This window comes from Mytilus californianus, unplaced genomic scaffold (genome assembly GCF_021869535.1).
Source record: "Mytilus californianus isolate M0D057914Y unplaced genomic scaffold, xbMytCali1.0.p SCAF_17, whole genome shotgun sequence".
NCBI classification, from domain to species: domain Eukaryota; kingdom Metazoa; phylum Mollusca; class Bivalvia; order Mytilida; family Mytilidae; genus Mytilus; species Mytilus californianus.
The window spans coordinates 6832967-6905055 of NW_026262659.1; the positions used below are offsets into that span (position 1 = coordinate 6832967).

Sequence of the window (72089 nt, forward strand, 5' to 3'; positions counted from 1 at the left end):
ACGTAGATGAAAAAACTGTCAAAATAGGTGCAATTTGGGTACCCTCACGTTATGTATTAGATACTTACACGAAGGCGTTAACCAGATAGGGTTTATCTTATTTACACCAAGATATCATGGTTAATGCAAAATGATAGACTTGATAAGGAAAACATGATAAAAACAAGATATCCAATTGCATTTAATGACCTCTTGGTGATATAGATTTTTTGGTTGTAAGTTCCGGTACTATACAAATAAGCTTTATTAAGATTCGACACATATACAATAATATACAACATTGTAAGCTCTTTAGACCTTTGAAAAATGATAATATATTTTGTGTATTTTGTTTTCACTAAAATGTTATGTTTTGTTATGTAAACTTGATGAAATACCAAATACCGAAATGTGTAAATATTAATTGTGTTGTTAAATTATGCAAAATAATGAAAAGATAATCCCCACTTATATTACAATTTTCTCATGATATTTTAATTTCATATCAGCACACATGTTGTTTCATGACACTTGAATGGTATATTCTGTATCATATCATGAGGATGAGCTTTATCTTCACAGCTTATGTTAGAATAACAAGTTTACAAACAACAATATAATGTTTAATAGAATTAATGTGGGGTATTGTCGACGAGACAGACACCCAAGGACAGCAATATTTGCAGTCTTTCTAGAATTGTAAAAAACAACACAGTAGCCAACTGTTTATAAGTAAATTTTGCGTAGAAATTCCTTTTGATACATTGTTGGTATACAGATACATGTATCACTTAAGATTAACATAATCAATGATCCATGAAAATTAGGTCAAAGTCAGATGATCGCAATGTCAAATGAACCCTACCGAACGGACATGTACACCTTATTATTATTCCATACACCCATTATAGTTTACAGGAGCAGGACCTCCTTACACGTCCACAGAGAGATCACCCCCGGTTTTTTGTGGGGTTCGTGTTACTCAGTCTTTAGTTTTCTATATTGTGTTTTTGAACTTTTGTTTGTCTTTTTGTTGTTTTTTTTTTTGTTTTGAACAGTACGATCGCTAGCTTTAACTAATAGATAAAACGACACATACATTGAAATTTGAAAAGCTAAAGTAGCTACAGCTGTTCGCTGCTCAAAAAAAAAAAGAAACAAAATTAGAAACAACACACCAAACAGTTTCACGAGATGTTATAAATTTAGCGTAACATTTTAACTGAAATCGGCAGAATTTGTGAGAGGCCAGTAAGAATTCAAAAAAATAGTCAGATCATCGGAATACAATTCATTTGGAGTAATTTTTAAGTTTTATATTCAGCGCAATTTGACGCTTCTAAAGAAATGTGTCACTAAAAAAATATCTTTCAAATTTTATTTCTCAAACATAGATACTTATTTTGTTATCAATGTTATGTTGTAACGCGCATGTACTTAGTCATATACAGAATACAAAATAGATCCAAAGATAGCAAAATACACATCTTTTTCTACCAATTAGAAAATTTGAAGTTGTCTAATCTTCACTTTGTTTAAATATTTTCGTCCGAGGTATTATAAATATATATAATAAAAAATCATTGCACCACTGGATTTTGTCAAAAGGTTCCGCATCGCCCCTTGCCTTCCATTGTCTACATCAACTTTCTTGGGGTTTTGTTGTTGTCTGAAAGTATTCAGAGAAAAGTAATAAGGATCTTCCAATCTACCAGGATGGATATTAATTTTGTCCCATTTAGAGTGAATCATGTCAATTCTTTCTTGATACATATTGACAAGTTCAATTACACATAAGTGAAAGTAGACCACAAAGCATTTGTGGTTATGTTTATTGAGATACAGTTATTGACTTACGATAAAACACGGATTAATAACAGTTTTCGTGACTTGATCGACTAATCTCACACAGGTACATGTATCATTACAGTTCAAGGTTTTTACAGATGAATGTTCGTTTACCTAATACGGTGACTGTTATGTATCGTACTGTGTGACATTATATCATTAAAGTCATGGATATAAACAACATCATTAAATCATGCGTCTATTTATCTCAGATTTGTTTTTTTAGGTAATGAAAATTTTCGTGAGAAAATAGTGATAGTTCAAAGAAATCACATTTATTTATCAATGTGTTTTTTTGTAAATGATAAGTCTTTTTTAATTGTTCAAAAAACAGATTTAAGTAAATGTTATGTTCACATAAATGTTAAGTATTTTGTAAATACGTGTCTCATAAGCCAACTCAATGGCTGGGTATTGATTGTTTAATGTATATTTTTATTATGTTATAATTGTGTAATGTACAACCAATATGTGACACAATTATAAAATGATGTTCATTTTATTCGTCTGTAAATTATATATTTAGTCAGATAATTACCGTTTAATTATTTATTTTCAAGAAAATACGAATGTTTGAAACATTCAATTTTGTTGTTTTTATCTTGAAAATGAAATATTAAATGTCTTTCATATAAAGTATTTGCTAGTGTGATGCATTTAAGAAAACCATTAACATATTTTAGAACAAAACTAAAACAAACATTATATATACTAGAATACAAATTTCAATGTTACTTTTAAACATATAACACATATGAAAGTCGTGAAGTGGTTCACAGAATAGAGAACAATTTTAAAGGGGCAAAAATATTTAGATAGAAATAATAATAAAGAAATAACAATAAAAAAAATGATGTGCTTAAATATATCGAATAGAGAATAATGGGCAAAAAAAAATCGAGTAGGGGAAAATGACTTTAAGAATAAGAAAAAAAATACAGAACTTATTACAACCAGTCTGAGGCCGTCATAGATGTCACTTTTCATTTTGAACTTGAGCGTTTCCTTGTGGTCTAAATGTCCGTTCATTGAAGTTGCTTAGTTTTTCTCGTTTGAATTGTTTTACATTTGTCATTTCGGGGCCTTTTATAGCTGACTATGCCGTATGGGGTTTTTCTCATTGTTGAAGGCCGTACTGTGACCTATAGTTGTTAATTTCTGTGTCATTTGGTCTCTTGTGGAGATTTGTTTCATTGGCAATCATACCACATCTTCTTATTTTTATATTAAAGTAATGTTTTCCAAGACAGTTAAGTGTTTTCTTTTCATGTAAGAATGCATGTATTAAGAGTTATTACGGAGCGTCATTGGGGACATAAACTAAGAAAAAAGAAGTACAAAGTATCGCATTTTGTCAACAAATTGTACACACAGTATCACACTGTATATGTACATTTCAGTATAGGTCCCCCACCGGGCTCCTTTATATCTTAGTTCATTTATTTATAATTAATTTTTCAATATCATATTTGATTATTCTATAATAGTAAATGCTTTAAAGAAGAAAACATCAAGAAATTGAGAGCACGCAATTTTTTATTATATATACCACATCTCCTTATTTCTATATTGTACAAAGGATCTCATTAATGACAACTTTTACTTTAAATTTCAATGAGCAAAGCGCGAGGGAATTTAAAAAAAAATTCTCTCGACCAACAATCAAAATCAGTTGATTGCATACGCTATTTCTTCTAACCACGGACCGTTATGTAAAAACACAACCTTAGAACAATTCGTAAATATCAGTTGGAACAGTTTTTTTTTTTTTTCACGTCTAACATCCTTCCGTACTGTAAACATGTATGTTTGATTGGTGACTTATTTACATCTTTTGATGTAGTTATGAGTAATAAACATAATCACCTATCCAGTAACTATGTATGTTCTAATTAAAGTGTAAAAATCTAATATTCTCAACGACGTTGTATATAAAAATATATGGAAAAACAAGTTGGCATGAACATGAATTAAACAGACAAATAACGAGTTATAGGGCATTATTACCTGATCCCTTTCTTAAAAGCTGTTTATAATAAATAAAAGCAGTTTATCTGCTCTCTTTTTTTTAACTTTTCCTTAATAAGAAAATAGCAATTATTAACATTTTTAACGAATGTCCTTCTATCAATCTGATTTAGTCCCCGGCTACAACATGATGAACATTATTTATTTTTTTTTCTTTTGGATACATTGGATTGGCAGAAGTATTAAAGAGTATTAGAAATACCTATCACCTCGACGATGATATATATGTTAATACACTATAGTTTGTGATAAACGATACATAGTACTGACAATTATTATATTAAGATTTTGTACAAGTGTTTTCCTTTTACATTTATTCTAATCTAGTTGACCTATATATATTGTTGTGAAGTTTATTGTTTATCGTACCATGTAGATTCAGTCACACTTATGATGTTATCCGTAAACAACAAAAATGTGACAAACCTTAATAAGAGATCAATACATTCTTATGATTTTACTTTTATACTTTTTTTCTGAAGTGTTCGTAAACTCCCATGTGCTTTCATTATAAGTCGTCCTAAATTTCCTTTTGAAAGCAAGTTATTTTTTGTAAAACCTTCCAAATTTCTTCCGGATCTGTGTTTAGTTTGAAAAAGTCTCTTTGAATTCCTTTTTGCATGTGGATTTACTTTTTAAAACCTTCCGAAATTCCTATTGAATGTGTGTTTACTTTCAAACGTCTTCCGAAACTTCCCTTCGGGTGTGTGTCTTATTTTTTAAAGACTTCCGAAACTTACTTTTAGCAGTGTGTTTATTTTCTAAAATGTTCATAAACTCCCCTTTTGATGTATATTTACCTTCCGAGGCTTTCCTAAACTCCCTTTTGGATGTGTGTTTACTTTGTAAAACTTCCCTCTGTAGGAGTAATTACTTTCAGAACTCTGCCGAACCCCCCCTCCTTGGAATTTGTCTGCACCTTCTGGAGATTTTTTAAGCTCCCTGTGCAATGTAACTTAACTTCCTGGGGCTTTCCCGAACGGGGCGTTCCGAATAATGTTTTAAAAATAAGCTTATCGCTGAAGCAGTATGTTGCGTCGACTAATTTATCTCATTTTTTTTTCTATTGCACAGAATCCTTCTTGTTCTTGTTTAAGTTTTGCTGTTTCCTTTACTTTGAAGTATGATAATCCTGATGATTATTTACGGGGAAAAAATAATAGATTAACTTTGATACGTAGTATTGCATATTAATTGATAATAAACCTCATATATCTAATTAGTATTCTTGTAAACATGGTTTATGTGACATTTGAGATCAGTAGTGTAAACAGTTTGTTGTTTGTGAAGACTATATCGTATTTGTAGTATCAAGTACTTGTGAACTGACAAATTCTATAACAGTACAGAAATAATTATCATGCTAATCCATACACTTTCTCCAGTTATTCCGAAACTAAGGTTTCAGTTCCCTAAGCTTAAGTCTAAGTTAACTTTAAACACTGGACACTTTTAATTTGCAAAACACTCATTTGCAAATCCGCCGCCGCCTCTCCTTAGAGCTACAGTGTCGTGTATATAACCAAAATGTGCGGAATTACATGGGATTCAATAAATTCATTGCTTTTCTGCTGTTATTAATATATCTATTTTGTAATTTGATTTAGAAAAACATGGGATTTTCAATATCCCATGGGATAGGGCAAATCCCATGGGATTGACCATTATCCCATGGGATTTTGGTTAAATCCCATAGGATTTTTTTGGGTCCCATGGGATAATTGTAGTCCCATGGGATATTTGTTGTCCCATGGGACAAAAAAAAATCCCATGGGACTATAATTATCCCATGGGATTTTTAATATCCCATGGGACAAAATAAAATCCTATGATTCAAATTATAAATATACAGTAAATAAATGTGTATGTTACAATGAATTCTGTTTGGTAGTAAATTGTTTTAAGATGAATCTTTTTAGTTGAATATCTTTTTTTTCCTTGGAAATGTTAATGCAATTATATTGTTCTATAACTGTTTAATACTAAACTTTTAAACAACAAAGCAGATAATGTAAGTATCAATATATGTTTATTTATGAATTCTAGAATACTTTTTTGAAACACAATTTTTTCCCATTTGAAATCAATGAAAACTCTATTAATAGGCTTAACATACTAGTAGCTTTTTACATAAATCTATTTTTTTCAGGATATCCCTCCACCCAAAAAATTAATAGTTTCTTATCATCCAGCATTGTGTGATCGTAATGTATAGTCCACTTTTTTGCCATTCAGCACAGAACATTGTCATTATTGTGGTTTTAATATCTTTAGATATTTAATAGAACTTCAATTCATTGGCTGAGTGATGAAAATAATAACTGATCTGACTTTTGTCTTTGAATTTATTTTGGTCTTGTTTCTGTGTTTTCTCCTTTTATTCTCAGTGATGAATTTCAATCCTTCTGAAAAAGAACCAATAAAATCCGAAGTTATGGATAATAAAAAATTGTTTGCATACATGTAGCAAGAACATATAATTTTCAATAAAAATAGCTATGCGGTATGGATTTTACTGATTGTTGAAGGTTGTCCAGTGTCATCAGTTGCTAACCTCCTACATCCTTTGGTCTCTGATGGAGAGTTGTCAAATAAGCAATATACCACATTTTCCTATTCTAATTAAGGAATGACTGTAATATTTTTTTTTCTATGAAGAAATAACATCAAAAATGTGGTGCACACTGAATAACCAGCGTAGCGGGTAATTTTAAAGTGTGCATCACATTTTTTATGTTTTTTCGAATAGACAGAAAAAATATTACAGTAATTTCTTATAATTTAATTCTAAATTTCATTTTAAACCGCCCGAGTAAACCGCGAAAAAAAGTTGATGATGTCACGGTCACATGACAAAATTATGTCTATGAGCTGATAAACAAAACAACGTCAGCCAATCAGAAGACGCGTTACATCCAAAATTAAATTATCATTATATAACAATCAATTTATGTATTCTTCTTTATAACATTTGGGTATTTTCCCCAGTTATATATATATATAGATCAATGTTAAAACTTTAGGCAATTACAATAAAATTCCATTTTTCACAAGAATTTGCAATATATTATACAGAAAGCCAACAATAGACGTATTTACACTTGTATGCAAATTTGTCCGCCATTACGTAAAATCACACAGGTTCCCGTAAACTTTGACATCATAATTCAAAACATTTGACGTCACAATTAAAAAGTGATTGTTGCCTGACGTCAAAAGGTGATTCGGGTAAGATCTAAGGTCTTTCGGAGGCAAAATTTAGCTAATTACCAAAAGTGTAAATACGTTTATAGAAACAGCACTTCTTTAAGCTTCTGAAGTTCTGTGTTTTATTTCAAATAGAAAATACATTGAACTCTTTGGACATGTTGGAAATTATAACATTGATACAAAAAATTATATTGTTTTTTTTTTCTTATTTTTGTGTTGTTTGGTTGCTGTCTCATTTTTATATATGGTTATACATATATCCTAAATCTTCTTTTTTATATACTTAATCATTAATACACAATGTAGTAAAAATGGAATATATTTTATTTTGATAATCTCAAAACATTATTATTCTATCAAATAACTTATTTCCAAATTCACAAAACACCAATGTGTCAGATGTTAATTTTAAGACAAGCAGTTGTCAATGACAGGATGTCATGCAAAAATCGCACTAATATTAAACTTTCACAAAAACTCCATACTCAGCGAGTACTATTAAAGTTCTTAGTACAGGACAAATTCCTAGTACAGGACACAATGCCTGGCAAACACTAGCATGTGTCAATGTCTAGTCAATCATGTAATCAGGCTCAAAATCTTAGTTTGGCACTGAATTTAAAAATTCACCACATAATGAACATGTGTATGAAATTCAACTTCATGGTAAGCTATGTACCTTAACCTAAAACTTTAACCTAAGAATGTACTATAATTTCACATTATGACATTTCTATGTTCAGTGATCCATAAAATCAGGGTAAAAACAGTAAATGTGGTGTTTAATGTATACACAAGAGTGCACATGCTGAAATATTGCGCCTTCTTTACTAATCATTGATATCATGTTGATAGTCCTAAATATAAAGCTTTACTACAACTATCACATAAACTCAACATGATCCAAGAAAATGAATTCAAGGTCATATAAACCTGACAAGAAATATATGTACACCTTACAATCATTCAAATTACTAAATACAGTTGACCTACCGGTATTGCTTATTGTTTCTAAGAAGCAGACTTAACCAAGAAAACTAAACATTGACCAATGAACCATGGAAATGAGGTGAAGATCAGATGAACCATGCCAGGCAGACATGTACAGCTTACAATCCTTCCATACAACACATATAGTTGACCTATTGCTTATAGATTAAGAAAAACAGACCAAAACACAAAAACTTAACACTGAGCAATGAACCGTGAAAATAAGGTCAAGGTCAAATTAAACCTGCAGGACTGACATGTACATCATAAAATGTTTCCATACACCAAATATAGTTGACCTATAGCATTTAGTATTAGAAAAAAAGACCAAAACTCAAAAATTTAACTTTGACTACTGAACCATGAAAATGAGGTCATGGTCAGATGACACCTGCCAGCTAGACATGTACACCTTACAATCACTCCATACACCAAATATAGTAGACCTATTGCATACAGTATAAGAAAAAACAGACCAAAACACAAAAACTTAACTATAACCACTGAACCATGAAAATGAGGTCAAGGTCAGATGACACCTGCCAGTTGGTCATGTACACCTTACAGTCCTTCCATACACCGAATATACTAGACCTATTACTTATAGTATCTGAGATATGGACTTGACCACCAAAAATTAACCTTAAATATAAAAAAGAAGATGTGGTATGATTGCCAATGAGACAACAACTCTCCACAAGAGACCAAATGACACAGAAATTAACAACTATAGGTCACCGTACGGCCTTCAACAATGAGCAAAGCACATACCGCACAGTCAGCTATAAAAGGCCCCGAAATGACAATGTAAAACAATTCAAACGAAAAACTAACGGCCTAATTTATGTACAAAAATTGAACGAAAAACAAATATGTAACACATAAACAAACGACAACCACTGAATTACAGGCTCCTGACTTGGGACAGGCACATACATACAGAATGTGGGGGGGTTAAACATGTTAGCGGGATCCAAACCCTCCCCCTAACCTGGGACAGTGGTGTAACAGTACAACATAAGAACGAACAATAATAAAATGCTCCGCTGGGGCGCAGCTTGATACCACCGCAGAGGTCGAACCCTGAACAGTTGGGGCAAGTATGGACACAACATTCAAGCTTGATACAGCTCTGAATTTGGATTGTAATTAAATATTTAACATAGCATAGGTTTCTGACACAGAATGAATGTGGTCAAAGAACTTAAAAAATTTTAATTTACCTATTCAAACCATATCATTATTATTTGCTTTTATATATAAATCAGAAATAACCAATTTAAAATGGAAATTTTAAAGAAAAGAAAAGGAAAAAAAAATCCCCCCCCCAAAATTTTTTGAACCCCCTTATGATTCATCACCCCAAAACTCAATAACAGCCTTCCCTTTGTGGTATGGTACCTTGCAGTACAATTTAATAGAGATTCATACACTTGAACACAAGTTATTGTCTGGAAACTAGAAAAATGCTTGTTTTTTGCCCCTAACTTGTAAAATTTTGAGGCAATTACCCCCAAACTCAAACCCAGCTTTCCCTTTGTGATATGGAACCTTGTAGTACAATTTCATAAAAATCCATACACTTAAACACAAGTTATTGTCCTGAAACTAGAAAAATGCTTGTTTTTTGCCCCTAATTTGTAAAATTTTGAGGCAATTACCCCCAAAATCAATTCCAGCCTTCCCTTAGTGGTATGGTACCTTGTAGTACAATTTCAGAGAGATCCATACACTTGAACACAAAGTTATTGTCTGGAAACTAGAAAAATGCTTATTTTTGGCCCCTTTTTCCTAAACGTTTTGGGCAATTACCCCCAAACTCAATTCCAGCTTTCTCTTTGTGATATGGAACCATGTAGTACAATTTCAGAAAGATCCATACACTTACACACAAGTTATTCGTTGTCATGAAACTAGAAAAATGCTTGTTTTTTGCCCCTTTTTTGGCCCCTAATTCCTAAAATTTTGAGGCAATTACCCCCCAAAATCAATCCCAGCATTCCCTTTGTGATATGGAACCTTGTGGTACAATGTCAGAGAGATCCATACACTTACACACAAGTTATGTCTGGAAGTTACAAAAATGCTTATTTTTGGCCCCTAATTCCTTAACTGTTGGTACCATAACCCCCAAAATCGATCCCAACCTTTTTTTTGTGGTATTGAACCTTATGGTAAAATTTCATAGTGATCCATTCACTTAAACTAAAGTTAGAGTGCGAAAACCAATGTGTCTTCGGACGACGACAACGCCAACGTCATACCAATATACAACCGCAAAATTTTTTTGCGGTTGTATAAAAATCAGTTGAAAGAGGCTTAACTCATCAGATGGATAAAAATACAAATACAAGTGGACATGGCCGGGTACTTGTACATCCGAACAACAAAAAGACACTAAGTACAGATCTGAGAGTACTCGCAGTTACTGACAGCTAGTACAAAGCCACTAACAACTAATAAAAAAAATCATGCATCTAAGACTAAGTTCTTGTTCACTGATCTATGAAATGAGGTCTAGGTCAAATGAACACTCTCTGACGAGCATGAGGACCTTGCAAGGTGCGCACATACCAAATATAGTTATCCTTTTACTCATAATATGAGAGAAATTAACATTACAAAAAATCTGAACTTTTTTTTCAAGTAGTCACTGAACCATGAAAATGAGGTCAAGGACAATGGACATGTTTAAAACAGAATTAGTACCATGAGGCATCTATATACAAAGTATGAAGCATCCAGGTCTTCCACCTTCTAAAATATAAAGCTTTTAGGAAGTTAGCTAACGCCCACGGGGGGGGGTCTCAATATGGGATTTTGGGTACAGTTGTGCAGCTGAAATTTAAAAAACACCCCCCATTCATATATTGAATAATTGTGAAATCCCTACCTATACATATATTTCACAGCGAAATCATAACCCATTAAGTGAAGATCATTGCACAACAAACTGAAAAATAATGACCCATTGATATATTTCATCGGTAAAATTGCACCCCATTGATATATTTGATGCATCAAAAAAGGGACCCTTCCAGCGGCACATATGTATATACCTTAATATAGGAAGATACCCCCCCCCCCGTGCTAACGTCAACGCCGTAGCCGCCACCGGATCACTATCCGTATGTCGAGCTTTCTGCGACAAAAGTTGCAGGCTCGACAAAAATACATGAACATTTTAAAGTACTAAATTTTGAGTATATACATGTAAAACCACAAGTTACTAACTGAAGTTCATGGTGAACTGTAACCAACTAAGGCTCTAAAGAGCCTGTGTCGCTCACCTTGGTCTATGTGCATATTACACAAAGAACACAGATGGATTCATGACAAAATTGTGTTTTGGTGATGATGTGTTTGTAGATCTTACTTTACTGAACATTCTTGCTCCTTACTATTATCTCTATCTTTAATGAACTTGGCCCGGTAGTTACAGTGGAAAATATTTTGTAAAAATTTACAAAAATTTACAAAATTTATGAAAATTGTAAAAAATTGACTATAAAGGGCAATAACTCCTTAAGGGGTCAATTGACAATTTTGGTCATGTTGACTTATTTGTAGATCTAACTTTGCTGTACATTATTGCTGTTTACAGTTTATCTCTATCTATAATAATATTCAAGATAATAACCAAAAGCTGCAAAATTTTCTTAAAATTACCAATTCAGGGGCAGCAACCCAACAACGTGTTGCCTGATTGGTCTGAAAATTTGAGGGCAGATAGATCTTGACCTAATGAACAATTTTATCCTCATCAGATTTGCTCTAAATGCTTTGGTTTCAGAGATATGAGCCAAAAACTGCATTTTACCCTATGTACTATTTTTTAGCCATGTCGGCCATCTTGGTTCACGGGCGGGGTCATCGGACACATTTTTAAAACTAAATACCCTAATGATGATTGTGGACAAGTTTGGTTAAATTTGTCTTAGAAGTTTCAGAGGAGAAGATTTTTGTAAAAGATTACAAAAATTTACGAAAAATGGTTAAAAATTGACTACAAAGGGCAATTACTCCTTAAGGGGTCAACTGACCATTTTGGTCAAGTTGACTTATTTGTAGATCTTACTTTGCTGAACATTATTGCTGTTTACAGTTTATCTCTATCTATAATAATATTCAAGATAATAACCAATAAAATGCTCCGCAGGGCGCAGCTTGATACGACCGCAGAGGTCGAACCCTGAACAGTTGGGGGAAGTATGGACACAACATTCAAGCTTGATACAGCTTTGGATTTGGATTGTGATTAAATATTTGACACAGCATAGGTTTCTAACACAGATTGAATGTGGTCTAAGAACTTAAAAATTTTAAATTGGACATTCACCTATTATGGTCCAATATCCAAAATCTAAATACATGGTTAGATTCAGCATATCAAAGAACCCCAAGAATTCAATTTTTGATGAAATCAAACAAAGTTTAATTTTGGACCCTTTTGACCTCAATGTGGACAAAGTTGATAACGGGGCCCAAAAATCAAAAATCAAAATACATGGTTAGATTCAGCATATCAAAGAACCCCATATATTCAATTTTTGTTGAAATCAAACAAAGTTTAATTTTGGACCCCGATTTGGACCAACTTGAAAACTGGGCCCATAATCAAAAATCTAAATACATGTTTAGATTCAGCATATCAAAGAACCCTAAGAATTCAATTTTTGTTAAAATCAAACTAAGTTTAATTTTGGACCCTTTGGACCTTAATGTAGACCAATTTGAAAACGGAACCAAAATTTAAGAATCTAAATACACGGTTAGATTCGGCATATCAAAGAACCCCAATAATTCAATTTTTGATGAAATCAAACGAAGTTTAATTTTGGACCCTTTTGACCTCAATGTGGACAAAGTTGATAACGGGGCCCAAAAATCAAAAATCTAAATACATGGTTAGATTCAGCATATCAAAGAACCCCATATATTCAATTTTTGTTGAAATCAAACAAAGTTTAATTTTGGACCCCGATTTGGACCAACTTGAAAACTGGGCCCATAATCAAAAATCTAAATACATGTTTAGATTCAGCATATCAAAGAACCCTAAGAATTCAATTTTTGTTAAAATCAAACTAAGTTTAATTTTGGACCCTTTGGACCTTAATGTAGACCAATTTGAAAATGGAACCAAAATTTAAGAATCTAAATACACAGTTAGATTCGGCATATCAAAGAACCCCAATAATTCAATTTTTGATGAAATCAAACAAAGTTTAATTTTGGACCCTTTGGACCTCAATGTGGACCAATTTAAAAACGGGGCCCAAAATCCAAAAACTAAATACACGGTTAGATTCAGCATATTAAAGAACCCCATGAAATCAAGAATAAAACCCCATTGAAATTGGTCAAGAAATAAGCAATTTATAGGAAGTATCTTCTTTTGCACAATCCTGTGCTATTAAATATTTCTTGCTATTGCGCAATACTGTACAATTGACAATTTCTTGCTATTGCGCAATATTGTGCTATTGGATATTTCTTGCTATTGCGCAATACTGTGCAATTGAAGATTTCTTGCTATTGTGCAATACTGTGCAATTGAAGATTTCTTGCTATTGTGCAATACTGTGCAATTGAAAATTTCTTGCTATTGCACAATACTTATTATATAATAATTTACACATCCTGTTTGGTGTGTATCTCCTACCATATCATTATTATTTGATTTTAAATATAAATCAGAAATAACCAACTTAAAATGGAAAATTTTAAAAGAAACAAAAAAGGAAAAAAAGAAAAAAAAGGAAAAAAAAATAAATCCCCCCCCAAAATTTTTTGAACCCCCATTATGATTCATCACCCCCAAACTCAATCCCAGCCTTCCCTTTGTGGTATGGTACCTTGCAGTACAATTTCAGAGAGATCCATACACTTGAACACAAGTTATTGTCTGGAAACTAGAAAAAAATGTGTTTTTTGGCCCCTTTTTGGCCCCTTATTCCTAAACGTTTTGGGCAATTACCCCCAAACTCAATTCCAGCTTTCCCTTTGTGATATGGAACCTTGTAGTACAATTTCAGAAAGATCCATACACTTACACACAAGTTATTGTCATGAAACTAGAAAAATGCTTGTTTTTTGCCCCTTTTTTGGCCCCTAATTCCTACAATTTGGAGGCAATTACCCCCAAAATCAATCCCAGCATTCCTTTAGTGATATGGAACCTTGTGGTACAATGTCAGAGATATCCATACACTAACACACAAGTTATGTCTGGAAGTTACAAAAATGCTTATTTTTGGCCCCTTTTTGGCCCCTAATTCCTTTACTGTTATTACCATAACCCCCAAAATCAATCCCAACCTTCCTTTTGTGGTATTGAACCTTGTGGTAAAATTTCATAAAGATCCATTCACTTAAACTAAAGTTAGAGTGCGAAAACCAATGTGTCTTCGGACGACGCCGGACGACGACGACGACGCCGGACGACGACGACGCCAACGTCATACCAATATACGACCACAAAAATTTTTTTGCGGTCGTATAAAAACGGCAAAATTTCCTTAAAATTACCAATTCATGGGCAGCAACCCAACAACGGGTTGTCTGATTCATCTGAAAATTTCAGAGTAGATAGATCTTGACCTGATAAACAATTTTACTTTGTCAGATTTACTCTAAATGCTTTGGTTTCAGAGATATAAGCCAAAATCTACATTTTACCCCTATGTTCTATTTTTAGCCATGGTGGCCATCTTGGTTGGTTGGCCGGGTCACCGGACATATTTTGTAAACTAGATACCCTAATAATGATTGTGGCCAAGTTTGGTCAAATTTGGCCCAGTAGTTTCAGAGGAGAAGATTTTTGTAAAAGTTAACGCCGACGGACGACGACGACGGACGCCAAGTGATGAGAAAAGCTCACTTGGCCCTTTGGGCCAGGTGAGCTAAAAACTTTAAGTGAATACAATTTAGAAAAAGACAGATGGATGCACAAACACTATCATAACAGAGCATAAAACTTACCAAACAAGATGTTTACATTTATCCTTCAGAAGCAGGAAAACTGAAGTGTTTCTTTTCTTTCTCTGCCCTCCATGATATAAACTTCAAATTCATTCATGCAAAATATGAAAATCTGCAAAAGTAGGACCTTGTACCGCAGCTTATCCACATTTTGACTTTTGAACTGCATTGTTCTTTTCATCTTGCTGGCAACCTAAACATAAAAAAAAACGATAAACACATAATTCTGGATTAACTTTGTGTATTTATTTTTGTTGGTACAAACAATTTTATCCAACTTTAAACTAAATCTGCCTCTGCTTTAAAAAACAACTGAAAACCATGTATTTATCTTAATTGAAAACAATTTCTTGAGTTTTTCTCATTTGTATCACCCTGTTATTATATATAAATTTTATTTTTGTCCCTTTTTAAAAATAGGAATGGTTTAAATTCCTCAATAATCATGATAATTCTAGTCAGTCACTTAAAAATATATCATGAATAAATTATTTAACCTGTATACTATTATATCAATATATTTCATTTTTGATAAAAACTAGGCTCTGTGTTGAAGACCATACCTTGACCTATAATGGTTTACTTTTATAAATTGTGTGACTTGGATGGAGAGTTGTCTCATTGGCACTCATACCACATCTTCCTATATCTACAAACAGATTCTATGGGCGAGCAGACAATATACCCTGGAGGTGGTTTTAAAAAAAGCATACGACTTAGATGTACCATAAGCATGGAAAAACAATTCAGCAGTCAGTTTCACAAAAAAACTTACAAATAATATTGATAGTAATTAAGTCATGTACAATACAGTATTCTTACGATAAATTGTAAGTTTTTTTTTTTGTAAAACCGACTCATTAAGTATACTTATAATCAACCATAGACGTAAGTATTAATTATTATTCATCTTTTGGATAATTTGTTGGTTTATTTTATGAATATACAGTGGCAGATCCAGAACTTTTCATAAGGGAGGGCCGGCTCCAGTCATGCTTCAGTGATCCCTATATAATCAACCAAATTTTTCCCAAGAAAGCCCCCCCCCCCTCGGATCAGCCTATGATATATGTTTATATATCTCTCTGATATGCCATTCCAAATCAAATGTATATTAAATAAAACTTTACACTAGAAAAGTAATGGATGGTTACTCATTTGGGAAACTTACAAGTTCACAGCATGCCGGTGCCTGTGACTGTGTTCAAAGTGGTGGGTTTTCACCCTCGTTGTATTGCGGAATAACGATTCAGGCAAATTGAGAAAAACATCATGTCTGTGGTTGATAATAGTGTGTGTGCATTATTTTAATTTTCTATACCTTCTTATTTAATATTTTTCCAATTTTGAGTACTGACGGCAAGTGTTGTAACCAATGTCTTGAGACCAATGTGCTATTTACAAGTGCGATCGAGAAATGCAGGGGAAAGAAACTTATCAATTATGTTTATTCTTAAGACAAAACTGAGCCGCCGTAAAAATGAACCGTGTCGAGGAGGTTACTGACACGTAATAGGGCAGAGACATATTTACACATATGTGTATATATGTCTCTGTAATAGGGTCATCCCTCGAGAACATTAACTAGTACATTGATAGTTTACTATGCAGTCAGTATCCCGGAAAAAAAACGTATGGATGCAAAACGCTTAGTGGTTTCGGCTGACTACTAATACGTGCACTTTGTCTAAAAAATATCCCGGCAGCGTTAAAGTTGAAGTCAGGATCTTGGGGGGGGGGGGGGGGGGGGGGTCTTCTTTTTCTGTGTTCTTTTTTTTTTTTTGCTATATTTCTACAAACTTACACTTTTTGCTCATTACTCTCTTTCCTCATATTTTAGCATTTCATTATTCTTTAATCTTTATTGTTTGCCCGTTATTCTCTATTCTGTTAACCCCCATCCATACCCTGTTATGTGGACTTAAGCTTTCGGTAGTTTATTTTATCCTATTTCTGTCTAAATACATTATTTATCACAAAACAAAAACTTACTAAATATTTTTTTATGAAGTCCTGACCAGTTGCGGATCCAAAAAATGTCATAAGGAGGCACTAACTGTCATGCATAAAGAGGGGGCCCGCTTCAGTGATTCTCTAAATAATCAACCAATTTTTTTCCAAAAAAGGGGCGGGCCCCCATGCCCTCACCTTAATCCACCTCTAAACCCTTCCCACTTCGTATCCTTGAATTCAGATTCAAGATCTCTCTGACTAAAGTAAGTAAGTAAATCACATTTGCTTATATCAGGTTTTTGAATTGACTGACTGGCGGATAGTTGTTTCATTACCAATCGTACCACATCTCCTTATTCGTATATATACGAAAGCTTTATTCATATTTTTTGGTGTATTGATGAATGTGTAAAGATGCAGCAATTGTAATACATTTTAAAATACAGCACAAGAGATGCAGATTATATAAAACCAATCTCACTATACAAATCCTTGATAAAACTTATAAGTCGAAGACATACTGACAAACGCCACGGCAAAAACTTAAAAACGACCAAATGACGTACAACAGTCTATAAAACTTGACTATAGCATTTAAAACACATAAGAAGCACCCAGACAGTCAAACAGAAATTAAAAGAAAAAATAATTTGTAAAGATTTTCAACCTGGCCTACAGCTACATTTTCTTATCGTGTAACAGTAGGCTAAACATAGGTTCTGGTATTATGTGATAAGTCATTTTTTCATGCAGACCCAGTTTTATTGATACCTTGAACTTAAAGTGGTTTTATGCATATCAGCCCAGATTATGTGTGTAATTTTATTGAACAATTCAACAATACACGTTCTAAACAGGTTAAATTCAATTTAAAAATTTACAAATTCAGATCTACTGGCATTCAACACCCAATTACTTACTTGCTGTATATTGCTAATATTGTCAATCCCTCCACATCGTGAATACGCCATGCGAGGTGTTGGATAAGTTTGATACAGGGTGGCGGCTTCGAAGCGTAGAAAAAAATCCAGGTAAATGAAAGTGTAAAATTTTGTTGTTGAAAATTTTAAGTACTTAATTCCTTAATTTGTACTTTACTCCGTTCTACGGGTAACATGGTTGTTTGATATGAAAAAAGGATAAAAAGCATCCGGAAAAATTATTTATCACGTTATAAGTATTCGTAAATGGATATGAAAAAACTTAACAAGGAATAAGTATTGGTAAACGGACAGAAAGTCGCAGGACAAAGGTTTAAATTAATTATTTTACAATTGTTTAAATATATGAGAGAAAGTTCTTGACGAATTGATTTTATTTATAGATAAATGTATTTAGTTGAGGAAATGATTAATTCGCCTTCAAATAGTTTTTTTATCAATAACTTATAAAAAGGAGACATTTTTGACAGCATGACTTCAGTTAATTACCAAACCACTTTGGCAGATTGTTTTCTTAACAATCATTGTTCATATTAATATTCAAAAATAAATTTTTGTTTACAAGTCCGTTTACTTTTAAAAATGTTTCAGAAAAATACTGAAACGTTTTTAAAATTAAGTTTATTCAAAGAAAAAAATATCCCAAAACTGAATCGTGACTTTTTACTTGTTACTTTTTGTTGTACGTTCTAAGTGTCAATCCTAGCAAACACAAATTTGGAAATAAAATCGATTACAATGTAATTTTATAGAAGGAAAAAGGGGGGTTAATGAACAAATTATTACTATACACTCACATACTTCTAAACAGATTTGCATATGTATGCTGTCTATAGATAATGTTAAATTATTTCAGGAGTTTCAATTAATTTAGAAGAAAAAAAAGATTATAAACAGTTTAGTTTTCAACGCCTACTACTACAAAAAATAGTGATTCTTTTTGTAGATTTGGTACTTCAGTTTCGACTCAAAATTTCCTATTGTAATTGTTAGATGCCAAATATTTAGGAGAAGATTGTATTTGTACTTTATGTAATTGTGGTGATATTGGCGACGCGATTCATTATATTATAGCAAGGATTTGTAAAAATCCTTGATTATAGAATGTTCGGCAATAGACGAAAGTAGACAAACCCTATTTAAACGGGGTTTTGATCTCCAAGGACGCCACATTTTACATCGAATAAGATCTATATTTGTTAACGTTTTCAAATGAAATAACTTGAATTGAAAATTTCCCGACTATGTGAAGATTTCTTATATTTCTAAATGGCTTCAATTATTACATACACAACGAAAAATTTATTTAACTTTTTTTGTAAAAACAATATTCATGTATTTTTATAATTTTTCCAAGGAAACGGTTTTTTTTTTTGTTTGTTTGCTTGTATGTGTTTATAACCATCACCAATCAGTCCTAATTATTAAAGATCAAACGTCGTAATCAAAATGATGATTGGTATTGAATATGATCATCGGTCATGCATGACGTATCCCAAATAACTTCTTTAATGTTGGTTTGATTTTATCAAAACCAAAATTATAAGATCAAATATTAAATTATCTATCGAATGTATACCCTCAACGCTCACTAAAACATATATACATGTCCTGAGTGACTTTTTATGTCCTGTCTGCACTCAGGAGATCCTAAGCGGTTTTTAGACGTACCGTTAATTTATAGGCATATATTTGAAGCTGTTCTTAATTATGTACATTATCTATAGGTATACATGTATCAGACAAAAAGCCTTTCCAATGAACTTAGTTCTAGTTATCTTAGTTCCTAGTCACAGGCACTTGCCCCAGAAAAAAAATTTCCTATATACTTTTAATGTTATATTAAGCAGGGACTTTCTATACTAAGTTAGTATAGAAAGTCCCTGTATTAAGGTATATAGGAAACAAAATTCTGAGACAAGTGCCTGTGGTCCTAGTGTGAAATAAATCCACTGGGAATTGGCCTTTTTAAACACATCTATATATACGTTTTCTCAAGGGTTTGTACATGTAAAGTGAAATTATGTTTACTCAATGCGTAGTTACATAAGTTTATTTGCTACTTTTTTCTTCTTTATTTTATATAGATGATTTTTATTTTTTTAATTTTAACATTTTTTCTTTGAAAGAATTGTAGTGTTGCAATAGGGAATGGACACAGATACTTAACTACATTTAATGAAAAAAAATTTGTGTAATGTCATCAATCTGTATTACACATAGACAGGATGTTCCCTAGAAAACTATGATATTTCTAATACGTTATACACACCCCAGGGTACACGCACTGTCGTAATGGAAAATTACTGCATGCTTTAATTACCTGTAATCAGCCATTCAACAAATCAGTTGACTGACCATGTCATTACAGTTTAAAAAGTTTTTCCTCGGATCAAAACGGAATATTCATTTTAACTTTAAAAAGTATACTTTGATATAATTATGACGTAAAAGAATTTAACAATTTAATAATCGGATTTTCCAAAGATAAAGATACAATTATATTTATTATTCTGGGACTGACAGTTATATCACAGGCACTTGTCTCAGAAATTTTTTAATAAAAGTATATAGGATTTTTTTTTCTGAGACAAGTGCCTGTGAGATATATACATGCATAAGTCCCAGACATATATAATTGTAAATCAAAATGATTTACATAATTACTGGGAAATAATATAATGTTTCAGTTATGTTGATGTCACAAATACACATGAATTATTTGATGATGCATGTTGGAATTTCTTATCTAACTGCATGACGGTGACCACAGACATATATATATATCCATTTACTGATTCTATAGTTTCTTGAGAAACAAAATCAGGAGGGAAGTCAGAGGGAAGTGAAACAAACATTTTTAGCTTTTATTAAAAATTGTTGGGAAAACAATAAAATACGACACTGAGTTTTGAAAAAAAAGTTTATGATTGGTCTTAAATTTTTTTTTAATAAAGATAGAAACAATTTTTTGTCCCAAGAAAAAAAAAACAATGCCCCCTTTTTAGCCAAACCGACGAACGCCGATGATTGAAGAATTCCAAGTAGGGTCACAAGGTCACATTTTAAAACTTTTTCAGTCGCCCAGTCTCAAAAAGCAACTTTGACTGACATTGTTTTTAGTCGAATTATGTTTTTGCAGGTCAGGTTGCAAAGTGGCAGGTCGGATTTGACAGTGTCAAGTTGACAACAGTCCTAAAAAATATCCGAAAAAACGTTGAATCAAACGATATGAACCTACGCAGTTTTATATTATAAGACCGACACACACCAGTGTGCTAACTGTGCTGCATGGGTGAGGTGCTGTACATTGATATACATGTATCATTAAGTTACAGTACTGTTAGGATTTGCCTGCCTTTTTAGTATAGACTGCCCCTGGCTTGAAAGTATGGTTCTCTGCTCATCAACGCGGGTGCGTGATTAGCAAATCAAATATATTGTAGCAGTAAAATACCTGCGGGGGTGGGGGGGGGGGGGGGGAGGGGCACTTCAATACTTAATTGATAGGGGGTGTCGCTGGGGTTCTGTTACCCCACCCTATTCATATAATTTAGATCTTAAAAATGTATACCTTTTCATATATTGCGTGGGTAAAATTGTAACCTTTTCCCATATTGGTTGGTTTTCGTGGGGTGTGTTGGAAAAGTGGAATATTCAAGGCCAAGATTCTGTATGTAATGTTTACTTACGGCGAGACTTTCGGCTGTGAAAAAATGCGGTACGTCTAAACACCGCTCAGGACCTCCTGAGTGCACTCAGGACATACAAAGTGCACTCAGGACATGAAATAGTTGTTTTGGTGAGTAGTGAAGGTATGCATTCGATAGATAATTTAATTCTCCATCTTATAATTTTTGTTTTGATAAAATCAATTTAATATTTAAGAAGTTATTGAAATTTTCATTGGCACGCGCCGATTTTATGAAATATTTCAGGCATGACCGATGATTATATTGAATATCAATTATCATGTTGATTAGGTCGTTTGATCTTTAATGATTAGGAGTGATTAGTGATGGTACTTACCTCATACAAGTAAGCTTGGCAAACAAACAAAACCAAGATGTCTTTTGAAAAATAAAGAACAATGAAGATATATTGTTTTAGAATAAAATAAACTTTTCGTTTTGTTTGTTATAATTGAAGCCATTTGAGAAATATGAGAAATCTACATATAGTTTGGAAATTTTAATTCAGTTCATTTCATTTGAAAACGTTCAAAAATATAGATATAAATTATTGCAAAATGTGGCGATTATTTCTAAACAATTTCATGTAGTAAGATTTGGTTTTACATTGAGCTCGTTCTTGTCCAGTATTAAGATTCCTAGAGCAGTTTTAATGTAAAAGTAAATTCTGAAGAACGATTTGTTGTAAAACAGTGAAAAGAAAATGTCTAATTTTATTTCTGAGTAATACGAATGTTTAACAAATCAGCATTTAGTAAGATTTTATTTCTCATTTAAATCGTTCTTGTCCATGCAGTAATACAAGCCAAGAACGATTTTCAATGTGTAAATAAATTCTGAAAAAAATGAATTTGTCTCCGTTTTCTGAAAATTATCATATTTGGGTATTATTTCTGAACATTTTGTAAGTAAGATTGTAGTATGATTCTAAAAAAAATTAAAAAAAAATGATTTTTTTAATTGTAAAACAAATGAAAAAAATATTTAATTTTGTTTCTCAGTTCTTCCCATGTTTATTTTTGTCAGTTTACTGTCCTAAATAAGTGCTATCGTATATTGAACTCTCGCCATTTATCATATTTTGGTATTTTACTGTAAAAAAAATTACGAACATTTCGGTCCGTACAGAAAACATGATGTATCATTTCAATGTTGGTTTTCGAAAACAAAAGAACAGCGAGAAAGACTATTTCGGGGACTGTTGATTGACACGAAATCCGTTCAAACCACGACTAAGTCTTCGTGCACATATTTTGGAGTGCCAAAACCCCAGAAACTTGCTCGTAAGCTAAACCAAAGAAAAAAACCAAGGACAGCACGTACGCAGCCAAGATATTAGACTTAGCAAATCATATAAATAAATTCATCTAAATATTGTCTTTGTAAATATTGTACATAATTGTCTTCTCTATACCTATGTATATGGTTTATTGAGAATAAAGATATACAAATTCAATAAAATTTGATATTCAGTAAATATTGTTTTTGTTTATTAAGTTGATTTGGAGAACTTAAATCCCAAAGAAAATCTAACTTGTTACAGAATAAAATAACACGATTTTTTTTATTTCCTTTATGCATGAACTGCAGACCACAACAAAATTAATTTAGCCGTCATCATGAAAAATAAACTGAAAAAGTACATCGAATAATACCCAAATATGATAATTTAAATACAATTAAATACAACAATGATGAAGTAGAGCAGAATATAATGGTACAACAGTGCCAGCGTTCTGAAGATCCATAGGTATCCATAGAAATGTTTTTTTTTTTTTAATTTTTTCTCCATAAACGTAAAATTTACTATGCATAATTTAAATTTAACTACATTAAACAATCCCTAAAAACTTAAAACATCGTGTTATTAATTTTAAACGTAACACTGTACTTACAATACAATTCATAAACAACAATAAAGATAATCCAATCAATTTTGTTGATTGAATAATTCACGGCTCAGTAGTTGTGTAATCAGTGACACGTGCCCTCATTATTTTATAAGAATTGGCATATCTATCTAAGTTCGATTTCAAATTCTACCAAAATTTAACTCTTAAATAAGTAGCGTGTAACGAATATATACAGCCATCCTGTGTGCAAATACGATGCCTATTAAGGGTCCTGAGTGCACTTTGTATGTCCTGAGTGCACTCAGGAGGTCCTGAGCAGTGTTTAGACGTACCCGAAAAAATGACAGGGCTTTTCATATACAAGTAATTGGAACTTTATCGACCTTATCATATATTTCTGATAGTTTTCCCCACCTATTCCCATATTTTCAAGCTGGAAAAAGTGACCTATTCCAGCGGCACGTCCTATCACCTTGTATATAGGAAGTGCCCCCCCCCCCCCCCCCCCCCCCCCCCCCCCGAGTAAAATACACAAATGTATAATACCTTAATTCAGGAGCACAGTCTGTCTTTACCGTAAATAACTTCGAGATTAATATGTAAGTTTACCTTGCTAATCGATGTGCCTGTAATTCAGATTTAAATTTATTTGTGAGACCCCGTCACTATTTATATTCACTCAAAGAAAGGGGTTCTCCGTTACTGGGAAAATCCAAGGACGTATTGTGTTAGTTATACGTCCTTGGAAAATCTTATCTGATTCAGGATCAATTTATCGGTTACACTCCCCTATCACCAGTGATTCTTTGTGAACTGACATTCTGAAAAAGGTATACTGTTGACTATCAATTTGCATGATTAGTTACAGATGTCGACTCGGACTACTGCAAAAGACAATAATTCAGTTCACTGATTTAGATTGAATAGTGGTTCGGTTAATCCCCTCTTCCCCAAACAAGTAAGAATTAGGTTATACACATTTTGGTAGTCCAAATAATTATGACGTCTAGCAAGGCTATTTTATTTATTTTATGCCCCCGCCGTAGCGGTGGGGGCATTAAGTTTTACACTTGTCCGTCTGTACGTACATACGTCCGTACGTCCCAAAATTGGTTTCCGTTCTCTAACTTGAGTTTGCCTCGACCAAATGTTAAAGTAAAAACTTATACACAATGCTTATTACCACAAAAAAAACAGATCAAGTTTGAATTTTGGTGGTGTCACTTTAACCGTTCTAGAGTTATGCCCCTTTATAAATGGAAAAAGTGCAAATTTTTAGTTTCCGTTCTCTAACCTAAGTTTGCCTCAACCAAATGTTATAGAGTAAGAGATAAATTGTCTGGTCAGACAAATATAACTAGTATAAAAAGTCTATGGATACAAAATTTACTAGTATATTTAGTCCGATGTCAGTAATTTATGTCCCCAGACTAATTTTCCTAGTCCATGACATCACTATTCCCAGGTAAAAATGTCCAGTTTTTCTAATACTGTATGCAACATGTCAAGTATATTTGGTGTATGAAAATTTTTAAGGATGTACATGTTAGTCTGGCATGTTTTATTCGACCTTGACCTCATTTTTATGGTTCATTGCTCAATGTTATTTTTTTGTTTTTTTGGTCAGTTTTTCTATTTTCTTATTTTCAAATAAGCAATAGGTCAACTATATTTGGTGTATGGAATGATTGTAAGGTGCATATGTTTGACTGAGAAGTTTCATCTTACCTTGACTTTATTTTCATAGTACATTGGACAATGTTTAGTTTTTGTGTTAGTGTATGGATCTCTCTGACATTGTACCACAAGGTTCCATATCACCCAGGAAATGCTGGGATTGATTTTTGGGGTAATTGCCTCAAAATATTAGGAATTAGGGGCCAAAAAAGGGGCAAAAAACAAGCATTTTTCTAGTTTCATGACAATAACTTGTGTGTAAGTGTATGGATCTTTCTGAAATTGTACTACAAGGTTCCATATCACAAAGGAAAAGCTGGAATTGAGTTTGGGGGTAATTGCCTAAAACGTTTAGGAATAGGGGACCAAAAAGGGACCAAAAATAAGCATTTTTCTAGTTTCCAGACAATAACTTGTGTTCAAGTGTAAGGATCTCTCTGAAATTGTACTGCAAGGTACCATACCACAAAGGGAAGGCTGGGATTGATTTTGGGGGTAATTGCTGTAAAATTTTAGGAATAAGGGGCCAAAAAAGGGGCAAAAAACAAGAATTTTTCTAGTTTCATGACAATAACTTGTGTGTAAGTGTATGGATCTTTCTGAAATTGTACTACAAGGTTCCATATCACAAAGGGAAAGTTGGAATTGAGTTTGGGGGTAATTGCCCAAAATGTTTAGCAAAAAGGGGCCAAAAATAAGCATTTTTCTAGTTTCCAGAAAATAACTTGTGTTCAAGTGTATGGATCTCTCTGAAATTGTACTGCAAGGTACCATACCACAAAGGGAAGGCTGGGATTGATTTTAGGGGTAATTGCCTCAAAATTTAAGGAATGAGGGACCAAAAAGGGGCAAAAAACAAGCATTTTTCTAGTTTCAGGACAATAACTTGTGTGTAAGTGTATGGATCTTTATGAAATTGTACTACAAGGTTCCATATCACAAAGGGAAAGCTGGGTTTGAGTTTGGGGCTAATTGCCCTAAACGTTTAGGAATTTGGGGCCAAAAAGGGGCCAAAAAAACAAGCATTTTTCTAGTTCCAGACAATAACTTGTGTATAAGTGTATGGATCTCTCTGAAATTGTACTGCAAGGTACCATACTAGAAAGTGAAGGCTTAGACTGGTACCCGGCCGTTATTGAAAATCTTGACAATATTTGTATATTCGAAGGCATACTGAATATTTTACGGAAGGAGACCAACCTAGGGAAGGCTGGGATTGAGTTTGGGGTGATGAATCATAAGGGGGTTCAAAAAATTGGGGGGGGGGGAATTTTTTTTTCCTTTTTTTTTCTTTAAAATTTTCCGTTTTAAATTGGTTATCTCTGATTTATATATAAAAGCAAATAATAATGATATTGTTTGAATAGGTAAATTAAAATTTTTTAAGTTCTTAGACCACATTCATTCTGTGTCAGAAACCTATGCTGTGTCAAATATTTAATCACAATCCAAATTCAGTGCTGTATCAAGCTTGAATGTTGTGTCCATACTTGCCCCAACTGTTCAGGGTTCGACCTCTGCGGTCGTATCAAGCTGCACCCAGCGGAGCATTTTATTCATTTTATCAGATATTATAAGCATATGTCTACTTGTTGGTGTATGGAATGACTGCAAGGTGTCATATAAAAATAAGAAGATGTCTGTCGGCCAAGTTTAATATTACTGTGACCTCATTTTCATAGAATATTGATAATATCAAGCAAAAATGATGAGCAAGACAAGATACAAATGATCCAAAATTGTCAGTTGCCTACTCATTATGTAATAGTAGTTATTGTCATTAAATGAAAATGTTTACCCTTTTATGTGTAGGGCAAGAACATTAAAGATAAAGGGAAACTATAAACAAAAGAAATTATCAACAAAAATAGATTTACAGACGTCAACAAAGCCTAAATGGTAAGTCCACTTCTATAAAAGTTATTGCCCTTGAATAATGATTATTATGAAAATAAGATGTGGTATGATAAATGAGAAAACTATCCACCAGAGTTCAAGTAAGTGGATGTAAACAATGCAATTACTTATTAGAGGCTAATGATGACCTGTAAATAATGACAGGCAAAATATGGCAGGGTTGATATAAAAATAAGAAGCGGTACGATTGCCAATGAGACTTTTCTCCAATAGAGATCAAATGACATTAAATTTAACAAAATTAGTTCACTGTACAGCCTTCGACAATGAGCAAACCCTATACTGCATAGTAATCCATAAAAGGCCATGAAATAACAAATGTAAAACAATTCAATAAGGGCATGGCGTCATTTAAAAAGGGCATGGTGTCTATCCATGCTAAACATGCTTGGGGAAAACACCACAAAGGTGAAAGCTAAGTGCCTTATTTTTGCACAAAACAATAAACAAAAAACAAATATGATATATAGCAACAATTGACAACCACTGAATAAAAGACTTGGGACAGACACTTACAAAATGTGGCATGGTTTAACATGTTTGCTGGTGCCAAATCCTCCTCTAATTAAGGACAGTGGTGTAAGTGTCAGTTCAATATAAAAACTATAAAATCAGTTGAAAAGGTTTTTTTTCTGCTCTTGGGTCAGGTTATTTTGATACATTCCCGTTTTCATTCTCAATTTTATTAACTCATTATTAGAATGCAACAAAGCAGAAAAACAGCTACCAAAAACACAGACCGGATGTGGCTGGAAATTTATTCTTTCCCTTTAACAAAAAAGACTCAACATACAGATCTATTAGTACCGTACTCACAGTTACTGACAGCTAATTCAAAGCAAATATCAACTAATAAAATAAACATTTAGTGAGCACCCAACCCACCCCTAACCTGGGACAGTGGTTTTAATAACAGCACAACATTTGAACAAACTGTAAACATTTGTTGCAATTGGCTTAACTCAAAAGACTGCAACAAGGCACAAAAAACAACTAATATGAAAACCATAGACACAAAGCACTGAAATAAGAGTTCTTACAATTTTAAATATTCAAATGAAATTTTTATCAAAATGTACATAAATATGATAAAATAGCCATTTTATTGCTGTATTTCTCTTCATTTATAATTTTTGAGTTTTGTGTATTTGTAGGTCAGACATCTTGGTTTTCATGATCATCATTCAACAGGTCAATACTGAACAGCAAACTTAAAGTTGATATTTTTCTACATAGTGTGACTTTTTTATTAATTTGAAATGGAATGTGTTTTTTTTCCTACATAAGAAAGAGGAAATTTCAACATAATGACTATAAACTAAATGGAGTCATATCATCATGATCATAGATGCTCAAGAACTTAATCATGTAAAGCAACAACGTAATTATCAATTGAAAGAAGGGAGGAATGAAAAAATATATTAGTATTTTGTTGTCCAAATGAACTTGCTTTGTCCACTCATTTAAATCGCTCCATCCAATAAAGATGTACGGAGGAAGATTTTTGAAGAACAGATTGCAAAAATGTTTTGTCTAAGAATTGTAGGAATATTCTAGTGGATGAAATAATTTATTTACTTGACTATTATATAGTGGACTGAATAATTGTTCATAGCAAGCTGAAACAAGAAAACTAAAACTTAACAGGAAAAGTGTTTATTTTATAAATTTACAAATATAAATGTAATATTATGAACACCACAAAGGAATAAGATTCAAATCGTTTGCATATTCATGTATTGCAATGGAACTATAACAAAGAAAACTTTACCTCATGAAAAGAGTAAACTATAAACTGTGCTTTGTCAATTTATTCAGTCAGAATATGAAATATTTTTTTCAGTTCTATTTTTCATAATAAAACAAAGAAGACAAAGATTTCAAATCAATATTTTTTTCTTTTATTAAGACGTCATCATTTTATTTCAGTTAAAGGATTTTATTTTTTGACTTTAAATATTATTATATTTCCAAAATAATAATAATCTTTATTGTCATATAAACAAATTAAAAACATGTTTGTGACAAAATGAAAAAATACCAAAATACACTCATATATATTTTATAAACATTTTACTACCAAACAGAATTCATTGTAACATACGAATTACTGTATATTTATAATTTGAATTCCATAGGATTTTATTTTGTCCCATGGGATATTAAAAATCCCATGGGATATTAAAAATCCCATGGGATAATTATAGTCCCATGGGACAACAAATATCCCATGGGACTACAATTATCCCATGGGACCCAAAAAAATCCTATGGGATTTAACCAAAATCCCATGGGATAATGGTCAATCCCATGGGATTTGCCCTATCCCATGGGATATTGAAAATCCCATGTTTTTCTAAATCAAAATACAAAATATATATAATAATAACAGCAGAAAAGCAATGAAATTATTGAATCCCATGTAATTCCGCACATTTTGGTTATATACACGACACTGTAGGTCTAAGGAGAGGCGGCGGCGGATTTGCAAATGAGTGTTTTGCAAATTAAAAGTGTCCAGTGTTTTTAGATGAATTTGGTGTTTTTTTAATATCCCGTTCGATCACTTACATTATGTAACTGGTGTTTTATATAATCTTTTTATTGCAGTTTTTTACACATATGATTATGGCTCTGGTCTGGCTGTTGCCTACAATCATAAAATTAAGTTGATTATACTCATATCTATGTATTAGATACAGCTTGAGGGAGTTAGCCCGAATGGGGTGCATATAATTTACACCAATATATTATTGTCAATGCAGCATGATAGTTTTCAATAATTAAGGAGGGGGTTGTTTCGGCGATTTGATCATATGTTATTGAAAAGCATGATAAATGCAGGGTATCCAATTTCATTTAACGACATCTAAGTGTAAATATGATCGTCAAAATTATTCGTGTCTCTCAAATATAAAAGTCATTGTAATAAATTACTTTGCTCATCATGGGTCCTTTAATTGGAATGAAAATATCGTAACCTTTATCTTGCCTAAATTTAACTCCTAACGTTTCTACAAAGTTAAACATCCCTGGTTTTAAAATGTTTAGATGTGAGTGTTCTGATGAAGGTAAATACAGAAAATCCCAATGGTAGGACGCAATTTAAAAAGCTTTATTTTCATTAACATTATTTTTACCGTTTCGTTTTGGAAAAATACACTTAAAATATCTTAATATATAAATTTTGTTCTAATCCACTGTCATTGAACCGTAATTTCATAAATTTCTCTTTATCTGTAATCAGTTTTAATTGACGATAGTAGATTGATAAGATCATAGTTGTAAAATAAGTCTAAGTTAATTGTTCTGATGAACTGTGCAGACGGTCATAATGACCGTTACATTTGATGTATGATGCAGCTGTGTTTTTACTTTAATCACTTTTCATTACCAGTCGTATATTGTATGACTTTCTGTCCCTAGAATTGTGTGGTAAAGAGGGGAATAATACTTTGGTGTGTGTGTATTTGAAGAAAGTGTTGAAGGCGGGCATCGAAGGATGATAAAAATTAAAAATGAAAAAAAGATATGAAGATTTAATTGAAACTAAATTTGAAAACATTGATGATAAAAGTAAATTTTATCTATATAAAAAACTTAAAAAAGATTGCAAACTAGAAACTTATCTAAATATATCTAATTTTCAGATAAGGAGATTGATCACTAAATTTAGATTAAGTGATCACTCCCTCTTAATTGAAAAGGGGAGATATTTTAAAATCCCAAGAGAGGAACGTCTTTGTCATAAATGTAAAATACTAGAGGATGAGAAACATTTTTTACTCTATTGTGATTATAATAAAACACTAAGAAATGCCTTTTTTGAACACATATGTACTGAAAATAATAACTTAAATAATTTAAATGAAGAAGAAAAAATTCATTATTTACTAAATCCATCAACGCCTTTACAAACAAATAAGTTAGGATCCTTCTTGAAAAAGTCATTAGAACTGAGGGCAGGGGACTCTTAACAGCTTGTTTGTTTTTATAAATTTTGATGCTGTTTTATTGTGTTTGTTTGATATGTATGTATATATGTTTATTGTGTTATTACATGTTGGTCACAAACTGTAAAGTTTATACGACAATAAAATATTTGATTTGATTTGATTTGATAAAAGTGTGAGAATGTTGATATGCGAGAGGAGCAGAGAATGAGAGAATGTTGACATGCGAGAGGAGTAGAGAATGTTGACATGCGAGAGGAGTAGAGAATGTTGACATGCGAGAGGAGTAGAGAATGTTGACATGCGAGAGGAGTAGAGAATGAGAGAATGATAGATGTGTTTCTGTTTAACCATGTAATAACAGTAAAGTATATATATATATTGGTGCCACGATATCTCAGTAGCATGAGTTTGAATTCCGGCCAGGGAAGAACAAAAAATATGCTTCCGCAAATTTACAGATCTAAAAGAGGGACGAAAGATACCAGAGGGACAGTCAAACTCATAGATCGAAAACAAACTGACAACGCCATGGCCAAAAATAAAAAGACAAACAGACAAATAATAGTACAGATGACACAACATAGAAAACTAAAGACTAAGCAACACGAATCCCACCAAAAACTGGGGGTGATCTCAGGTGCTCCGGACTGTTATTCAGACGAATTATGTATACAGAATGTGTTTTCAGCCTTGTATCACCATCACTGGTGATCCGATGGATAAAATTTGTCGTCGAGTTGTCACTGGTTCAGACGTACTTATAATATAATTATTTCTGTGACTGATCCTACATTAATTTGTAAAATCCTCTACGATTGATAATTCAGCTGATCTGTATTATTCCATCTTCACGTACTGTGTTACGACACTAGATAAAAACTGACGAGGAAAGGTAACACCCGGCCACCGAAAGCTTGATTTTTGTCGAGCCTAGGTGGTCGAGTGGTCTAGCGCGTAGGCATAGTGCAAGTCGATTTGGTGTCACGATATCTCAGTAGCATGAGTTTGAATCCCGGCCAGGGAAGAACAAAAAATTTGCTTCCGCTAATTTACAGATCTAACATTGTTGGGCTGTTATTTAGACGAATTATGTATACAGAATGTGTTTTCAGCCTTGTATCACCATCACTGGTGATCCGATGGATAAAATCTGTCGTAGAGTTGTCACTGGTTCAGACGTACTTATAAAAATAAGGCTGAAAATGCACTAAATATCTGTATTCAATATGAGTATTCACATTTTGTCTATGAAGACATAAAATATATATATATATTTATGAACTTTTTTATGATAAATATGTATATACGAAATTGTGTTTTATGAAACTAGTGTCTAGGAAGAACTCCGTAACACCACTTTTAGAGTTATATTTTTTGTATATATTTCCTGTATAATTTGACCATTTTAGAAGACAATACAATATGGATAAACTCCTTTCCGGTTATCAAGATCTTTAAGGCCATGCAGTGTCCTATAGTTGTTTACATCCTCGAGCTTTGGTGTCTGTTGGATATTTGTCACATTGGGAATCATATCACAACTCGTTATCGTTATATTAAGGTTAAAGTCTCGGTTAAAGTAATTATATTTCAAACTGTTGCACTTCAATGTAATAATTCAGCGTACACGATTAAAACAAAGATACGATCGTCCTAATCTCTTTTTATCATTAGGTAAAAGTTGTTGACCAATGTTCAAATCTCATAAATCAATTACGTACACAAATTAAAGAATAAACAAAAACTGAGGAAATACATGAACTTAAAGAAGATCGAGACCGGGTGTAACGAAATACACCCAATCGTGATAACGCCTTCATACAACTCATTTGAGATTGTAAGACATTAGGCTTAATCGTCAGAGTAAGTCTGAAACATATACTAGTATGATGTTTTTTACGTAAGCCAAAAATCTTCATTTTTTCTGCAACGGTGGCCAAAAAGTTAATGTCAGCATTTATTGGGTGTCAATTTAATTTTTCATCCCAATCTATATCAGGATATTTGCCTGTTTTCATTTAAGATTTATTCTTAAGCTTGGGTATAAATGCCTGTGGAACTATATTCCGCCATGTAAAAGATAAATAAAGACATGTGAACCACATGTTAGACTATTTACTGCTATTATTGATGCGGAACCCTATGCCAGATCTTACCGTGTGAATGACGAACGGTGACCCGTATGGAGAATGTTGATTCTTTTACAGAACCATCCGTAATCGGATATATATTTTGATGCACTCACAAATTACGCAAACAATTCATTGCAATTTCGATTTCCTATTTGAATCAGTTTTGATATACTAAAGTGGATTTCAAACCAGTACGATAATATATTATACTGGTTTGCACTGTAGCTCGGTACAGTTTTAATGCTTTCGGTTCACTTTTATTACATGTGATTCACTTTATTATTACAATAACCAAAAAATTCCAATGTATTTGAATTCCTGGAATATATCTAACAGATTACCGACAAAACAACATTAAACAAAACGTACTCGTTTGACTGCTAATCTATGACTAAAGGTGCATTCTTACTGTGATGATAAGGAAACCATCGATAACCTTGACATGTAACACCTCTCGTGTACTCCAACACAGTATTTTGATAGAACTCACCAGAGTTCAATGCCTTCAAATATTGTTTTGTATACATTTTAAGTATTATAACAAAAAATTACTTCAAAACTAATTTTCTATGGAAAACACTTTGTTATATTGCGAAAAAAATCACAATTTTCTTTGCTGAACGGAAATACTTCAATAGCTTCTCTGAATCGCAGAGAAAAGAATTCTGTAAATTCTTTTCATTTTGTTATGAAATCTATTTTACAGTGAGAATATTTCAAACCTTGCCTTTTCAAGCGGTGTGCTTTAACATTTCATATTATGACTCTTGAAAAATATGAAATGTTTTTTTAGATTTTTTTTATCTCCGTTTGTTTTACCTGTATAAGTGAACAAAAGGAGATTATGTTATACATATGTCAAATAGACCTGCTAAATAATAAGACCAAACAAAACTAAAAGGATGCACAGTCACAGTGGTCAGAACAAGTTCCTTGTAATAGTCTAATGTCAACACAAGACTTCGAGCCACAAACCTACCCGATTCCAGAAAAAGGTCAACGAATTTAACTGTGAACAACATTTACCAATACCCATACATTTAACCATAACCTTCTATTTTGCTAAAACAATAAGATGATATTAAAATTAAGAAGATGTGGTATGATTAACAATGAAACAACTCTCCACAAGAGACCAAATGACATAGAAGTTAACAACAATAGGTCACCATACGAACTTCACCAAGGAGCAAAACCCATACCGCTTAGTCAGTTATAAAAGGTCCCGAAATGACAAATGTAAAACAATTCAAACGAGAAAACTAACTGCCTGATTTATGTTCAAAGCTATGATAAAATAAAGGATAAATAAAAATACCGAAAAATCCAAGGTAAATTAAAAAAAGTAAAGTCCATGAAACTTGACAAAACCGAACGCTCGACTGTATCAACCAACGGAACGAATAGAAAACAATGTAATATTCCAGACTTGGTACTGGCATTTTCCCCAGAAAATATGTCTTAATTGCAAATGCATCAAGAAAAGAGTAAAATAACAAAAATACCGAACTCCACGGAAAATTCAAATCAACACATTAAACGAATGGAAAACAACTGTCAAATTCCTGACTTGGTACAGTCATTTCCTTATGTAGAAAACGGTGGATTAAATGTTCGCTGTTATAGTTAAGGTGTACATGTTCGTAATTGTTAAAGTACATTTACCGATAGTACACATGTGGTTATTTTCAAGGGAACTATTCGTACTTCATTTTTATACAGTTGATAATTATGCAATGATCATTAGAGAAAGTAACCGTGTCGAGAGGGCACTCACTACCTGTAAACTATACCTTAGACAGTAAGGTAAGTAGTCGACATAGTATTATTAGCTAGAATTAACCTTTAATATCTTTTATGTCATTTCTAAATTATTAATGATGTGGTTTCTGTCACTATCAATTTTATGTACATTTTAATCATTTCTCTATCCTACTCCGTCTAAAGATCCATAAAATCAATTACTAGTAAGTATATATAGTACACTTATTAATCACAAATCATATGAATCAAACTAACTACCAACACCACGTGAAAAGGTAAAAAAATAAAAACTAATCGTTTAAACTTTAATGGATACCTGTGCAATACATTTTGTTTTTTGAATGACAAATGAATCACATCATGAAACGAAATATACAATGTAATTTTATCAAACAACCACATTGCAGAACATCAAAGAAGTCATAAAAGAACAAATCACTAATCATACTTGTTGAACTGTACATGACTGCTTCATTCGAAACCTTGACATAAAAACAATTATGCACTCCTGCAAGATAGATATGATAGATATTTCCTCATGCTGAATATAATTGTTTTTGAACTACAAACATTTTCAGTGAAGGTGATGCATATATACTGCTTCAGCAATCCGTCAGTCTTTATAAGTACCATATTTGAAATATAGGAGAAGAAGAAGAATATTTAGTTCGAATTAAAGGTCCCGAAGGGCATACACATTTGACATGACAATGACATTATAATTTAAGATTAATCTTTTTTTTAGCATTCCTTAAAAAATCTGCCGTTGTAAGTATGGGTATACTAATGTTAATACAAATAACACTTTATTAATTGGTACCAATGTACGCCCGAAACCCCTATCTGGATTAATCTTCATTAGGGACTCACAAAACCAAACAATTGAAAGCCAGGGTTGTATAAACATTTATGAAATAGAAGACAAAAGAGTCCTTTTAAGTAAAACTAAACTATCTAAGGTCAACTTTGTTTGAGCGAGTTTGAACAAATGTTTGTGAGCAGAGGTTATGTAAATATGACTCAAACAAAACGAAAGAATAGCCAAAAACCTTCTATGGACGCTGTTGAATTTGCTGCTGGAGTTGCTACTTATTTCTGCTACATTTCTACGATCAACGTAAAATTCCAGTAATATTTAGATTATTCAGCAGATAATCACGTACAATGTGATGACCTTGTAAACAAAACACAAGTACGGTCAAAGGACAATTTTGTAGGTTAATTGATTCAACTGTAAGGCGATAATATATGGTTTAACAAGTACTTACTTTAACCTCTTATAGTGTTTTTTTCTACAATTGCAGTTCCAATACTCAGAATTGTTTTAAGTTGTGTCAGTGCGTTAACTGGGTTATGTATGTTTTGGTACAAAACAGTGTTTGTCCAGATAGAATAGAGAAATAACAAGGTATTTGATGGATTGAAGGCGGAACGGTTACATATCTTATTAACACAAACGAACAAGACAATGACAGATCATTATTATACAAATAATGACAAATATAAATAACTTAAACTTTAACAGGTGTTTACTAATGATCTTGATCAGTAGAGCTCGGAATTGTTTAGCAAAGCGAGGCAGTAGAATATAATGGTCAATTTTATATGACGCGGACGTTTCTGTCCATTCTATGATGAACTCTAAGATGCTAGATCCTATTAAATAGTTGATGATTTTATTTATATATATATCTAATGATGTACATGTAATTACAACGAACATATATCCTGATAGTTTTCACAATAGGATGTTAAGCATTCTCCCAATAGTCTCTTATATTTCTTAATGAAATACACTTACATTTATTGTCTATTTTGATACATACTATGTTTTAGATATGCATATAAATGTTTATGTTACGCAAATAGTGAAATTTAAACAAGATGTTAATTCATGAATCTATATGCATAAAAGCAATACAATTCTGTAGCATTTCATTCATAAATTATGTCCATAGTTCAAATGAACAGCAATTATAATAACTAAACAATTTGTTTAATAATGCAAAGTATAATTGTTGACTAACGTAAGTTCGTAGTGCGACTCAACCTTTCATGTTTATCCAAATTAATTTAAATCATAAGTATAACCGAAAAGCATAAGCATAATTCGTAAAGTATACGCATTATCATAAAGTTATTTGTCTTTTAATCGAGTTTTGTTTTTTTGCTACAACAATTTCAGTTTGCTTTTGACTTTTCAGTTTGAATATCCCTTTGGTATTGTTCGCCTCTCATTCACGCCAGGGTCATTTTTCAAAAGTTTTTCAATCCATACTCCTATTCACAGTATCACATGTGTACATCTCTATGTATTTATTTTAAAGGCCTTACAATATTATAATTTTATTCTATGAAAATCTAATTACCAAGATTTTAGTTCTTATTCTAAAAATGTATATGGAGGACATTCTAAGCAGAAATTAAAATTGTGTCGGAACTAAAGCTATATTTTGTTTTCAAATGAAAAGTAATTAAATTTGGTTTAGACGATTTCACACAACAAAGACGCCGTGCTTCTTTGCTTATAGCTTGAAACATTGGAAGAAAAATTATGTATTTTTAATATCAATATGAATAAAAGAAGATGTAGGGATTTCACCCCTATGAGACTCAACAAGGCAAATCATCAAAATCATAGGGACCTTTCATTTATGTTGCCCCCTCTTGACGTCTTTTGGTTAATTGTGGTGTATTCTGTCGTGAGGAAACTGTCTCATTTACATTTATTATACTTCCTATTTTTTTAGATGATAAACCAGTACCAAACTATAGTTGAATATACAATACGTAATCCTGATTATTAGATTTCATTGCCTATTAACCCTGTCGTAGAACAAACCAGGATGGTACATAACCTCCGAAAATATTTATATATAATGTATATTATTCTAAATGTTAAAGTTGAATTGAAATGCACTCGACTAGATTATCTACGTTTTGGTTAATTAATCTCTTTCCTAAAATCATAAACGTAAATCATAAACAGGTAAGGATGACGTCAGAGGAACTTATTGTTTTATTATTGATTAATTATTAGTACAAAGCTAAGTAACACTACACAATGAAACCTTGATTATCAATTAAGAAAATTATGAGTCAACATGCACATTAAGTGCAACAAATTGATATCGTCTGAAGATGTTCGCATATTCTAACTTTTCGAGCCAAGATAAACCTCATTTTATTGAAATTGTATATGACATATATTTTAGCTATAATATGAAGCTAAATACAGATTTTTTGCAATAAAAAAGCATTTAAAAGATTAACAACATGTCCTTCTGCTTTATTTAAAAAAAAATTTTAAACAAAAACATTAACGATCAAACGTTTCTCAATTTTAAAAAGGCATTTTGATTCTAGGTTTACTTTTTTTAAAAATTCACACCGACGTCAGAATATTCAGTTATTAGGTATTTGGTGAAATCTCAACATCTTCCACTTTCTATACTTTTTTGTCGTTTTTGATTTATAAGCTCGTCATTATTTTTTATAAGCTTTAGATTGTCAAATATTTTGGCCACGAGCATTACTAAAGTAATATTTATTGTCGAAATGCTCATCTAGTGCTGACAAATTGGTACCATTAATGTTGTTACTATAAAATTATCTATTATCTTTGAAACATATTTGCGTTGTTTGTTTCCAAAAAGACATACAAGATACCAAAATTTTTATTATAACGCCAAAACAGCATTTGTCTACACTAGCCTCATGCTTAGTCAACAAGCTCAACACAAGAGTTATTATATAAATGGGACATTTTATTGCTTACAACTTGCATGGTATAGGTTTTACTAAATTTGTAATGCCATATAGTGATCTCTACATTCCTCGTTCCTTGTTATATGTTGTAAAGTTTTCCTCTTTGCAATTATACAATATTTTGAATTCAAGTTAAAACGACCACAATAAAGGGGCTAATCATGACGATAAGTTAGTATTCACCATTCCTGAAAAAACAGCTCTCCAGAGTTATTATATAAAAAAGGAACATTTTATAGTTTACAACTTACATGGTATGGGGACGCGTAGATGTTTATGGCCTCGTTCGTCGTTCTATGGTGCATAGATTTCTCCTTGGCAATTATACCACATAGAAATTTGAGTTAAAACGACAAAAATAGAGGGGATATCTAGATAACACCAATTATCGGTTACTACTCATCTTTCCTGAAAATAAAGCTCTCCGATGTTGAAGATTATAGAATCTAAGGTCGAAATCATATGTAAGAATTATTGACTCAATATTGAAGTTGATGCAAGAAGGAATGAACGCAAAGTCGATTTCAATAACGACAAAGAGACGTTTTGATAGTGTTGTGCACTTATTCTCGTTTTAATCGAGGTTACCAAAGCATTGTATTTTTTTTTAATTCATCCATGTTTGACAGGAAAGTAATTTTTGGAAATACAAAAAAAAAACAACATGGTAAGTAAAAACTATGTATATACTTAGTCCTACACTCGCTTCGTTACTCTGTTTGACTTTTCATGCAGTTTTCATTGACTTCAACCTGATATATTTATAAAACTGACTAGATAAAACATATTACGCTGGTCATTTCTGATACATATACATTCATTGTGTCGCATTATCATTGATCAAAAAACTTGATCGTTAAAAAAAGAGGCGGAAGATACCAAGGGGATATTCCAAAATTACAAAGAAATTGATTCCGCTATGGAAACAAAAAATAAAAACGACTTACTAATAACTAAAAGGAAAGACAAGGCCTGAAATATTACATCAATAAAAATATATATTTCCATCTACATGCACTAGTGGAATGATGTAACACCAAATTAAATAGTTCACAATTTGCAAACTGAAATCATTTTCTTTGTCGTCAAGTTTAATTCTTATGGATCCGTATCGTCATTTGTACAATCCAACGATAAATAGCCAAACTCGTGAAGACAATACATGTATGTTGACCCCGTTTGATGTTATTTTGGTCAATTGTGGTTAATTGTGTCGTGAAGTTTCTGTCTAATTGATTTGAACTACAATGTATACTTCTCAAATTTAATCACAAAAGTCTTTATTAATTCCAGTATTAAATTGTAGGAGAGGATAAAACGCCGAGTCTTAATATATTAGACTTGAATGCCTATCTACCCTTTCGTATGATAATACAGGTACGAAATCTCCGATAAAATGAATATATAATATATATTATTCTAAGTGATCAATCTAAATTGAATTGCACTCATCCAAATTTTTGCGTTTTGGTCAATTTCCTATTTCCTTAAATTATAAACATATAAAAATGACGTAAGAGGAAAAAATTGTTCAGTACAAATCTAATTAACAATACACAATGAAACCTCGATTATTATTTATGACAATTATTAGTCAAAATGCACATTAAGTGCAACAAATTTCAACAAGTTTCAAACACTTCGAGCCGAGATATACCTGATTTTATTTGTCGACAATATCTGTGTAATTTCTACATATCATTGAAATTATCAATTATTTATAAGTCAAGTATGTGGACATAACACAGTATTTTTACAATAAATAAAAACACATTAAGAAATAGGCATTTACAAGAAAAGGAACATGCCCTTCTGTTTTATTTAGAATTATTTTTAAGCAAAAAAAAAAAATAACAAACGGTTCTAAATTTCAAAGGGCATTTGCTTCTGTTTACTTCAAACAAAGAACACCGATGTCAGAAGAATCTGTATTAGGTTTTTGATATTTGATGACATTTTAAAATCTTCAATTTAAGCTTTCTATAATAGTATCCATATTTTTTTTAGCACAATGTTATTGCATATCAATATTCCTGTTGATTAGATATATATTTAACGACCGTCATACAAGTGAGAGGTTTAGCTAGCTATAAAACCAGATTTAATCCACCATTTTCTACGTCAGGAAATGCCTGTACCAAGTCAGGAATATGACAGTTGTTTTCCATTCGTTTGATGTTTTTGAGCTTTGCATTTTGTCATTTGATAAGGGACTTTCCATTTTGAAGTTCGGTATTTTCGTTATTTTACTTTTTGTACAATTTACTTATTGGTAATTTCTGTATCAACATGTCACAATTATTGTGTATGCTATCATATTTTCTTGTTTGCTTCCAATAAGACATCAAAGATACCGGGATTGTAATTTAGTATCTAAATACACCTTTATCATACACAAGACGCAACCTTATTCAACGCATCCACTAAATAAAAAAAAGATGCACTGCATCCTAAACATTGGTACCACTATATTGAAAGAATTATGACGAAACTTGTCCAGAGTTATAATATAAAAGGGATATTTCATAGTTAACAATTTACATAGTCTAGTTTTTACTCAATAGTGAATGCCATACGGTGACTTGTAGTTGTTTACTTCCTCGTCTTGTGTTCTATTGTGCATAGTTTTCTCCTTGGCAACTTTACCACATCTTGAATTTAAGTAAAAACAACAACAATGAAGTGACCTAGATAACACTTATGATAAGTTAGTAGTCACCTTTCCATAAATACAGATCTCCGAGGATGCTGATTAGAGAATCTATGGTTTCATATTAAATCATCATTGGCTCAATATTGATGCAACAGGAAATGAGTGCACTGTTTACTCAATAACTGCAAATAGACATGGTGATTGGGTTCTGCACTAAACATCAGTTAAATCTAGGAAATATACTAGTGTATTGCATTTATGTTTATTTATCTATGTTTCACGGTACATATTTTTTTGGAAATGCTAACACAGATCCGCATTGTCATTTGAACAATCTTACGACTCAAATAACCAAACCCGTGAAGACTATACATGTATGTTGAATCCGTGAGATGTCTTTTTTAGTTTATTATGGTTTACTGTGGTTAATTGTGTCATTAAATTTCTGATAATTGACGATTGCTATACGTTTCTATTTTAATCATAAAAAATAATTTTATATATCAGTACTAAATTGTACTAGAGGATATAATGCTGCCTCCTGCTATATTAAACTTGAATACTCATTTGCCGTGCCATATAATAATCTACGATAGTACCAAAATCTACGATAATATGAATATGAATATATAATGTATTTTATTCTAAGTGATAAATTCAGACTTAAATGCACTCGTCTAGATTATCTAAGTTTTGGTCAATTAACCTCTTTTCTTAAATCATAAACATGCAGCTGAGGATGACGTCAGAGGAATTAATTGTTTTATTATTTATGATTTATTTGTACAAAGCCAATTAATTAATAATACACAATGTAACCTCGATTATAACTTAAGAAAATTATTAATCAAAATTCACATTAAGTGCAACAAATTCATACTGTTTGGTGTTGTTGACAAGTTCAAACATTTCGAGTGGTGATATACCTCAATTTTGTTTGTCGATATTATTGGCATTATATATATAAAACTATAAGTAGTAAAATATCATGCATGCCGCATTTCTAAGTAACATCTCATATGGAATGCAAGAAACGAAAATTATATATTATGTTAGTTCCTTAAATCGAAAAACTAATTTCCTATCAACGGTCTACTTGTGGAAGTTTCATGTAATACACATACGTAAGAATGCCAGCTATTCGTATAAAGAAAAGTCATTAAAACACTTCTTGTAATGCAGTAGGAAAAGTACTTTTCCCATGCGAATTTTAAGTTCCCTTGGGAACTACAATTTTCCATGGGAACTTTTGTAAATTGTTTGTTCCTAAGGGAAACTATAAAAGTAATACTTCCTGCTTGGGGCACACTCATTAAAAGAGCACACCGGATCAGAGAGTAATCAATTTTTATCAAAATCTTTTGAAAATTAAACAACATCCTGTAAAAATTAAATCACAAGGCTTTTTGAATTCACTATCAAACATGCATACACGAGTTTAAAGAAATATAGGATGGTACCAAAATCTACGATAATATGAATATGAATATAAGGTATATTATTCTCAGTGATAAATTCAAATTTGAATGCATTCGTTTAGATTATCTACGTTTTGGTCAATTAACCTATTTCTTTAATCATAAACATGCAGGTAGGAATGACGTCAGAGGAACTAATTGTTTTATTTTTGATGATTTATTAATACAAAGCTTATTAATTGAAAATAATGCACAATGTTATCTCGATTATCACTTAAGAAAAGTATTAGTCAAATGCATATTAAGTGCAACAAATTCGTATTGTTTGATGTTTTCACAAGTTCTAACATTGTGAGTGGAGATATATCTAAATTTTGTTTGTCGACAATATTTGTCTAATAAAGTAATAAAGTAGTAAAATGTATGTATGTTGCATTTCTAAGTAATATCTCCAATTTTCTGTTTTTTTTTTCTCTCCTGAACAGACATAACTCATTGTGTAAAAACACTTTGTGATCGAAAAGTTAATCTAATTTTTAGAATGGGTCGATTTCGAGGATATGTATTGAATACTTATGTTGTTGTTTTTTTTTCTTGTCGTCCTTTTTCTTATCTGCTATGGCGGTGTCATTTTCTCTTTTACTGTTTATTTTTATATGTACTCTTGTTAGCTTCTTTCTTCTTTTCAAACAGAGACAAAATATAATAAACTCTGTGATGGAATACTTAACTGTTGGTACATGGGTAGACTTTGGGGAGATACATCGTACTTAGACTATTTGACTCACTCAGTGTATGATAAAAAACACATTCAAATTATCTTTTTACATTTTGTCATCAAAATACAGCAAAGATTAATATACTTTTGTTAAGATCACAAGCTTTCAATGCATTTTTGCAATAAATAACTTTAACAAGCATGTCCTTCTGCTTCATTTATAATCATTCGTAACGAAAAAACACACATTACTAATTTGTAAAGGGCATTTTGATTCCAGGTTTACTTTGAAAAAGTTTCACACCGACGTCAGTAAAATCTGTATTAGTATTTGATATTTAATGAAATGTTAACATCTTTCATTTAAGCTTTATATAATAGTATTCATTATCATTTAAACACATTTCTAGTGCATATCAATATTACTGTTAATTAGGTCTATATTTGTACAATATGACTTTTGGTAATCTATATATTTATATAAGAATGCTATCATTTATTTTCCTATTCGCTTCTAAAAAGACATCAAAAATACTCGGATTATAAAGTACGCCAAAAGAAAGTGCACAAAAGACTCAACATTATTCAACAAGTTCAAATACCACGCATCCCCTAAATGAAAAAGATACAATATCTTCCCAAAAATGGATCGTCATTTTTGAAACTTTGTATGATGAAGTTCCCCATAAGTTCTTACATAAAAAGTATTTTTCAGAGATTACAATGCACACGGTGTATGTTTTACACAATGTTCAATGACATACAGTGAGTGACTCTCTGTTGATTTTGTATTTCTCGTTCCTTGTTCTTTGTTCTATGGCGGTAATATTGCTTAAACAAATTAAATAGTTCACAACATGCTAATTAAAATCATCTTTTGTGTCGTCAATTAAGTCCTCAACCGCTCCGCATTTTCATTTAAACAATCCAACGAAGCAAATAAACCGAAACCATGAAGACCATACATGTATGTTGACCTCGTTTGATGTCTATTTGGTTTATTGTGGTTATTTGTGTCGTAAGGTTTCTGTGTCATCGACGTATTTTCTACTTCTCCTGTTTAATCATAATAAAATATCTTTATTCCCGTACTAAGTAGATATAAGAAGATGTGGTATGAGTGCCAATGAGACAACTCTCCATCCAAGTCAAAATTTATAAAAGTAAACCATTATAGGTCACAGTACGGTCTTCAACACGGAGACTTGGCTCACACCGAACAGTAAGCTATAAAGGGCCCTAAAAAATTACTAGTGTAAAACCATTCAAACGGGAAAACCAACGGTCTAATCTATATAAAAAACGAGAAACGAGAAACACTTATGAACCACATCAACAAACGACAACTACTGAACATCAGATTCCTGACTTAGGACAGGTGCAAACAAATGCAACGGGTTTAAACGTTTCACCCTTTTTCTGAAACAATAGTGTAACATCACAACATAGAAAGACACACTATAAAATATCAACTGAAATAGCTTAACTCAATCAAAGGACATATTAACACCATTGAACATACACTGAACAAATAAATTTGACCTATGACACAATGTAAATACAAAATAAATAAACTAAGGGAAGAATAATAAAAGTAACATGTTATATCGGTAAGAAATGTTAAACAATTAAAGAAAAACAATATGCTCGAACAAAAATACCATCCATTTGCAATAACTTTAAACACAGGTAAATGAAAATAAGGTATAGTAAGGGATAGTAGTATGATTCCTAGTATATAAGACTTCAATGCCCATTTAGTAAGGTAAGGATGAGAGGAGGAATTGACTATTTTATCACTGATGATTTATTAGTACACAATCAATTAATTAATAATACACAATAACCTCGATTATCACTTAAGAAAATCAATAGTCAAAATGCACATTAAGTGCAACAAATTTTAGTTCACATTTTCCAACTTTAGAATCAATACAAACTTCACTTTTTTGTCGACAACATCTGTGGTATGTCTACATATCATTGAAATTATTGAAATTATATATAATTTATATATCTATTATATGTTTACATAACACAGTATTTTTGTAATACATAAAAAAATAGGCATTTACCAGAAAAGCTATTTGTCCTTCTGCTTTGGTTAGAATCATTTTTTAAATAAAAACATTAACAAACAAACGATTGTGAATCTCAAAAGGCATGTTATTCTAGGTTTACTTTTAAAAAAAGTTTCACACTAACGTCAGAAAAATCTGTATTAGGGATTTAATATTTGATAAACTTTTAAAATCTTTCATATTAGTTTTCTATAATCGTATCCATTATGTTTTAAAAACATTTTATTGCATATCAATATTATTTTCAACTAGGTCTACATTTGTACAATTTGCGTATTGGTAATTTATGTATCAACGATTGTATGCTATCAAACAAGACATAAAAGATACCAAGATTGTAATTAAATACGCCAATACCCATTATTCTTCACAAGACTCAATCTCATTCAACATGCTCAAATACCACAAATCTACTGAATAAAACAAATATATACTGCCTAAAAAAAATTATGTAAAACTAACCAGGGTTATGATATAAAAGGATCATTGTATAGCTTACAATTTACATGGTATAGGTTTTCTTGATCTTGAATGCCATACGATGACTTGTGGCAACTGTTGTTTATTTCCTCGTTCTTTGTTCTATGGTGCATAACTTTCTCCTTGGCAATTATACCACATATAAATTTAAGTTAAAACGACAACAATGAAGGGGATATGTAGGTAACACTAATGATAAGTAAGTATTCACCTTTCCTGAAAATACGAATCTCAAGGTTGCAGATTAGAGAATCTATTGCTTCATATCAAAGAATCATTGACTCAAAATTAAAACTGATGCCACAAGGAATGAATGTACTGTCTATTTCAATATATGCGATGAGACGCAGTGATATTGTTCTGCACTAATAATCGTTTTAATCGAGGTTACTAGTGCATTGCATTTTTTTCTTCCATGTTTCATGGTAAATGTTTTTTTTTTCAAATACTAACAGGGTTAGTGAGAACGATGTATGTATAGTCCTACACTCGCATTTTTACTCTGCCTGATTTTTAACATTGACCACCACTTGATGTCTTTATAACACTGACTAAATAAAATAAATGACACTGGTCATATCTGATATATATTATTTACATATCATTAAATCATCATTGAATCGAAAAACTTGATCGTTTGAAAAGGTGGCGGAAGATACCAAGGATATATGCCAAAATAAAAAAAAAGTCATTCCGCCATGGAAACAAAAACTAAAAACCACTGACTAAAAACTGAAAGGGAAGGCCTGAAATATTGCATCAATTTAAAAATATATATTTCCATATACAGGCACTCTTGGAAATGTAACATCATATGGAATAGTTCATAATTTGCAAACTGTAATCATCTTCTTTGTCGTCAAGTTAAATTCTTATAGATCCGTATTGTCATTTGTACAATCCAACGACAAATAACCTAACCCGTGAAGACCATACATGTTTGATGATCCTGGTTGAATGCCCCTTTGATATATTTCACCTATCTTATACCGAAGGGATATTTAAACTCATAAGTTGAAAACAAACCGACGATGCCATGGCAAAAAACGAAAAAAGACGAAAAGGAAAACATATCCTGCTCTAAATGTGGCACCCGTTTTTATATAACTGACGTATACTGTACTGTACTGCTCAATCTTAATAATAAAAAAATCATTTTATTCCAGTACTAAATTATAGTAGAGGAGACAATGCGGACTCTAGATATATTAGACTTGAATGCTAATTTATCGTGCCGTATATAAATTCAGGATGGTACGAAATATCCGATAATGCAAATATATAATGTGTATTAAGGGATAGATTTAACATTTGAAATGCACACGTCTAGATAATATACGTTTTGATCAATAAACCTCTTTATTTAAATCATAAACATGCAGGTAAGGATGATGTCAGAGGAACTAATTATTTTACTATTAATTATCTATTAGTACAAAGCTAATTAACAATACATAATGTAACCTCGATTATCAATTAAGAAATTATTAGTCAAAATGCACATTAAGTGCAACAAACTAACATCGTTTTATAATGTTCACATATTCGTATTTTTCGAACCAAGATAAACCTCATTTTTTTTGTCGATAATATCTGTGTTATGGCTACATATAATTGAATTATATATAATTTATATACCAATAATATGTAGACATAACAAAGTATTTTTGCAATAGATAAACAAAAAGTCTGTTTGGTTTTTTTTTTTTTTGGCCATGGCGTTGTCTGTTTGTTTTCGATCTATGAGTTTGACTGTCCCTCTGGTAACTTTCGTCCCTATTTTTTAAAGTAATACCTCCTGCCTAGGGTACACCCATTAAAAAGAGCACACCTGGGCAGAGAGTACTAAATTTTTATTAACATCCTTTGAAAATTAAACAACATCCTGTAAAACCTAAACCATAAAGGCCTTTTGAATAGCAAATTAATACACGAGTTTAAAGAAAAATAGGATGGTACCAAAATCTTCGATAATATGAATACCAAAACTTAACTAAGGTACAAAAAATGTATGCTGTTTTGGCATAGCCAATGACGTTAACAATTTGTTAAAGATTATAAGTACAATTTTTGACTCCAATATAATCTTTATTGACTAGGATTGACATTCTTCCAACCGATGGTTGGTCGTTCTCTCCGGCTTCCTCCACCTATGAAATAAGACCACATTACTGTTTGTTTACATGTATGTTATTTTTACAGGAAACAATTAAGGGAAGTCAATTGTACATGGTATGTACGTGTACTATAATGCAGTTAAAGGAGCAGTTGAATATTTCATTCTTTTGATATTAAGGGGCCTTGACTAATTGACTATTGCAGCGTTAAAAAACCCAATTCATGCAAAGGAAAACCCAATTATATATGAAAACCATGGGTTCTCAACCCTTCTAGTCGTTTTCCTGTGCGTTATTTACCTTTATCTATACATTATGGTTGTGTAAATCTATTTCTGTAATATTTATAACTGAAAATCTCTTTTCGTTCTTAAAATAGAGCATTACATCAAATAGTTGATCTGGTCCCTGTTGAAAATGTCTTGCTCAAAAAGGTAAACGTGATGATGTAAATAGATTTCCATCTTCTCTGTGTTTATCAACTTAGTGTAAGTGATAATAATTATTTTGGCATTGCTCAGGATTAAATATGACAATGAATGAATTAAAACAAAAGTAAATTTGCGGTAAAAATATTCCGCTTCTTTTTGATAGATGAGGGATAGTTATGATAACTAGACTCGGCTAGTGTTATCAGGAAGCGTTCCCGGGACGCACGGGTTCATGTATAGCTCGTATGAATATGAATATATAATTTATATTGTTCTAAGTGATAAATTCAAATTTTAATGCACTCGTCTAGATTTTCTACGTTTTGGTCAATTAACCTCTTTTCTGAAATCATAAACATGCAGGTAAGAATGATGTCAGATGGGCTTATTGTTTTATCATTGATGAATTATTATTACAAAGCTAATTAATTTAAAATACACAATGTAACCTCGATTATCACTTAAGAAAAGTATTAGTAAAAATGCACATTAAGTGCAACAAATTCGAATTGTTTGACGTTGTTCATAAGTTCTAACATTGTGAGTGGAGATATACCTCAATTTTGTCTGTCGACAATACCTGTGTCTTGTCTAAATATTATTGGTATTATATATATAAAACTTTAAGTAATAAAATGTATGAATGTTGCATTTCTAAATAATATCTCATATGGAATGCATGAATTTACAATAATATATTATGTTAGTTATTTAAATTGAAAATCAAATTTCCTATGAACGGTCTAATTTTGGAGGTATTAAAAAATGACGTGAGAACGCTAGCACTTTGTATAAAGAGGGGTCATTGAAACACTTCTGGTTGTGCGGTAGGAAAATTGGTGACAAAAATAAATGCCTTCCAATTTGATCTCTTCATTGTTTGACATGTTGTCTTCGAGGACACTATACATCAAAATTTGATTTAAAAAAAAATGTGGTAAAAAGTGAAAGTAATAAAATAACTGGTTGTTTTGTTATGTCTACATTTTCGTCGTGATCTCTTAATTAAGACAACAACAATGCAAAAGGGGTTTGTGTAGAATAAGTTTATTATGTTGCTATGACTTTCGGTCCTTTTGTTTCCAATTTTCTGGGTTTTTTTCTCCTGGACAGACATAACTCATTGTGTAAAAAACTTTGTGATCGAATAGTTAATTTACTTTTTAGAAAGGGTCGATTACGAGGATATCTATTGAATACTTATATTGTTTTTTTCTTGTCTTCTTTTGTCTTATCTTCCATGGCGTTGTCATTTTCTCTTCTACTGTTTTATATGTACTCTTGGTAGCTTCCGTCTTCTTTTCAAACAGAGACAAAATATAATGAAACTTTGTGATGGAATACTTAACTGTTGATACATGGGTAGACTTTGGAGAGATAAATCTAGTTGACCAACTCAGTGCATGTTAAAAACAAACATTCAAATTATCTTTGTTACATGCTGTCATCAAAATACAGCAAAGATTAACAATATACTTTTGTTAAGATCACAAGCTTTCAATGCGTATTTGCAATAAATAAAGAAAGTTAACAAGCATGTCCTTCTGCTTCATTTATAATCATTTTTAACGAAAAAAACACACATTTCTAATTTGTAAAGGGCATTTTGATTCCAGGTTTACTTTTAAAAAGTTTCACACCGACGTCAGTAAAATCTGTATTAGTATTTGATATTTAATGAAATGTTAACATCTTTCATTTTATCTTTATATGATAGTATTCATTATCTTTTAAACACATTTCTAGTGCATATCAATATTACTGTTAATTAGGTCTATATTTGTACAATATGACTTTTGGTAATCTATATATTTATATATTTATATAAGAATGCTATCATTTGTTTTTCCCATTCAATTCCAAAAAGACATCGAAGATACTCGGATTATAAAGTACGCCAAAAGTAAGTGCACAAAAGACTCAACATTATTCAATAAGTTCAAATACCACGCATCCCCTAAATGAAAAAGATACAATATCTTCCCAAAAATGGATCGTCATTTTTGAAACTTTGTATGATGAAGTTCCCCATATGTTCTTAAATAAAAGGGACATTTCAAAGATTACAATACACACGGTTTATGTTTTACACAATGTAGAATGACATACAGTTTGTGACCCGTTGTTGAATTTGTATTTCGTGTTCTATGGCGGAAATATTGCTTAAACAAATTAAATAGTTCACAACATGCTAATTAAAATCATCTTTTACGTCGTCAAGTTCAGTCCTCAACTAATCCGCATTTTCATTTAAACAATCCAACGACACAAATAAACCAAAACCATGAAGACCATACAAGTATGTTGACCTTGTTTGATGTCTGTTTGGTTTATTGTGGTTATTTGTGTCGTAAGGTTTCTGTGTCATCGACGTATATTCTACTCCTCCTGTTTAATCATAATAAAATATCTTTATTCCCGTACTAAGATATAGTAAGGGATACAATTATGAATCCTAGTATATAAGACACTCAATGCCCATTTACTGTGAGGTATAATAATCCAGAATGGTTCCAAATCTCCTATAATATGAACTCATAAAGTTAACGTAAATCGTAAGCAGGTTAGGATGACGTCAGAGGAATTGACTATTTTATCACTGATGATTTATTAGTACACAATCAATTAATTAACAATACACAATAACCTCGATTATCACTTAAGAAAATCAAAATCAAAATGCACATTAAGTGCAACAAATTTCTATCGTTTGATGTTGTTCACATATGCTAACTTTAGAATCAAGATAAACTTCAATTTTTTGTCGACAACATCTGTGGTTTGTCTACATATCATTGAAATTATATATAATTTATATATCTATTATTTGTTTACATAACACAGTATTTTTGCAAAAAATTTAAAAAAATGCATTTACCAGAAAAGCAATTTGTCCTTCTGCGTTGGTTAGAATCATTTTTTTAAATAAAAACATTAACAAACGATTGTGAATCTCAAAGCATGTTATTCTAGGTTTACTTTAAAAAAAGGTTTCACACTACCGTCAGAAAAATCTGTATTAGGGATTTAATATTTGATAAACTTTTTAAGATCTTTCATTTTAGTTTTCTATAATAGTATCCATTATGTTTTAAAAACATTTTAATTGCATATCAATATTATTTTCAATTAGGTCTACCTTTTTACAATTTGCTTATTGGTAATTTATGTATCAACGATTGTATGCTATCATTTTTTTCTTGTATGATTCCTAAAAGACAATAAAAGATACCAGGATTGTAATTTAGTACGCCAGTACCCATTATTCTTCACAAGATTCAATCTCATTCAACATGCTGAAATACCGCAAATCCACTGAATAAAACAAATATATACTGCCTCTAAAAACAATTTGATTTTTTTTTGTGAAACTAACCAGGGTTATAATATAAAAGGATCATTGTATAGCTTACAATATACATGGTATAGGTTTTCTTAATTTTGAATGCCATACGATGACTTGTACTAACTGTTGTTTATTTCCTCGTTCATTGTTCTATGGTACATAACTTTCTCCCTGGCAATTATACCACATATAAATTTAAGTTAAAACGACAACAATGAAGGGGCTAAGTAGGTAACACTAATGATAAGTAAGTATTCACTTTTCCTGAAAATACGGATCTCACGGATCTCACGGTTGCAGATTAGAGAATCTTTTGCTTCCTATTAAAAAATCATTGACTCAAAATTAAAGTTGATGCCACAAAGAATGAATGTACTATCGATTTCAATATTAACGATGAGACGCATTGATATTATTCTGCACTAATACTCGTTTTAATCGAGGTTACTAGCACATTGCATTTTTTTTTTTCATCCATGTTTCAGTAAATGTTTTGTTTTTTTTTCAAATTCTTACAGGGTTAGTGAGAACGATGTATATATAGTCCTTCACTCGTATTTTTACTCTGCCTCCCATAACCTGATGTATTTATAACACTGACTAAATAAAATAAATGACGCTGGTCATATCTGATATATATATATATATTCATTCCTATTATTACATCATCAATGAATCGAAAAATTTGATTGTTTGAAAAGGAGGCGGAAGATACGTTGGAGATATGCCAAAATAAAAAAAAACAAACTTATTCCGCCATGGAAATAAAAACTAAAAACGACTGACTAAAAACTGAAAGAGAAGGCAAAGCCGGAAATATTACATCAGTTTTAAAATATATATTTCCACATACAGGCACTGTTAGAAATGTAACATCATATGGAATAGTTCACAATTTGCAAACTGAAATTATCTTCTTTGTCGTCAAGTTTAATTCTTAACGATCTGCATTGTCATTTGTACAATCGTACGACAAATAACCAAACCCGTGAGACCATGATATATGTTTGATGATCTTGTATGAATACCCCTTTGGTATATTTCACTTTTCTTATATCGAAGGGATATTTAAACTCTTTAGCTGAAAACAAACCGACGATGCCATGGCAAAAAAAAGAAAAACGACGAAAAGACAAACAACAGTACATAACAAACAACATAGAAAACTAACGATTGAGCAACACGAACCCTATCTAAAACCGAAAGGAAAAATAGATCCTGCCCTAAATGGGGCACCCGTTTTTATCTAACTGACGTTTACTATACTGCTCAATCTTAATCATTAAAAAATCATTTTATTCCAGTACTAAATTATAGTAGGGGATTCAATGCGGCACTAGATGTATTAGACTTGAATGCTAATTTACCGTGCCGTATATAAATTCAGGATGGTACAGATACTGCGAATATATAATGTATACTATTCTAAGGGATAGATTTAAATTGAAAAGCACACGTCTAGATTATCTACGTTTTGATTAATTAACCTCTTTACTTAAATCATAAACATGCAGGTAAGGATGACGTCAGAGGAACTAATTATTTTATTATTAATTATTTATTAATACAAAGCTAATTAACAATACACAATGTAACCTCGATTATCAATTAAGAAATTATTAGTCAAAATGCATATTAAGTGCAACAAACTAACATCGTTTTATGTTGTTCACATATTCTTTCTTTTCGAAGCAAGATAAACCTCAATTTTTTTGTCGACAATACCTGTGTAATGGCTACATATAATTGAATTATTTATAATTTATACATCAATAATATGTAAACATAACATAGTATTTTTGCAATAGATAAAAAAAAAATAACAAATATGCATTTACAAGAATAGCAGCATGTCCTTCTGCTTTATCTAGAATTATTTTTAAACAAAATATTAACGACCAAGCGTTTCTGAATTTTAAAGGGCATTTTGATTATAGGTTTAGTTTTAAAAAACAGTTTCATATCGACTTAAAAAAATCTGTATTAGGTATTTGATATTTAAACAAATTTTAACATCATCAATTATAGCTTTCTGTAATAGTATCCATTATCTTTTAAACACATTTTTATTGCATATCAATATTCTTGTTAATATGTCTATATTTGTACAATTTGACTTTTGGTTATTTATATATCTAAATTAGAATGCTACAATTTTTCTCCTTATTTGCTTCCACAAAGACATCAAAGATACCAGGACAGTAGTTTAGTACGTCTATACACTCTTAGTCTACACAAGACCCAACCTTATTCATAAGCTCAAATTTTACAAGTTCATTAATTAAAAAAAAGAAACAAAGCCTCCAAATAATTGGTCCCACGTTTTGGATGAAACTTATCCAGAGTTATAATACAAAAGGGACATTTTATAGCTGACAATTTACATGGTAAAGGTTTTACTCAATTTTGAATGCAATATGGTGACCTGCAATTGTTTATTTCTTCACTCTTTGTTCTAAGGTGCATAGCTTTTTCCTTGGCAATTATATCACATATTAATTATAAGTTAAAACGACAACAATGAAAGGCTATTAAGGTAACACTTATGATAAGTTAGAATTCACCTTTCCTGAAAATACGTTGTTGAAGTTTATGTAACATGGAATGAGTGCACTGCATATTTCAATTACGGCGGAGAGAAGTGTTGATACTTTTCTGCACTAATAATCGTATTGATCGAGGATACTAGTGTATTGTATTCTTATCTTTATTCTCTATGTGTCATGGTAAATATTTTTTGGCAATACTTACATTGACCTTCACACTCTTTTTTACTCGGACGGTCTTAACATCGACTACACACTGATGCATTTATTACACGGACGAAATACAATCTATTACGCTGGTCGTATTCACATTAATTTTGTTGAATTATCATTGAATCTAAAAACTTCATCGATAAAACAAGAGGTGGAAGATACGAAGGGGGATATGCAAACGTCGAAGAGAAACTGATTCCATTATGGCGAAAATTTACAAACAACGAAAAAAAAGGCCACAAATAAAGGCAACAGTAGTATACCGCTGTTCGAAACTCATAAATCGATAGAGATAAAAACAAATCCGGGTTACAAGCTAAAACTGAGGGAAACGCATCAAATATAAGAGGAGAACAACGATACAACAAAAACACAACATTAAAATGTAACACACACAGAAACGAACTATAATATAACAATGGCCATTTTCCTGACTTGGTACAGGACATTTTAAGAAAGAAATGGTGGGTCGAACCTGGTTTTGTGGCATGCCAAACCTCCCGCTTTTATGGCAACGTCAAACACATCACCAAAACGACAACATCACATGACAGGACCACAATACAAATAAATGGGAGAACATATAGGACAAAGAAACACACGAATAATAGCTAACAAAAAGTACTAGGCTTAAAATTCAATAAGCCAGACGTGTGTCTCGTCCACACAAGACCAACCAGTGACGCTCAGATGAAAAAAGTTTGAAAGCCAAAACAAGTACAAAGCTGAAGAGCACCGAGGACCAAAACTTCCAAAAAGTTGCGCCTAACACGGCCAGGGTTTTCTGCCTGGGACAAGAACATCCTTATTATTTAGAATAATTTATAATTTTGCAAACAGTAAATTTTATAAAATGACTATATAATGACTATATAATAGATATAAAACTCTTCATAAAAAATTAAAAGATTGGTAGGAAAATAAAGACCTTTACTATAGCATCAACTTTAAAATATTCCATATACAGGCGCCACTGAAATGTTGCGTCACCAAATTAGGTAGTTCATAACATGCGAATTGAAATCATCTTTTTGTCTTCAAGTTAAGTTTTCACAGATCTGCATAGTCATTTATACAATCCAACGACGCAAATAACCAAAACCATGAAGACCATACATGTATGTTGACCCCGGTCGATATCTTTTTGGTTTATTGTGGTTAATTGTGTCGTTATTTTCTGTCTAATTGACGTGTACTATACACCTCCATTTGAATAACAATAATAACTGTATTCCAATACTGAATTGTAGTAGAGGATACAATGCTGACTCTTGGTATATTAATCTTGAATGCTCATTTACCGTCCAGTAAAATAATCCAGGATGGTACGAAATCTACGATAATATGAATATATAATGTATATTATTATTAGTGATCAATTTAAATTGAAATGCACTCGTCTCGATTATCTACGTTAAATCGTCAACATGCAGGTAATGATGACGTCGGAGGAACTAAATATTTTATTATTAATGATTTACTAGAACAAAGCCAATTCATTAATAATACACAATGTCGATTATCACTTAGGAAAATTATTAGTCAAAATGCACATTAAGTGCAAACAAGTTTTAACATTTCGAGTGGAGATATTCTTCAATTGTTTTGTCGACAATATATGTGTCTATGTCTACATATTATTAAAATTGTCTCTTTAAAACTATAAATATAAAAATATTATGTATGTTGCATTTCTTAGTAACACATTATGTGGAACGCATGAAACGACAGTATTATATTATGTTAGTTCCAAATTTCCTGTGAACGGTCTAATCGTGGAAGTGCTATACAATAAACGTGCGTGAGAAAAACATAACTTTATATAACGAGGAGTCATTGAAACACTTCTTGTTGCGCATCAAAAATTGGAGACAAAAATAAATCCATTTAAAATTGATCTCTTTAAAGTTTTACATGTTCTCCGCGAGATCACAAGCGTTCTATACATTTTTGAAATAAAAAGAGTTAACAAATATGCAATTACAACCATATCAAAATGTCGTTCTCTTCATTTATAATGATCTTTTAACAAAAGCATCAACAAACAAATATTTCTGATTTGCAAAAGTGTATTTTAATTCCAGGTTTACTTTTAAAAAGTTTCACACCAACGTCAGAAAAATCTGTTTAAGTTATTTGATATTTAATGAAAGTTTAACATCTTTCATTTTAGCTTTATATAACAGTGTCCATTATCTTTTAAAGACATTTTTATTGCATATCAATATTCTTGTTAATTATGTCAAACTTTGTACAATTTGACTTTTGGCAATTTATATATCTAAATTAGAATGCTATCATTTGTTTCTTATTTGCTTCCAAAAAGACATCAAAGATACCCGGATTATAGTTTAGTACGCCAATACACCGTAATTGCAGATAAGATGCAACTTTATTCAACGAACCTAAATACCACGTATCCCCTAAAAGAAGATGCATTACACCTTCCCCCCAAAAAAAGGATTGTAATTTTAACTTTTTATGACGAAGCTCATCCAGATGATATAAAATAAAAGGGACATTTTAAAGCTTACAATGCACACGGTATATGTTTTTCACAATGTTGAATGACATATGGTGAGTAGTCCTGTAATTGTTTTTATTTTTTTGGGGTTTTGATTTTGGTCTTGCTTTTTTGTGCTTTGTTCTATGGTGGAAATGTTGCGTCACTAAAATGGATAGTTCACAACATGCAAATTGAAATCATCTTTTTTGTCGTCAATTTAGGTCATCAACCGATTCGCATTATCATTTTAACAATCCAGCGACGCAAAAAACCTAAACCATGAAAACCATACATATAGGTTGACCTCGTTTGATGTCTGTTAGGTTTAATGTGGTTAATTTTGTCGTTAGCTTCTGTCTTATTGACGTTTATTATTCTTCTCCTTTTTAATCACAATAAAATACCTTTATTCCAGTACTACATGATACCAAAGGATACAATTAAGAATCATAATATATAAGACTTCAAGGCTCATTAACTGTACATTAAAATTGAAATGCACTCGTTTAGATTATCTACGTTGTAGTCAACTAACTCATTTCTGTTATCATAAATAGGTAATGATGACGTCAGAGTAATAATTTTTTCATTATTAATAATTTGTTAATACAAAGCCAACTAATTAATAATGCATAATATAACCTCAATAATCACTTACGAAACGTCTTTGTCAAAATGCATCAGGTGCACAAATTATATTATTTTGAAACTTTATATCTTATATTTTTCAGCCGACAAAATATGTTTTATTTCTACATATTATTGGCATTATATATAAAAAAAAATCTGTAAGTCATTAAAGATACTTTTATGTTGCATTGATTGGTCACATCTTGTAAGAAATGCATGCTACGACAGTAACATATTTGCTGCCTAAATCGAAACCCAAACAGAAAATAGTCTATTCGCAGACTTATTGTGGATGTTTAATACATTTTTAAAAGAAAGAGCTTGAATAAGTTAGGCTCTTTGTATAATAAGTACTCATTGGAAAAACTGTTTTATTATACATTTGAATCGTTCTAATTGTGGACGGTTAATACAACAGTGCGTGAGTACACCAGACTTTTTTATGCCAAAAAAAGCCGTTTAATCAACTCTTGTGGAGACAGCAGAAAAATTGGTGACAAAAATAAATCCCTTTTAAAATTAAACTCTTCAATGTAAGCGATATTCTCATTCAGAGAACTACATTAAAAGTTGTTGAAAAGTAATAATGAAAGAAAATACAGTAATGGAGTTATTATGTGATATCTTCATTTTCGTCTTAATCTCAAAGAAAGGAAAATAGCAGGATATATGAATTTAGTGTAGAACAAGTTTTTTTATGTTGCCATAACTGTCCGAATTATTGGTTACACTTTTCTCATGAATTTCACTTGGACATACATAACTCATTGTTACCATATAACAAACTTTGTGATCAAAAACTTACGTGTTGAGAATTAGTAGGTTCCGGGGAGATAAAAAGTTCTTCAGAATATAAAACACTCAATTTATAATAAATAAATGGCCATGACGTTGTCAGTTTGTTTTCGATCTATGAGTTTGACTGTCCCTCTGGTATCTTTCGTCCCTCTTTTATAAAGAGGACGTTCAAATTATCTTTCACATTTTACATTGTATCGCAGAGATAGGGATACTTTTACTATGATTTATGTCATTTACAGAGAGGCAAAAGATATTAAAGGGGTATTCAAAGTCATAAGTCGAAAATTAACCGACAATGCCATGGCTAAAAAAGAAACACGATCAAAAGACAAACAACAGTATACAAAACACAACATAGAAACGGAAAGACTGATGAGCAACACCATCAAAATTAAGCTTCAGATGTATATTTTCAATACATAATGATAGTAAACAAAAGTGCAATCACAAGCATAAGAACATATACTCCAGTTTAATTTATAATTTTGTCAATAAAGGACAAGCAAATTTTTCTGAATTTCAAGGGCATTTTGATTCTTAGTTTACTTTTGATGACATTTTGACATTTCCATTTCCATTTTCTATAACAGCATCGACTATCTTTTAAACACATTTTTATTGCATATCAATATTTACGTGAATTAGGTCTATATTTCTACATTCGACCAGTGGTTTTTAATGTGTCAAAACTGGAATTCTGTTTTTTCATTACTGTTTTCGAAATAGTCATCAAAGATACAGTCTTCATTAACTTATAATTTACAACGTCAAACGTCAAACGCGTTAACAGTATACGCGAGACTCACCGGTGGAATCGAATCAATGCGGTGGAAGCTAAAATCAAGTAAGAATTCAGGTATAGAGAATTGAAAACCAAAATAATGATTATTGTGCGCCATCTAAACCATGCTATGTCCGAACTCTTCAAATGTGTTAATAATGTGTGTTTATTTACATTGATTAAATCTTAAATTACAGTTTTATAACTCTTTTATCAGACGGAAAAAACTTAATGAAATGAAAACGGTATGAATCACCTGAAATCTTAACTCTGCTTGTTTTGAAATTGACCACACTTGATGTTAACATTACACTTACAATATCAAATATATAAATGCACTGAAAAATCAAATATGTTAATTTGATAATGATATCAAATATTTAATTACAACAATCATATCAAATATATATAAATATATATATATATACAAAAAAAAGTTTCTTTTCAAGCGGTGTACAGAATTACATATTAAAAATTAAATACACAAAAAGAGTTTTAAAAGCAGCATTGTCTAGCGCTTTCATCCATCTTGGGACTTTTCAAGACTATGAACGTCGTTATGAACGTCGTTATGGGGAACACATTAGTATTATGACGTAACGTCATGGTTCGTAACATATAAGTAGTATGACGCAACGTTATTGTTCATTTAACTACTAAGCATTAAGCATGGCGTCAAACACTTTTATGAATTTTCTTTCTAGTTCTTTACGTAATAATACTAATGTGTTCCCCATAACGACGTTTATAACGACGTTCATAGTCTTGAAAAGTCCCAAGATGGATGAAAGCGCTATACAATGCTGCTTTTAAAACTCTTTTTGTGTATTTAATTTTTAATATATATATATATATATATATATATATATATATAGCACAGAGCTGTAAGATACGATTTAAAGTTACTCTTAATTTTCAAGTAAAATATTTAGAAAATAAAAACGTCGCTTATCTAAAATGTTTTTTTCGGCAACAATGTTCATGTTCATTGATATTAGAACGTGGCGTATAAAAATCCAGGATGGTACGAAACCTTCAAAAATATTGATATAAATGTTTATCAATTTCTCCTTCAATTTAATTAAAATGCACTGTATATAGATGAACCACGTTCCTGTCTATTAACTTCTTTCCGTACATTAAAAAACAGGTAAAGATGACGTCTAAGGAACATATTATTATTCTTTTTAAGAGTTATATTAGTAAATAATTATACAATACACGAATTTAAGAACGTGAGGATAACCGTCATAACTGTATTATCACTGAAGAGCAATTTTCTTAAAATGTTTATCTTGTGTGTCAAAGTTAATTAGTATAATATCATGTTATTCTGAAAACTATTGCATGTTTATAAGAAATATTTCAGTTACTTATTCAACTTGATTGCAAAAGTCTGGTCCATTCTTAAATTTCATTTTAACGATAAATGATAAACCTGTATTAGTAAATTGAAAATTGAAAAAAAAGGTTTAAAAATGCAGAGATTAACACATTTGTGTATAAAATCAGTGTCACAAGCTGATGATATATAGATCAGTAGAGGTGGTATGATTGCAAATAGAACAGTTATCCACCAGAGTCTAGTTGATTAGGATGTTAGCAACTATATGTCACAATACAGTCTGTAACACTGAACTAACCAATAAAGAACCATGACAAAATCACAGTACTAAGCTATCACCAATATGACGAAGTTACTTAGCCTACCTTAATAGAAGATTGAGTAAGACGAACACAATCAACAACAGGGTATGAACAAAGGTGCCCATGAAGGATAATCACTTTCTGCTTCATTTGATGCACCCTGAAGGTAAAATTATAAGTGATACGTCGTTTGGTAATATCACTATCGATGATAACAAAAATAACAAGGAAAATTCAAAACGGAAAGTCCCTAATCAAATGACAAATTCAAAAGCTCAAACACATCAAACGAATTGAAAACAACAACTGTCATATTCCTGACTTGGTACAGGCATTACCTTATGTAAAAAATGGTGGATTAAACCTAGTGTTATGGCTAGCCACAGATAAATGACAGGTCGTGGTTGACAAATGGAACATATCAGTGGTATGTTGCATTCATATTGCACAACAGTCAACCAAATCATGATGCAGTACGTAAAATGTTTGAGGGGATAACATCGATTTCATAATTTCTTTCATGCATCTTTGTTTGCGAAAAGCAATTTTCATTGAAATCAGGATAGCAAAAGCATGCATCAAGCGGAAAATATATACTGCATAATTAGGCGCTGCTGAAACATTGCTCTACTCATTTGGGTAGCTCAAAATTTGCGAATTGAGGTCATCTGTTTGGTCTTCCAAGTTTTGTTCTACATTGACCCCCCTTATTATCCTGTCTAAATATAATCAACCATATGAAGCACGCTTAACTGCGTCTGTCGTATCCTTTGTTGCAAGTTAGTTTTGATAGATGCATTCAACATTGTCGCAAAAGAATATGAAATATTCAGTGAAAGTCAATTATCTGTAAAAAGGATAGTGAAGTTAAAAGTTATGGTCATCTTCTTTATAATTTCCTGTCTGTAGTATGCCTCAAAAGATAAAAGTACAAGTCAACAAAATGGGGAGATCAGTTTCCATAGCAATGTCCGTTGTCTGTTATAGCACTAGTCTTTCAAACGTAACAAATTTTCTGTAAATAAAAAAACGCATCTTCATAATGTCAATTTCGTTTTGAATCAGAGTATTTTTTTGCAAAGTATTACAAGTCTCTACCAAAAAACAAAAAACAAATGAACATTTTGTTTAAAATAGCTGTCCTCTTGAATGTTTTATATTCCCATAATTGTTTTATATTAAATGCACTATATTTTTGCAGCTATTTGTCGTTCTCTAAGATATAAATAAATAAAAAAATGATTGGTTATTTAAAATGTTTAAATACCGAGAAAATCTAAATTTTTGTAGTCGGCGTTATTCGGAACAAAAGAAAGGACCATTCCATTTTGTGTTTTGAATATCTTGAGACACTTAAATGTGTATTATCCTACAATAATAAGAGCAGTAAAGAGCATGTTCATATGTTTTTTTAAAAACGTTGTATTACAATATAAAAAAAGGGAATATATCTTAAGATATATGATATTGATTTTTTACAATTTAATCATAATGCATTCATACTTTACATAGTTAAGTGACCGTTACTTTTATATGAATTTCTCAATTCAGTCAAAAATAGTTTATTTTGAAATATATTTCGTTATTAAAGTGAGCAATATATTAGTTAAAATGTCTATCTGTTGAAACAGTAAAAATGATATAATGTTGAAATCAATTAAATTGCATTTAGACCCTTCCAAAGCATCTGGATCTCCCCGGTTTGCAGCTATATATAGTTGCTCAATTTTTAGTTTTCTATGTAATGTTTAGTGGAATGGTTTGTCTGTTCGTCGTTTTTATAATTTGTTTCCATGTCCTTTTCAGTTCTCTTCGACTTGTGAACTTCCCATGGTATCTTCCGCCTCTCTTTTACCAAGTCAGGAATATGACAGATGTTTTCCATTCGATTGATGTGATGTTAGCCGAAAAAACAAACATAAACTATCATCTTCGTGGGGACAGAAGATTTTCTGAAAAAAAGGTCACTCGAGCTGTAAAGTTTGTAAAAATTAGTATCTACAATTTGATACTTCTGAAATTGCAAAGACATTTTGAATCTAGGTTAAGCTAAAAACAAAATCTTACATCAACGTCAGAATAATCTGATTTAGTTATGTGATATTTGTAAATATTTTGACACTTTGATTTTTTTTCTTTGCTTTCTGTGATAACACATATTAAATATTAACACCATTTTATTAAAATCTTGTTAATTTTTTTCTTTTATTGTAAATCGCTATTGTTAATTGATGTCTCAAAATTGGATATATTGTTTTGTCAGTCTTGTATATATTTGTACTCTTTATTATCGTAACAATATCATTCTTTATCGTTCTATACTATGGTTAAATCTGAAAGTACATTTTTCTATCCTAAGCTACAGAAAAAAAAACAGAAAGAAGATGATACAAATCGTTTGAACTCTTTTCGATTTTTTGCTCTTCAACTTCGTACTTTTTTTGGCCTTTTGAATTATTTTGAATCGAGCCTCACTGATAAGTTTTTTGTAGACAAAACGCGCGTCTGGAGAACAAAATTTAAATCCTGATATGCTGTTCTGAAATTTGTAAAACCATCACAGATATCAGGCTTATAATTTGGAAGGTCATACGCGAATTTCATTTACATAAGACTCATCTTTGTTGCACGAATCAAAATCCTTTGAAAGTTTATTTGTAAACAAATATGAAAGTAAGATGTGTTGCAGTTATATGTTATTTTAATATTAACGGTACCTCATTACTGCTTAAGATTAACATTAAATACCAGTTCAGAGATGTGACCGAAAAAAGTTTTTACTAGAAAGAGAATTTAGGAATACAGTATACAGTATACATGTATAAATGTATAAATCAAAATGTCTCAAGGCAAAAGAAAAATATGTCTGCTAAACCAATCGGAACAATATGAGACATCAATTGAATAACAGAAGTATTGTTTCAGTTATTCGTCACATAACATTCCTTTGAGAAACCGTCATTGGTCCAAAGGTTTGAAATGCCAAGATGTAAAAGCAAAATGTCATCCATTCCCTAACATATCATTAAATAAAAAGATTGAGGTATTTTCAATTTTTGTATAGACATCAAAAGAAATTACATAATTACTTTCGCGCTTACCTGTGCGTTAACGTTTGTGAGTTCTTAATAAAATGCTCTATCTCCAGGTTTTTCTTCGTAGTCTTGTTTTGGGTTTACTGATGTTTGTATTTTCTTCGACATATGTAAGTTTATACTTCGCCTGTTATCTTTTTCTCCTTTGTAGCTTTTAAAAGAAAGTAAAATTGTGGTTTTTTTTCTTTAAATAACGTTCACATTACTAATGCTGACAACCGCATGTTGTTCTACGGAAAAAAGAAACCATTTGATTAATCCAGGATCAAAGTTGGCTAGGAAATGGAGTCAAATTACATCAACATACCTGAAAATGAATTGCCAAGTGTATGAAATATGCAAATTCGTAGAAGAAACTCAATTTACTGTCAGCTTTGACGAAGGGAGTTTGAACCAAAGATACTTAATTTTTACTAATACTAATGTATTAAAAAGTAAAATACACAAAATACCAAATTCCAAGAAAAATTTTAAATTGGAAAGTTCCTTATCAAATGGCAAAATCAAAAGCTCCAACACATCAAACGAATGTAAAACAACTGTCATATTCTTGACTTGGTACAGGAATTTCCTTATGTAGAAAATGGTGGATTAAACCTCTCACTTGTATGACAGTCGTATAAAGTTCCATTATATTGACAACAATGTGTGAACAAAACAAACAGACATAATAGGTAGAAATGTCAAAAATAGGGGTACAGCAGTCAATATTGTGTTATAATCTTAATCAATATAATAACAAAGAAGTATGTCAACAAATAAAAATAAAATGGCATATAGACAAATCAAATAAGCAAACATGAAAGACAAGAATACAAAAAAATGACCACAGCACAACAACACATTGGCGGGATGCATAAGTACCGAGCCACGCCAAAAGGATATTACAAAAAAAATTGTTTTTTTCTTTTCGAAGTTACAAATCCTCATTAGGGGACTTGAGGTGACGAACATAATGATCTGAAAATACTTTACACTTCATGTAGGAAGAGAGATGTTTATGATATGCTCCCACAAACTAGTAGATCTTTTATGAATTTGAATAATCTGTTTTGGTCCTGTTTGCTCTTTGGGCGTCTAAAAAATTCAAATATTTATTCATTCATGACTTTATTTTGTTAGCGTTACTGATAAAAGTAAATGAAGTGTTTGGGGTGCACCAAATATATAAAATCCTGTTTTAAAATTTTAACATTGGTGTCGATGACAATGCTGGATGACTGCTATTTCCCGAGATATGTTCAGGTCATTACTCCTTGCTTTGGTACTGACACCATCCTTTCTCAAATTCACTGTTGATAAAATAAGCAATTATTTAGAAACGTCCTGTATATGGTTCCAACTTTTTAGACATAGATGTCTTCAAATGGATTGCATATCTCATAATTTATAAAAGATTGAGTTTGGTATATTTATGTCTCTTTTAATCATTTAGCTTTCCATGTATTCAAATACTAATACATCCTTTCGGTTTTGATCGTTTCTGGTAAAGGTAAATGAAAAAAGAGCTTTAAACATACCAAATTCATCCAGTGTTATTTTCACTTTCTATAGTTAATTTTAGATGTGTGATAAAAACGGAATGGGAACACGGGTACATTTCTGATGTCTTTAATAATTCATATCACTGTGCCTGTAACAAGTAAAAACTAGCACTTTTTCTAACAATAATTGCTTATAGATGCTTTCCCATAGATAATCTAAAATAATTATGTTATACATTATAGTATGATTTACTTTTTTGAAGATGTAACAGGTGTTACGACTCTTATTAACACAATTTAGAGAACGATGCACAATATCTGTTTCATTATGAATGTTATTGTGTCATTATATTTTATTATGTTATTGTATTTCATTTAAATAATGATTTTCCTTGGAGTTCGGTATTTTTGGTTTGTTTTTGTTTTTACTTTTGGCCTGTAGTCATTCAACTGAAAATGGTGTATGTAAACAAATTTAGTAACCACTGAACCTGAAATTCAAAATATTCTAAAATGTCATTATGTTATTAATGTATGGTTGTGAAAACTTTAGGCCTTTTTTTTTTTAAAGAAATGCGTTTCCTTTAACCAAGATATTACAAAATTAATCTGACATCTTGATATGTATTACGCATGTTGATTTAATGAACACCATTTCTTTAAAACAGTTACAGGGGAGGTAATAATGTCGCTTACGTAAAATGTCACATCTAGGGAAAAGATATGTGTCCACTGATTTAAATTACCTTAATAACAAGTACATGAATCCCTGTTTTTTAACATTACATAAGGATAAAACGTTTTTAAAAATGTAAATATATCAATTTTCTACCCCATTTATCTCTATATAAAGGTATATTTTTAATGACATATTTCAGTTGATCAGGTAAAACATAGCTTGTATGCATATTATCGTCAAAATTCACTTTGGGATCAAAACACGAGTTGTTTACAGCTATGGAATATCTGGTCACAGATGAACGAGAGCCACTAAAGGAGTTGGATCAGCCTACCCTTCTCGAGCACCTAAGATCACCCCTACTTTCTGGTTGATTGGTGTTGCTAGTGTTTTCTATTTGGTATTTTGTGAACTTTTTTGGTGTTCGCTCGACTTTTTGAATGTCCTTAATATCTTTCACTTCTATTTCTAGTCATGGAAAATGCTAACATTTATACGAATTCAAAAGTTAAACAATAGGACATCGTAGTGGTTAGAACTGTTGAAGGACAGTGTTTTCATTCGTCTACACTCCTCTTTATAGTCTACATGTTTGTCTGTGCTGTATTGTATTGCTTTGCTCGCAACTGTGATAGACAAAATCAAGTTATTTAGAAAAATATGTATAAAACAATTGTTTTATAAAATTTTACAGAATTAAGAAACTAAATCGGCATATCAATACCCACGCTACATCAATTTTTAAAGACCCAAATGTTGCAAAACACTTGACTGTCCTACCTCCATGACAAATATGTTGTTGTCCCCGCAGATAAAGCCCCAAACAACATCGTTTTTGTGTGTAAATCACATTACATAAAATGCTTGATAAATGAATTAGGTATTGACAATTCACTTGGAAACTCAACATATACCCTCACGACACTTACCAATAAGGAAATCCTGGATAATCATAGGTCTGTTCTATGTTCCTTTGGAATTTCAACCAAAGATGAAGAACTGGATCTTCCATCACTGTATTGGATACCTAAACTACATAAGTGTCCTTACAAACAACGGTATATTGCTGGGTCTTCCAAGTGCTCCACGAAACCTCTTTCTAAATTATTAACATCTATTTTATCAGCAATCAAAGCCGGCTCCAAAGTTATTGTGAAACTGCCTATTCTAGAGGTGGCGTAAATCAGATGTGGATACTAAAGAATTCCAAAGATCTTTTAGAGTACATACAATCTAAGACTCTCTCATCTTGCAATAGTATTAAAACATTTGACTTTTCTACACTTTACACAAGTATTCCCCATTCCAAACTAAACGACAAATTGAAAGAGTTGGTATTACTTTGTTTCATTAAAAAGAATGGCGAACGTAGATACAAGTATCTTGTCTTGGGGAGGGATTAATCCTACTTTGTAAAGAATCACTCTGATTCAAACAGAAAATTCTCTGAAACTGACATTATCAAGATGCTTGATTTATTGATTGACAACATATTTGTTACGTTTTGAGGACGTGTTTTTCAACAGACTGTCGGAATTCCAATGGGAACCAATTGTGCCCCTCTTCTTGCCGACTTGTTTCTTTATTATTATGAGGCTGACTTCATACAGGAACTTCTTAGGAAGAAAGATAAGAAGTAAGCAATATCCTTTAACTCTACGTTCCGCTATATAGATGATGTTCTCTCACTAAATAATACAAAATTTGGTGACTATGTTGAACGAATCTATCCCCATCGAACTAGAGATAAAGGATACTACAGATACAGTTAAGTCTGCCTCATATCTTGACTTACATCTAGATATTGACAATGAGGGTCGGTTGAAAACAAAACTTTACGACAAAAGAGATGATTACAGCTTCCCAATTGTGAACTTTCCATTTCTATGTAGCAACATTCCAGCAGCGCCTGCATACGGAGTATATATCTCCCAATTGATACGATATTCCCGCGCTTGTGTTTCCTATCATGATTTCGTTGATAGAGATTTGCTGCTCACAAGGAAGCTATTAAAGCAAGAGTTCCAAATGGTGAAGTTGAAATCATCCCTTCGTAAATTTTACGGACGCCATCACGAGTTGGTTGACCGTTATGGAATAACCGTTTCACAGATGATATCGGATATGTTCCTTATGTCGTAACTACAATACCCTTCCCTTTTCACGAATGTGACTTACCGAATTAGACTATTTACCGGATTTGTAATAACATAAGCAACACGATGGGTGCCACATGTGGAGCAGGATCTACTTACCCTTCCGGAGCACCTGAGATCACCCCCAGTTTTTGGTGGAGTTCGTGTTGCTTAGTCTTTAGTTTTCTATGTTGTGTCATCTGTACTATTATTTGTCTGTTTGTCTTTTTATTTTTGGCCATTGCGTTGTCAGTTTGTTTTCGATCTATGAGTTTGACTGTTCCTCTGGTATCTTTCGTCCCTCTTTTGTGATCCATTATCTTGTCTTTTGTCTGTGAACTTTTCTTCTAATTTCCCTTTCTGTCGAGTTATGATTAAAACAATCGACCACAGTTTCATGTATCACGAAAAATGTTCACGATGAGAGGAATCGTCAACCGTGAGAATGATAGACATACATAAGAAACCTAAACAATAATCTATTTCCATTGAACTATGGATTAGAGAGCAAATACGTTGCAGTCTTTTCAGACTACAGCAGATATGTTTTATGCTCAAATTTTGTCATGGTTAATTGATATGAAAGTAAAGAGTGTCCTACATGTGTTCTTATTGTTATAGCTTGATTTTTGACACAACTCAACATTTCACTTCGTTTGAATGAATTTGTTGCAAATCCTTTTCACAGTATCAATTATTAATAGAATATTCGTCCTTGCATAGTTATAATTGTTTATTCGTTAATGAGTGAAACAGCAGTTTACAGATGTTCAAATATCTTAAATCGATTAAGAACACCAATAAATGTAACAAACCAAGACTGAGGGAATCGCATGAACTGCACAAGTAGCGATACTTGGTGGCGTCTCCTAAACACTATGAGTCTCCAACTATGTATGCATCTCCCTTTTGCGAATCCATACACAGTCAAAATGTCACAAATGGTAAAATTACAGACTGGAAGACTTTTTTGGTATCTATAGACCCTAGATCGCAAAAACATGTCGCAATTAAGTAGAGACACAGACATTATTATGTCAACCAATTTTTGCTGGTGATCGTAAATCTTATGTTCTGTCGATTTCAATCGTTCGTCCTTATTACTCTGTTGGGGCAGTTTTATAGTAAGGAGCACACATAAAACAGAATACAAAAAAGTTTAAACTTATCTCTCCTAACACTTTCCTATTTTTGTATATATTAGTAGCTCTACAGGAGTAATGTCCATTATAAATTTCGAGATTTTGATAGTGCGTTCTAAGAAAAATGAACAAACGGGATTCTTGAAGATCATTCTTTCTTATATAAATGTAAATATGTGTTTCGACATCATTTCGAAATTAGTTCCTCCGTGTTCCTCGAATCTCGTCCGAATTTATGTATGGCCTTATGTTTCAGATATAGCAGTGTAAACCTACGCCATATATGTTCGCTCTTATAATAAGATAGGAGTGTTTATACTTCCCATGAAAACGGAAGCAGTACATTTAAGTTGTTTAATGGTTGAAAGTATCTATGCATAATAATAACCTCCAGTATTAAGTTGAAAAATTGCGGTAATGGTACATTTCGTTACAACTAACAATAATAATAACAAAACAGATTCTTTCAGCATATTTCAATAACTTTGAAATTTCATATTTTTTATATAGATATTATTATCATTCTAGGAGTAGCATATGAAAGAAAACTTGCCTTTGAATTGATATTTTAAAAATCACAAGTTGGTCTAAATCTTTTTCTAAAAACATCTGATTAACATATACCCTACAATTTATTGTATTCACATGATCCGATATTTTTTCGAAGCTTTGTAGTTTAAATGATATTTGAGGCAATTTTATTTCACCTTTATCTTTTCAAATAAATATCTTAGTAGTTCCTCTGCCTGCCTTTTTTTTTTTTTTCTTTTTTCTTTTTGTAAACAGATATGCAGTCATACTTTTGCTGTCCCTGTTATTTCATTTAACACGTTTGCATGTAAACGTGTACCCATTAACATCAGTAATGTTCCTGTACTTTAAGTTATGCTCTTTGTGGCAGCTTACCAGAACAAACAATATTATCGTATGATATGTCTTCTGTTTATTGTTTTAAATGATCAAGTGTAAGATGTACTACTCTTTAAAGATGGCTGTGTGTGGTTAATTGAATTAAGAAACGAATAAGTATGCTTGGAACTGCGCATTATTTTTCTGTAGTTTAGGCAATGCATATAAATCAGCTTTTTCTTTATTATGCTGATACAGTTATCAGGAATTTTCTACAAAACGTTATATCATATGTATGTCATGATCATATTGTATATAACTTTCGGTTAATTTTAGAGCGGGAGATCAACCACGAATTTTGATTGGTTTCTTAATGCTTATTTTTCAGTTTTCTGTTATAATGTTTTCTATATTGTTGTTTGTCTTTATGTAGTTTTTCTTCGACTTTTAATAGTTTTGTGCTTATATTGTCCGTTTGGTATCTTCACGCATTTAACTGTATATTTTATACAAAATACTAGACTTTCAGTTGATATAGATTGATTGAGGTAAAAAAAAGGGACATTAAAAGACAACAACATGGTATTATTCCTGTTACAAGTAATGAAACTTTATCTTTAGCCCAACGAAATGATATCTTTAAGAGAAAATGTTTTATCTAGCAGAGACAAATAAACTTTCATTGTCGTTTAAAACATTTGCCTGTTTAGGCTGTAATATAAAACATCCTTGTTATGTAAAGGTCAGATACTTGATGCTTAAAACGTATGTTTCTTTCTCGCAAAACTTAACTTGGAACAATACTTTCGATTATCTTGTCTAAGTACACATTTAAGTTCCAATAACATTCATCAAACCAATTATATATTTTGAAGGAAGGGACGATAAATTTCCCTGATGTATTTCTGTCACTTCGCAAAGTTTTTGATATCATTTAAATGCAAATAACGTCGTATAAACGCTTTTGCTGTTGTTTTTTATGTGCTTTGATACCAACGATTAGTAATGTGTTATTCATTTCTCTTCCAATTTTGCTAAACTAAAATAACTTTTGTGTTATTCCGTTGAGGGAACATAAACCACAAAAATTCAAATACGTTCGATCTTGAGATTGTTAATTTTCCATTTCTATCTACAGATTAATATTTGCAAGTCAAATTGGGTTACTGTATACATATCTATACTCCTAAAATAACGAGGTCCAATTTGTTAGCCGGCATGACGTTAGATTGAAGAATCAACTGTATATATAACTAATATAGGACAATGGTGTTGTTTAAAAATTCCAGGCCCTTTCGTTTTCCACATAATTAATATTACCAATAATTAATAAGTTCCGGTTCGAATCAGTTACCGATATCAATAGTATATGTAGTTTTCCTGTTACCTTCTGTAAATCCCTCCTCTATCAGGAGAACCTGGAATTCTTCCAGTAGTTGTTTTACATCTATGTTACACTTAAGTACACTTTTTAACAAAGTCTGTTTTCTTCCACCTCAATACCACTATAATTTGGTTAATTAGTTAAAAAATCAAATTTAGTTTATTGTAGTAAGAATACATGCCGGGTTCAAACAGAAAGATTTTGAAATCAGAGAGACCTATGCACCTTACAATTAGCATGACTTTATCAGATGACAATACG

The 72089-nt window shown here is 31.6% G+C and overlaps 2 long non-coding RNA genes across 2 annotated transcripts; one reads left to right on the forward strand and one right to left on the reverse strand.

Annotated features, from left to right (window-relative positions):
* Positions 1-5865: 5865 nt before the first annotated feature.
* On the reverse strand, positions 5866-17260 carry LOC127726310 (uncharacterized). Its single transcript, XR_007993493.1, has 3 exons — positions 16361-17260; positions 15040-15232; positions 5866-6260 (listed from the first exon to the last, which is right to left on the reverse strand). It is a non-coding gene; the product is annotated as an uncharacterized LOC127726310 (long non-coding RNA).
* Positions 17261-24140: 6880 nt separating this feature from the next.
* LOC127726309 (uncharacterized) lies at positions 24141-28951 on the forward strand. The gene is made up of 3 exons (XR_007993492.1): positions 24141-24308; positions 26968-27054; positions 28227-28951. It is a non-coding gene; the product is annotated as an uncharacterized LOC127726309 (long non-coding RNA).
* The last annotated feature ends 43138 nt before the right edge of the window (positions 28952-72089 follow it).